Here is a 69,086-nt window from a genome sequence, read left to right as displayed (position 1 = left end):
ATTTTCGTTTTGGTCCAGGAGCGGCGGAAGAAGTGGTCGGATGACCTCCCATTTCCTGTTCCGGTTCAGATATTCTATCGACATCCGTTGATGTGCTAAACTTACGAAGAGCCTTTTTCCTGGGCTGAATTCTTTCGGTCGTCGTCGTAGTTGGGTGATTTCTCTTTTCCTTTCCAGGTGTGGGTTGTGAGATGGGAATCTCTTGAGTTGTCACAGCAGGTATTTGAGGTCCTTGAGGCAATGGCTCGGTTTCAGGAGGTATCTCTTCCGGAGTGACAATGTGCTCTCGTGATCCCTTATCCGACTGAATCTCTTCCGGTTGGGGTTCTTCTGCTCGAGGAGCGTTTGGAGTAATTACTTCTGGTTCCTGAGTTTTCTTTTTCGGAACTCGATCTACAAATCGGAATGGTCCGATCATTTCTACAACTTCCTCGAAGGACTCAGAGGAAGGTCGAGGTCTTTCCTCGGGTTTATCTGGGGATGGTGTTCCTTCTGGCGGTTGTACTCTTGGCCTTGGCGGAGAGGTAATTTCTTTTGGCCGAGTTTCTTCGCCTTCCTGGTTATGGTTAGAAGTTCGATTTTTCCTCTCTTGGAGAACTAGACTCCTCGTTTTCTTCCAATGGGACTTCTGGAGTTTGGTAAAATTTCAATTGGAAGATGTTAATAGGGCCCGTCTTTTGTCCGGAGATCATGTCTTCAAGGACGTATACCAAAGGATTTCTTTTATCGATGATCTTAAAAGGGCCGGTCCATTTCGGGCAGAGTTTCGCCATTCGGCCAAAGTTGGCGTTGGATAAAGGGTGAGTCAATTTCCAAACTATAGTCCCGACATCAAATTCAAGATCTTCCCTCCTGAGATCGTAGTATTTCTTTTGCTTGGCTTGAGCCAGTTTTCAAAAGTTCTTTGTTAATTTCCATTGGTACTGAAGGATCTTTAATGTCTCGGATCGATCTTGAAATTCTTCGAGAGGCATGCCAACGTCTATATCCCATGGGAGCCTTGGCTCTCTTCCCATGTTCAAGTAGAATGGAGATTTTTTGTTGTCTCGTGTGGAGGGGAATTGATCGCAAAGGCGAGAGCATTCACGTTTCATCCCACGTACGATGATTATTTTCTACATATATGGAAATCGTTTCTCCAACGACGCGATTGACTCGTTCAGTAATGTTCGACTGGGGATGATACGTGGATGTATGAATTGGACCAATGTGGAATAACTTGCATGTGTCATGCCATAAGGAGGACACGAACTGGGTTCCTCGGTCGCTGAGGATCTGTTTTGGCGCTCCCCATCTGCAGACGAAGTTCTTGAGGGCTAACGTGCAGGCGTCTACAGTTATACTTTTCAATGGAATTAGTTCGACAAACTTTGTCATATAATCTGTGAAGACGAGAAGGTATTTGTATCCTCTTCTACTAATGGGAAATGGTCCCATGATGTCAACTCCAATTTCATCGAATGGTCCAGTTGAAACGGTGGAAATCATAGGTCCTGGAGTTCTGCGGTTACTAATTTTATATTGTTGACATAAGACACATTCTTTGATGTATTATCTTACGTCCTTATCCAGGTCGGGCGACCAGAATCTATAGCCAACTTTTTCATTGGTCTTGTATTTCCCTCTGTGAGCGGAAAGTGGAGTATCATGTACAAGTCTTATTGCTTCCCTTCTTAAAGATCTTGGTAAGTAAATCCTTGCTGGGCGGACTCCAGACGCTTTGCGGTAGATCAGATGGTTGACCATCTCAAAATCCGGATGTTCCGGAAGATTGTCTTGTTGTAAGAGTTCAATAATGTCGCGGATAACGGGGTCTTCTCCTTGAGCTGTTATAATGTCATCGCGGTCAAAAATATGGAAGTTCGCGTGAGGATACGGCGGTAAGACATAAGCGAGGTGAGAATGATCCGATGGCACCTTGGATTCTTCAGATGATGCGCCTGGATTTTCTTCTTCTACAGAGGAGGCGACTGACATGGCATAAAGTCCAATTGGGGCTCGTGAAAGGGCATCAGCAACGACATTTTCAACGCTTTTCTTGTGTTGAACCTTGAAATCAAATGTCTGCAGATACATCGCCCATCTGACGAGTTTCGAATTTGGTTCCTTCAATCCAAAGAGCCATTGTAGCGCCTTGTGGTCTGTTACCACCGGAAATGGCTTACTTTCCAAATAAGGGCGGAAATGGCCAATAGCCCAATAAATCGCGAGACATTCCTTCTCGGATGTACTGTAACTCGCTTCAGCATTTCTAAGATTTCTGCTGGCGTAGGCAATTGGAACTTCGACTCCGTCTTGGATCTGGGATAACATTGCTACTAAACCTGAGTGAGAGGCATCTGTTGTTAGGATACTGGGTGCATCTGGCTTGTACGCGGCTAAAGGTGGAGAGTTGCAAATAGCTTCCTTGATCTTCTGGAAGGCGTCTTCTTGTTCAGGACTCCATTTAAATTTGATTCCATTTTTCTTCAATTTGTTGAGTGGGGTAGCCAGTTTTGAATAGTGGGGTATAAATCGGTGATGCCATCCGGCCATTCCCAGGAATCGTTGAAGTTGCCTTAAAGTCCTGGACCGGGGATATTTTCTGATGGCTTCCACCTTGGATGGTCAATATAGATTCCTGTCTCATTTATGACGTGTCCTAGGACTACAGCTTCCGACTGAGCAAATCTGCATTTCTTCAATTGAAGAGTAAGGCCAGCGTTCTTCAATTTATTCATGACGTATTCTAGAGCGTTCTTTTGTTCTTTCCATGTTTCGGATGCGATGAGGATGTCGTCCAGATATACGACGATAGAGAATTTTTCACCATCTCGGAATACTTCATCCATCAAACGCTGAAATGTACTCGGTGCGTTGCAGAGTCCAAATGGGAAAACATTGAACTCATACTTGCCGGCATGAGTTATGAAGGCAGTCTTGGGGGCACTTCCGGGTTCCATCTCGACTTAACAATAGCCAGATTTCAAGTCCACGGACTCGATTCGAAACCTATCGTTAGGCTACGTAACGACAAATAATTGTCGTTATCGTTCAAAATTTTCGTTTCAATGAGAAAATTGTATTCTAAGGTTCTCGTTAAGAAAATTGTCGGCAGATGGCGACGTAAATTGTCGGTAACTGTAACTATAGTAAAAAGTTAACGTTCGCGAGGCTAGGTTATGGTTATGTGCGAGAAATTTGAAATTTATTTTAAAAATGGCAGATCTTTTGCGAAGACGGGTTTTAGCTTTGGCAATTGAAGCCGATAATTATGAAATTAATCGTGATTTGCGAAGGCAAAGAGTTTTCCGTGATCGTTGTCACGCGTTTGAACTAGATGACTATAGATTTAAGCGTCTGTTTAGATTGAGAAAACAAATGGTGTTCACCATTATCGGGCAACAATGCGTTTGCAATACCAGCTAACGTTAAGGTAGGTTCCTATTATAAACAAATATTAAACATCGGTGTGTTTTTAAGTTTCTACCATTTTAAATTTTAATTGCCTTGCGATTTTATGCTGTGGGGTGTTATCAAAAGGGTATTGGTCAAGACCTGTTTTTGGCAGTCAGTCAGTCTACTGTAAGTCGCTGCGTTACAGCTGTCAGTAAAGCTATTGTTGACGTACTCATGACAGAAGCCATCAAATTTCCAACTACCGATGACGAACAAATGGAAATTAAGCTTGGGTATAATTTTACGTTCCTCTTTGCTTAATTAATTTATGATATTGAATGGTATTAGGTCAGCATATATGTGGTACATATATATAAGTTAACTTTATTTCAGTTTTAGTAAGATTGCTTCTTTCCCTGGGATAATTGAAATAATAGATGGTTCTCACATTGCTATAGACCTTTTCACACTTAGAGCGAGGGTGAAAAGGGGGTAAAATTCTCGAGAGGTGAGCATGCGCAGAAAGAATGTTTGTTGCCAGTCAAATTTAGGTAACCATTGCTTTTACCTTCCTAGTTAGGCATTCGAGTTTATTTTTATAAAACAGTGTTGTATTAATGGTTGTAAAAGTATAAATAAAACTTCCTAGGTGAAATTTTATCGAATTCAATTGAGAGACGTAAAATTGGGGTAGTTTATAATATTCTACAGACCAAATTGGGCGCAAAGGCTTACGAGCGTGTTATACGCGGCGCTTTCGGGGCCGGGCACGGCACGGCATCGGCGATGTCCGCCGATGAAGTGTCGATCCCATACGGTCGCCGAGGCTTAGTGAGGTTTAACCAACTATTATCATATCAACGCTTCCGTAAGAACTTAAAAAAATTTTGTTTCTTAACATGGTTTTAATTTTACTCTCTCGGTTTAAATACTAGGCATTTTATTTTAATATTAAATTACAAAACGTTCTAAGGTCTATTGTCGCTCCACCATCCAATGATGACCATTTTCGTGAAAATCTTTACGTGAATCGTAAAGGTTTTCATTCATTGAATGTGCAGCTTGTGAGTATTATACACTGTAAATAAGAATAGCATCAAACAAACCATTATTTGTTATTTTGTAGATTTGTGACCATAAACTAAAGTTTACAAATGTAAACGCACGTTTTCCTGGGTCAGCTCATGATTCCCATGTCTTTCGCATGTCCCAAGTTTCAACATTTTTGAAAGATTCCTATGTCAGAGGGAGAAAGAGCTCATGGTTGATTGGTGATAGTGGCTATCCCTTAAGACCATGGCTGCAAACTCTCATTATTAATCCCCCAGAAGCTTCGGCTCAACTTAGGTTCACGAATGCTCTATGTAAAACTCGACAAATTGTGGACCGTAGTATTGGCGTCTTGAAACAAGTATTCCGCTGTCTACTTCAGCACGAACACTACATTACCATCCAATTCAAGCAGCACAAATTATATATGCCTGCTCTACCCTACACAATATGAGAAGAGATGATGAACATCAACCCGAAGATGATGAATTTTCTGATAGTGATAATGACAATGAGAGTGACAGTGATTATGATACCGAGGACTTAGGACCCGGGGAGAGACAAAGGCGCAGAATTAGGCGACAAAGGAGAAGGGAGAGGGAGGCACAAAGAAGGGAAAGGAGAGCCTGTGTTTGGGACATTCCAAATTATGTAGCCCAACCAAATGAAACATGGCTACAGCCTGGTAAAGATGTGCGTACACATTTAATTCGGCGGTTTTAGTCTCACAAAGAACGATATTGGAAACGAAAAAGGAAAATGTATGTTAGCAACTAAAAAATGACGAGCAAAAAAAAATAAAATATGGTTTTAACAATGATTATTTGAAGTTTTTATTTGACGAAAAGGTTTCTTTTATTCAATTTGAGCTATTTTTGGTTTTGAGAGAAAGATGTAACCAGTGAGACAAGGGCAGAAGCTAGGGATTCTATTGCAGAAACTTTCCTCTCTTCGTGTAAATTCTTCTGTTCCATGGCGTGAGCAACTTTTTCTAGAGAATTACATCCCCTCTCCACAGATTGACTTAAATCTTTCTTAATGATCATTTTGTTATCTTCTATGTCTTTCAACATTTTGCTTGGAATTTCAAAATTGCCCTCAGATTCAGAGTATTTTCCTGGGTTAAAACAACTTATTTTGCCAAATATGAACGTTACAATGTAATGCAACTCCTACAACCATACTTTTTTCCCTTTGGGGGTTGGCGCAGCCTGATAGTTTGTGGCTGAAGATGTACTTGGCTCTGAGTTTTCATTTATAGGTTTATTCGGGTTTTCCTGTTCTGCAGTTTTTACTATCAAAAAAAATTCGTTCACTTTGGCTTCAGACAGAAACATTTTATGTTACCATAATTTGGAATATCTAGGAAGGCATTTTGTAGCTCGGCGTCCCCTGTTAATATGGCTTCCTGAAATCATACTATTGAGTCTACCTACTTTAGAACAATGTAAAATTGACTGAATTTACCTCTGATATTACCGGAAATCCCGCTTCAACTACTGAAGTATTTCCTTCAATGGCCAAATGCCCAATAAGAGCAACTAGACGTTGCTCCAAAGCGGTTAATTCTGAATTATCAGATTTATCTGCCTCACCTCCCCCAGTTTTTTCAATGACATCACCGCCGCTGCCGCCTTTCCTTTTACATCGGATTTCCAATCAGTAAAAGACTATGCAATATATTAGAAAAACTATAATATTCGCATTTATTTGTTGTTAATTAGGGTATTTTGCTTTGGACTTGCAATAAGAAATGCTCATATGCTTTTCTTCAAGGATCATAATGAGAACATATTGACACTCACCTTTTTCCATTTAAGTTTATCTTTCACGGCGCCTGAGCCTACATTGTTTAATTTTGAAACCAATTCATCCCACAATCTATCGGAAACAACTTTGGTAAATTCCGATGAGAATTTCTGAGTTATTAATTGCGGGTGTTTTTCCATGAAATCAACAATGATTTCTCTTTGAGCTTCGCTCACCCTCGCACCTCTTTTGCTAGCCATGCTGAAATAAAAGAATGTTACATCTTTGGTTACATTTCTTTCTAAAGTTTGAAAGCCAATAATTCATTCCCACGAACCTCTTTTCTTCGAACTAAAATCAAATTTAAGTATTACCTTGTAATGCGTCGACTGCTTCTTTCGACTAAAAAAACGAAGCTCCGCGATTGGTTGGAAAAATAAACGAAAACAAGAGACTAAAATCAGGGATCTCGTTTTCCTTTCTTTCTTGTCATAGCACACTCGATCGTTCACGTTCGTAACGACAGTCTACCGATGGATCCTTAGAATACGAATTTCTTTCTCGGTAGAGAATTCTCGTTAAGAGTATTGTCGTTACACCTATCACCGTTAGAATTGTCGTTAGCCTAACGACTTTCTTAGAATCGAGCCCCTGGGCTGTTATGTACTTGGGTTTTCCCAGCTTGCTTAGCGTTTCATCGATTCAAGGAATCGGATAGGGGTCTTTGGCTGTGATGGAATTGAGTTCTCGAACATCTATGCAGAATCTATACTTCTTTTTCCCAGTTCCTGATCCATCGTCTTGTTCGAGAAGCCCATGGTGAAGTCGATGGCTTAATGATACCGTCTTTTAGCATTTCATAGATGTTGCGCTCGATAATTTTCTTCTTATCTTCGCTCACGCGGTATGGTCTTTTGTGGATGGGTTTAGCACTACCGGTATGTATTTCGTGTACGACCAAACTGGTTCGCCCTAACTTGTCGCTAAACAATTCGGGGAATCTATGAAGGAGTTCCTTCAGCTCTCTCTTCTGCTTAATTGAGAGTGAGGTTGATTCAACCGCTTCATTAACATTTGAGATCATTTGGGGCGACGGTGGCAATTGATCTTCTGTTACTTCAACTAATTTTAGGGTTAGTCCGTCTATGGTACAAGTTAAGTTCCCAAAATCAATGACGGTTCTCCAGTCCTCAAGGAAGTCTTGGCCTAGGATTGCGTCACAAAGTAAGGAGGGGACGATGTGAAATTCTTGACTAAATCGCCTAGTAATATTCTGGTCAAATGTTATTTCAAAATCTTACATCATAGAGCCTTTTGTGAACGAATACTGTCCGTTTCCCATCACAATACACTCGGATCTTTCTGAGTTGGGCTCTAGCCTAATGTCTCCTCTAAACATTTGTATTGCCCTCCATTGATCTAGGCTTATCATTGAAACTTCTGCCCCATTATCAATTCTAGTAGGTAGGCTTGTATGTTCAAAGTTTATTTTAATTAAGTGAGGACTCCGTTTCTGAAGGCCTCTTCTTCGTTGAACTGTGGCAAGTCGAAGGGGCTGTCCTGCCACAAGTCCATTGTCTTCATTAGGGACTATCGAGACGCGGGAGGGAGACGTCCTCTGTGACTCCCCCCGGGTTGGCGTTTCCCTGATTCTGGTCTCTTTGCCTCTCAACCCGTGGTGATGGACACTCGCTTGCATAGTGATTTTGACCACCACAGTTAAAACAGATGAAGGGTCGTGCTTCCTGTTGGAAATTCTGAGGAACTTGATTCTCCGGGTTCGAGTGGCGTCTTGGAATAGGTGGAAGAGCTCACTGTCGAGGTGGTTGTTCTCGTGGTTCATAGGCAGGATTTCTTCTTTCGAAGATTCGAGTTGGACGAGGGTAATCGTCTTGTGGAGGCCGTCTTCTTGAGTCCCGTTGAGGTTGCCTAGAGTGGGGGTTTGACCTCGGGAAAGGACCTCGATAGTTTTGAGCTGGAGGACTTTGTGGAACAACGTGGGCAGGGGTAGGAAATTGTGATCCGTCCGGAAATGGGGTGTTAGTATTTCCATGAGGAATGTCCCTATTAGTAAAATGTCCCATACATTGGGTACACCTTTGACCCGTCCCCGTCTGGGAGTTATTCGCGATCGCGGGAGCTACCTGTTCTCTAACAACCATAGGGTCTTGAGTTGCTTTATTAGGTGGGGTAGTCTCCTTTTTGGATGGGCTTGGTGGATTTAAGTCCAAAGTTTGTTCTATGTTTAAGCAAACATCATGCAGGTCTGTAATTGTATTTGCTGGGAGAACCATGGGTAATCCCTTGTATTCCGTCCTTTAATTGCGTTTAATAATAAGGAGTAACTCATCTTCCGGTATTGGGGGATTTAAACTCTGATTTACCCTAACAAAATGACCGAAAAACTCATCTATAGATTCATTTTGTTTTTGTTTTCTAGTCTGCAAGTCTAACCGGGCTTTAGCTCCTTCGTCCTTTATTCTATAATGTCCTTTTAACCGTCCTTTAAATTCCGCCCAATCTACTCCTGGTGGGAGGGAACGAAACCAATAAAGGGCATTATCCCTTAACAAGAGGGGCATAAAAAGCATTTTATCACCTCGCTAATTTTATGGAAGCTTACGTATTCCTCAAATTTTCTAATAAATTCCGGGACACTATCATTTCTTCGCCCGTAAAACGCTAATCGTTCTGGTGGTTCTAAACCCTTTACATTCCCTTGGTTGGATACCGCTAGGCTAGAAAAAGATTGCAGGACTGATGCTAGGAATGCAGCCTGCTGGGCACCTCCGGTATTCGGACTACCTTGTGGTTGGGGATTAGATGTCCCTTGGGCCTGACTAGTGCCCTGTGTTCTTTGGGGCTGCGAGCTCAGGGGAGGCTGAGGATTGGCTTGGGGGGCAACTGAGGGCTGACTATTTGTCCTCTGCGATAGTCCTACTGGATTTGCTCTAGTTAATCGTGTCAGGGCATTCGTATAACTAACTGAACTACTCCTTGGAATGGTTCCACGATTGGAAGTAGTCGTGGTAGTAACTAAGGGTATTGTACTAGTGGACGTAATGGGGGGATTTGTTCGAGCCGAAGAAATCCAATTTTGCATATATTGTTTGGCCCCTGCGTAAGCGCTTAATTCGGTTGTTGGTTTAGGCCTCGGTCTAATTGGGCTAGTGCGAGGCGTTACTAGTACCGTGGGGAGCTCTGATATGCTCCCGTATCTGGTTCGAGTTTAGGCTTAGCTACATGAAGTGTGGATTCAAATGATTCCAATGATTTGGAAAAAGCCGAGGCGGGCCCGACCACCCCGTCGAAAAAAAATGGCGACGGCGAAACGGGAAAAGCAATAACCGAGGGTTCGAAAATCATGGGCACGGGCACCATTTGCAACGGATTACCCCGGGAAAAGCTAGTGGCCAGTCGCGAAAGGGGGAATCGTTACAAGCCGCGGAAAGATAGAGATAGGCCTATCTTGTTCCGAACGGAATAAATGTAATATCAATAAAACACATACCTTCTATGCATCTCGTTGAGGTTCTTTATTTGGTAAGCAAAATTATTCGACAAAACTCGAGAATAGTTCCAAATGGATAACGCGATATTAAACAACAATTAACTCGAAACAACGGACCCGAGCCTGGTCCTAGCTTCCAGTCGGTGATTACCGATTATTATCTTGACTAAAGAGCGACTAACGGGCGACTGACTTATCTTTTGTAGTTGACGTTACTTTTCGCCTCGGTATAAACAAAAGGAGAGGGGTAAGGAGGGTCGCCATAGACGGGGCTGAACATAAGTCACTTATTATGTCAACCGTCGTCTGCAACGAGTTCTGCACCGTTGCATGGTGATTTATGAATACCACCACTTTGAATGAAGTCTTATCAAAATTTTTTTAGTATTTATAAGGTTTTATATTTATCAGTTGTAAGTATTATAGCTTATTCTGAAGATGATAAAAATACTGGTTTTAAATTATGTTAGTTATGTTTATTATTTTTCCATTCAAAAATCATTGGTAGCTCTTACTCGCTACTTGAATCGACAGCTTCAGACTCCCTCATGGATTTGCGTTCCTGATCTATGATCCCATCCAACTCTAATGTCTCCTCCACTGGCTTCTTCTTCGTCGGGGATTTCTTAGGGACAAGGCGCCGGCTCCGTTTTACCCTCGTTGTTTTCCCGACATTCGTAGATTTAGACTGCTCCTTGGATGATGGGGTTGAGGTTTTGATGATTGGTTTAGTTAGAGCGACGGTGGTTTGGGTGGATCTAGATGGTAAGGGTATGTCTCCGGGTGGGTGGTTTAGGGAGGCCTCGAGGGAGGCCTCGAGGGATACGATATCATCGTCCAGTTCACCCTCGATGGGGAATACCAGTTTTTCGATCTGATATTAAAATTCAATGTAAAGCACACCAGAACATACCAACACAATTTTAAGGATATATAGAAAAGTAAATACATACAGTGATATAATCGCTGGCGAAAACTAGATCATTTCGACAGTTGGCGATATTCGGGTGGTAGGGCAAGTGGACCATGATACTACCATTTCCTTCGTCTTCGTAGAAACCAGTGTACCAACTATGGTTTTTCTTCACCCGAATTCATAAATATTTGAAGCTCATCTCCAGACCGGGTCGCCCGGGAATAGGTCCAATGACAGCGCTGTATTTCAATCCGCATAGTGTAGGTTTTTGAGTAGACATCTTGCTTAGGATGGTTGGTATTAATAATGATATTCATAGAGAAATTGTACTTTATATTGTAATGGAAGTTTTAAAAATGCACTCGAGAATGACACATATTTTCAAAAAATCTTTATTTGTAGATTATTTTTCATACAATTTAAAGTACTTGAAAATAATTTCTCACCCAAAAAGAGAGTCTATACGCTTTAAAGAGTGCGCAGTTACCGTTGTTCAAATGATATTTAAGGTTAATTGAATGGTATCCGATAGGGTCGTTAATTTAGGACAACCTAAATCCTCAATATTAAAACTTGCAAACCCAAAAACTCAGTGAAAAAATTCACTTTCTCTAGTCATTTAGATTGACTGTCCCAAATGAAAACACAGCCATCTAAACATTCAGTGGTTATTTGTAGAGTTGTGCCAGCTACTTTTGTTGTTTTTATTATTGGCTGTTTGTGGCAAATATGGCAGATTTTAAATAACATTAACAAATTGGAGGTAAATACTATATATTTGTCCTCATGATGAGGTAACGGATGCGAGAGAAACTCTTCCTCCCTAAAAGCAATGTAAAATTTATAGCATCAGGCTAATCCGAGTATTATCACGATTTAACCTTCAGATTCTGATGCTTCCGTATTCTCCATCTATTGACTACCTCTGCTACTCTGAGTAGGCTCATACGATGAGTCAAAGTTATCATTTACATCCATTGAAGAGCATGTCTGCTCAGTTTCTTGGGATAAAGTTTGAGAACACATATTTTCTAAACACTGAGCACTTTCTTGAGAAACTTCATTCTCCAGTACTGCGTCAAGTTGGACGTATCGAGAAATACCTATTATTTAAGTATTTATTATTTAAAAATTTTCATTTAGAAAAGCTAATGGAAGTGGAATTTTCCCAATCCAGCGACCAGCGACTAGGCTAATCCCGCTCCCACCAACAACGAGGGCGTAGAAAACAGGTTGACCAAAAGCAGTGCTTTACTTGATCATGCTTATGGTGTCGTAACGTCCTCACCAATCAAGATGGCAACAGTTATCATTTCACATAGAAATGTAATACATTAAATTCTATATAAATCGAATTTAGTCAAAATTAAATTTTCGCGTTCTCGATCCTTCTCTCTTTTAATTTTAATTCCACCTCGTTGCTTTTTTTTAAATTCTGTAATAATGTGTATGTTTTTTAAACGCGTCATGGGCGATAAACACATTTGGGTGGGATTTATAAAACTCGTTGCCTAATTGCAAATGATAGTTTTCTGCACCATTGATGGTCCTCGGATTTGTGTTAGGTGTTTCTCTCCCCCCTGTTGTGGTGCCTGGTGGTGGACGAACTCTTGGGGAGGCTCGACGGTGCTGGGGGCTGTAGCTGCTTCGGGTATGCGGACGATGTAGCGATAGTCTTTACCGGGAAGTTCCCGGATACTGTTACCGCGCTTATGAGATCTGCTCTCTCTAGCGTGGGGCAATGGTGTCAGGCGGTTAACCTCACCGTTAATCCTGATAAAACTGTCCTTGTTCCTTTTACGAGGAAGAATACTAAGGATCTGTTCAATGATATCTCTTTCTTTGGCCAGGTCCTGACAAAGTCCTCCGAGGTGAAATACCTGGGGGTGACCTTTGATTGCAGACTCACATGGAAGCCGCATCTTGATCGGTGTATTAAAAAGACCAAGATGCTCTTTTGGAGGACCAGGAGCTCTGTCGGCAAGACTTGGGGCCTCAACCCCAAGGCTGTACACTGGCTCTATACTGGGATCATGAGACCCATACTATCTTACGGGGCACTTGTCTGGTGGACAAGGGTCCGGCTTAAGACGGTGCAGGCTGCCCTGCGCAAGCTTCAAAGGCTTGCCTGCATTGGTGTTACGGGGGCCATGAGATCGACCCCAACTGCTTCCCTGGAGGTGCTCCTTGACATGCTTCCTCTTCATCTCTTCATTGAGGAGGAGGCTGTCATGGGGGCCTACAGGCTCAACATTAGTGGCTGCTGGGTTCCACGACTTTGGGATTACAGCCATACGAAGCTCTTTCGGGAGTACGCCGCACTTGAGCCGTCGCTAACGATGTGCTCTGACAAAACCGTTACCAGTTTTGACTTCACTAAGCCATTCAGCATCCACTTCCCCAGTCGGGCAGAGTGGACTAACCTGCTGCCTCTTGGCACTGAGGGTGAAACTATTTGGTTCACCGATGGTTCCAAGACTGATTCCGGCGCTGGCGCCGGCTATTACTGCCAAACCACAAGGGTCGGCTTTTCTGCTTGCCTGGGCATCTTCGCTAGTGTGTTCCAGGCGGAAATTGCCGCGATCTGTTATTGCGCAGATTACTGTATTAACAAAGGGTACACCGGACGGACTGTGAGCATTTATTCTGACAGTCAGGCCGTCCTGAACGCGCTGAACCAGTGTCAGATTACCTCTCAACTGGTGCGCAGCTGCCTTGATCTGCTAGCGCGGCTGGCATCCTGCAACAGGGTTCTGTTGTTCTGGGTGCCAGGGCATAGCGGATATCATGGCATTGAGCAAGCCGATAGATTTGCGAAAAGGGGTGCGGAGGCCAAGCTCTTGGGGCCGGAGCCGGCCGTCCCCATCCCCTACAGGCACGTCAAACGGTGTCTTCATGACAGGTTGACTGTCATACAAAACCAGCTCTGGCACAACATGGAGGCACAGAGACAGACAAAACTGTTAGTCAATGGTCCCTGCAGGTCTCGTGCCAGAGACCTAATTTCGCTCAGCAGATGGGATATTAGGCTGGCCACTGGTGTTCTGACCGGGCACTGTCGGCTTAATAGGCACTGTCGGCTTAATAGGCACCTGATGGGTTTTGCCGACGACCCTCTCTGTAGGTCGTGTCAGGAGAAGGAAGAAACATCCGCTCACGTACTTTGCGAGTGCGACTGCTTCGCCTCGCTTAGACTAGAATATTTTGATTCACACACTGTGGAGCCCTCAAGGGTCTCCTCTATTACGGTGGAGCGAATTCTTCGCTACGCTGCTGCTGCTACTAGCCTTTTCAAGGCCTGAATACGAGGATGCACAATATGCCTTTGGCATCGGTGCTAGGGCGCGTACCCTCCTCAACATCAATAATAATAATAATAATAATAGGTGTTTCGGCCCATATAATCGGTGGAAAATGTTTAGTTTCTATATAATTTTCTAGTACGTAGTCTGAAAACTCCAAACAATCTGGAGATGGACATATTCCAACAAGTTCTACAAAGATATCGGACACCTCTTCTGGTGGTAAAAACGGAATGCCGAAAAACATTTTAAGCCATTTACCAATATCTGAGTCAGCCTTATTATATTCGTCTCGTAACGTTTTCACACTTTGAATTTTTCGCCACTATGACTGCCAACGATGAAATCTACACCCCTCTTAATTCTAGTGTTTGGGAATATATCTTTCGCTGCTAAGTGGGCGGCTAGCTCAAAGTCGAACATTAAAATCGTCGGTTTAAGGTTAAAACCAAATTCGTGACATATCTGTTTCAGAAACTCGCACATATCTGTATAGCATTTTACCGATTTACCAGGCAGAAAACAAGACACAAGTGGTAAATACACCCCGTTGGTATGACCATGAATAGTATACAGTTGGTAAAAGAATTTAGGGCAGTAAGTAAATGTACCATCACATAAAAGTTCTTGAAACTCGGATATTAAAAATTCAATATTAGATTTGCATGTTACAATAACTATTTGCGATTCTTTGTTTACAAAACAAAACCTTTCGTTGCTAGCTGTTTCAAATGGAATACTTTTCACTGCAACTAAGGCTTCGGGTAAAGATTTTGGTAAAACAGGCAATAAATTTCGGGGCTCCCTATAAATAAAATTTCCCACAGCAGATACATAACTCGCAACTAAGCTGTCTTGATTCCCAGAATGTTTCAGTTCTGTTCTAAATATCTTCAATGGCGTAACACAAATATCACTTAATGCTTCAGTTTTAGATCGATTCCGTATTTCTGGTCGTTGCAAATCATGCTTAGTAAAGCATTCGTGGTTGTGGTCAACTTCGTTTTGAGACACCATTATGGTTTTAGTCTCATCCGTTTTAATGGTGGCGTAACACGTTTTGATATAACATCGCCAAACTATATGGCCTGTTTTCTTGATTTCGCGTACTTTTCTATCTTTGAAGTTTTCTAAAACAAGGGAATCACCTCTCCTATTATTGACAACTATTTCGAAATCCATTAAAATCAAACTGCCAACACTCAGTGATAAGGTATCACATTTAAAAGAATTCTAAAAAATAAAGTGGGACAAAAATTAAATTTAAAAACTTGGCGGAAATAGGCTTTAAGGTATCACATTTAAAAGAATTCTAAAAAAAATAAAGTGAGACTAAAAATTAAATTTAAAAATTTGGCAGAAACAGGCTTTAAAAGTTGAGCGGAAATGGGCTATGGTAAAAAAATGTGGAATAAAATTTCAATGTAAAAAGTGCGCGGAAATGGGCCAAAAAAAGTGTGTGGAATTTGCTATGATTCTCGAAACTTGAGCGGAAATGGGCATCCTTGAAGATCGGGACGAAATATAAAACAAACGCAATTGAAAGATTATTTGTATAATTAGTATCCCATCTAATCATTTAAAAAAACCTTTCATATGTGATAGAACTGATAATTTAACGTGATAATTAAGTTCCTTTTCTATTATAATAGAAAGTGATAATTAAGTTCCTCCTCTATTATAATAGAACGTGATAATTGTGTTCCCTTTCTATTATAATAGAACGTGATGATTAATTTCTTTTGTGATAATTCATGGTCTAAATTAATCAAGATTAAGTTCCTCTAAGCTTAAGTTTCTCTTTATAATTTATGAGAAACATAATTAACGTTAAGTTCGTCTTCTATCATATTTTAATTTGATAAGTGGTAGGCTAGTCTAGACGATGAATTAATTAATAAATAGTTTGTCTTCAATCGAAATTTAATGTGATAATTGATAGGCTAGTTTAGACCATGAATTAATTAGTAAATAAAGTTAAGTTCCTCCTCCATTATAATATCATGTGATAATTAATTAGCTAATGACATTGAAAATGATAAAACATATGATCTCATTTATTTTTAAAGAAAGTCAAAAAGCAATGGTTTATTAAACAAAGGTCTACAAAATCCTGTTTGTTATCTACGTTTCACCAATATTTAGATTAACGATGCAATAACAGGCTTCGGCATTTTGAGAGCTTTTAGTGCTTGTTTTAATTAATACGGCACGTCGAGCGCTACTGTAGTTAACACTTGAAAGTTTACTAGCTGTTATTTATTCCATCTGACTGAAAATTGTTTCTACTGCTGAACCATTTATCCTTACAGGATACACAAATCGTTTTGGATGGCGCGCAGTGAAATCCTTAACATAGTCAATGAATCCGTAAATGCTGATTCTTAGCAACTCAAAAGTTTGACATGCAAGGAATTTCCTACTATTGGTCATTTTCATTTTGCGCCCGTCGCTAGATGGCGTAAAATATTGAGAAGCATAATATGAGAGTTTAACTCCTCCTTCGTTTCGTCTTCGTCACACCGCTTATTGGACGGCGTCGAAAACCCCACCTTAATTTTCACCCTCAGCTGTCATTCAACTCTAGCTTTAGGATATGTATACAGTACGCAAACAGAAGTAAAATCGCAGAGCTAGTCGTAGCCCAGTGGTAAAACGCTTGACCGTTTTTTCCTCGTGGATTGTTTTAAAACCGAGGCTCGCGCCTTCAAGCCTACCTTGAAATTTTGGTTAATAATTTATATTTATTTTAAGCTATTTAATTCATTTACAAAATATTATTTTAAATTATATAAATTATTTATTTTAAATAATATTAAAAAATAATATTTTAAATAGTAATTTGAAATATAATTTTAAATATATTTTGGAAAAAGCCAGGTGTTGTTTCGCTAAAATATACGAGATGTCACCAGTGTTTCCACTTTGCGGCGAAAATGTCCGTTTTTGGCGAAAATCGAGTCTCAGTCTCTCAGACCAAGCTCAGACAGCCTTGGAAATAAAGATTTTTTATTGGACAATGTCCAGTGGCCTGTGCTTATTTCCGGCCCTGAACTGGCTATATAAAACGGTCTCTCCATGAGACTCCTTCTCAATTCCAATGCGCTCTGCGTTTTCTCGCTCCTGCAAGTCTGTTTTCGATGTGAATTATTGACTGAGGAGCTACTCTTCTTAATGCGATTTCTACATTAATTAATCCAGCGAGATAAGCTAATTTTTAATTTTATTTCATATTTATTGCTTTATTATAATAGGAGATAGGACTCATAATCTGTGCTAAATTTATACAAGATGTGGCGCAAAATTGAAATGGTCCTCTTGGGACCCTTGTTTCCTCATCATTCATTCTTTCGTTAGCCCATTCTTCAAAATACTTTAACCCATTTAACATTGATTTAACGGGAGATGAATTTTCGTCATAAACTCTTTCTCCTGAAAGCAATCCATTTTCAAATATGTCGTGGCAAGCTTTTAAATAGTCATAACAAGCCATGACATTGGCTTTATCATCAAGGTCATCTTCTAACATTAGATGTGCGTAATTATACAACTCCCCTAAAACTTCCATTTGCTGCATTATTTTTGCTGGAAAGACATTAAGTTTAGTCCAGGAGTCCCGATCTATATGTGATTGTTGTAGACGCTTCACTTGGACCAACTCGTCGTTATCGCTCCTTTCATCATCGCGTTTTTTCATATCAACGATTTGTTTCCAGCCAAACCTCAAACCATTTTTCATAAAGTCTCTACTATCGTTTTCTTATGTAGGGCATTAACCATGTTTTCGGTTGAAGACTCGGGCACACCATCCAATTAATTGATCCTTCAGGCACATAATAGTTTGTTACTTTTGTGCTCAGCTTAAAACATTTAGAACCATCTTCATTTAAAGAAGGTACATGAGCTTTGCTGATGCCCAAGCTGTGTCTTAACGCTGACATATTGCTACTACCTCTATCGCAAACTATAACTCCAGTTTCAAACCCCTCGGAATGAAAAGCAAATATACATTTCAATAAGGTACTTGAAATAGCTGCGTGGGTTACTGGATTTGAAAACATGAAATAAGGCCCAATCACATCAAAGTTCATTGTGGTGCAGCGCCAATGATATTGTAGAGCATATTCTGCCTCCAATATTTCTAAAATCCTTCAAACCTTGAATAAGTCAGACAATGATGCGTTTTCGTCGTCATCCATTGCTGTTCCGATATATTCCTCATTCCTAGAGTTCCAAACCATCTTTCCGATGATCTTCACTTCGTCAAAAATAAGAGCTCCTTCTTTGGGTGGACTGTTTAGTTCAGGATGACTTTTTGAATACAGATCAAACCTTGCTGCTTCATTTCTTAGATGAATCAAGTCAATTACTGACTTGCTTGGAATTTCACGAATCTTCCTTTGTAAAGTATGGGAACTTGGTAGCTTTAAGATATCGAAGGAGCGTAACTTATCGTACGCTGTTGGTGAACAAGCATAAACGGCTTTGCAAAGCCTATAAGTGAGGGGACTCCATCTATTAGGTCATTTTGGCATTCAAATATGATTGCACTAGCATTTAAACGAGAGCGTGTTTGGCGTTCATACGTAACTGTTTCCAGTTATAATAGGATTGGATAAACGTTCAAACGAGAGAGATTTTGGTGTGATCAATTCACGCCATTTACAAATATTATTAGCCCGTATTAATACTCAAATTTAAGCCTCTATTCGCTAAATATACCTCAATTTAGTAACCTATTTTCAGCATTTCAAGTTGATTTGACTATGGTAATTAACCGCTTTCCTCCCACACGACCTAAGCCCAATGCCGAAAGATTGAGAGTAATCATTTTATTCTTTTAGTTAATTTTATGTTCCTAGACAGTTTCATCGCCTAACAACTCAAAAATGGCTGACCAAACTTGTCTGAAAACTATCTACAATATAAATTTTCATGGGTATTGCTTGCTACGAAACTAATAAGATATTTTTCTCATTGTTTATAGAAAGTCAATGTTATTACGAACATTGCTTATTAGGCGACATGCAAATGCTAGGCCCATTAGTAAAGTACATGTCGCAACCACTTTTGACTAGTAATTAGTGCATAAATTTTTCCCAATATTTGTTTCAATAAATTTCATATATAATCTAGAAAATAGGTATTACGAAGCGACAAAAACTTGCAAATCAGATAAAACTATCAAAGATTAATTTCATTCCAAAAGTGAAATTAGAAAAGTTGTGCTATGGACGGATACAAATGACCTATACACACTCGTGAGTGACATTCAATCTACTTTTACGATCGCCCCGAACCTAACGACGTTCAGATTAGTATATGACGTCATAATTTAGAGCACTCTATCCTTTTAATTAAAGTGGATATAAGAAAATTAACAAACCGCCCACCCAACCCCCAAACAAAAACAATTTCAAATTATCAGTTTCAGTTTTCACTTTAGCGCAGTTACTATGTGCAGGGACTTGGACATACTTTTCCCTTATTTAACGATTTTCGCGGTTTGTTGGACCAGTACTTTACAATTATCCAGAAACATTAATGATATAGATTAAGTCGATATGGTGCCTCTTAGAAGTTGTGATAAGCACTCACCAATCTGAGATCGCTGTGGGTAAAAATCAGTTAACAATTGCATGTTTTATGAGGGGACGACACCGGTAATGGGAAAAAATGTGTAAATGCAAAACCTCGGAAGTGGTTTATTTACAAAAACAGCCAACATTAGTTTTGACCCATGTACAATTAATGTTTCAGATATCGCAAGGCGAAGCCATAGAATACGAAAGAATTTTAAAAAAGTTAATGGACAAGTTCATGGAACTCGAGTACACGATTAGGAAAGAAAACATTAGGAATACTAATAACCCCGGTGATACCGAACTACTGTTCCGAGGGAGAGAGAAGCCAATTGAAGACATTGGATGATAAAATCAGTCAGTGCTAACGGTATGCTATATGTGTGGAATTTATTTTTAAACTGAGACAGTTTGAAAATGTCTTGTTACCCCCCCCCCTTTATGATTTTTCTAAATAAATACTTATTTGTACGTACATTGTTTGAATTAGGTTCTATAACTGTCCTAAAAGAAAACGAAATTATACAACCTAAACACATCAAGAAGTAAGTTTGCGTCAATTCAAGATATTTAATTTAGAATAATGAAACTAAACTTCTCGTGTATAGAAGCCCGCCTTATGCCTTTGCGGCAGACTTCTGCGTAAACGTTGAGGGGTGGTGTTTAATTTTGAAGATGATTGAAAAAATAGTCATCGAACATTTGCCGCCGTTCATGAAATATTGTACAAATACTTTCAAAGTGAGTGATAATTTAAAATATTGTACGTTTGGCCCATGACAAACGATGAAGCCATATGTGGTTCAGATTTATATTTGCACTTATAAATCCGGCCCTAACTTTCAACAAGCTAAACCACGAGTTCAGGGGGAAATTTAAAAAGCAAATCTTGACTTACTTCTAAATATTGTTTACAGGACAAAATGAAAATATCGATGAGCGAAAGGTTTTCGCAATTTAAAAAAATGCCGCTCAAGGATGAAGAAGAACCCGTGCAAAATGACTCTAGGAAGCCAATAACTAAAGAACAGTTGAGGCAGTGGATTTTGGTAAGATTTATGTCGTTGCATCTTTTTTAGCGTTACTTACATGGGTAGCTAAAGTAATTTCTGCAAGAACAAAATACAAAGTGTTCAATTAAAAAAATTTAAATCTACATTGATCACTGAATTCAATATAATAATAATAATGTTTATTGTGTTATAAAACAGTACATTCGTGCCAACTAGTTATTATATAAAAACGTCTTGGTTTGGACCAAGGCCGAAAAAACAAACGATATGTGTGAGGTTTATCAATTGACTGAAGTTTCAGATATTGAAATTTTTTCTAGTTATTTTTATACACTCAATCCTTAATCAATATTTAATTCAATCAACTGATTTTACTGTTAATCGACCTAGTCCCTCTAAATTAATTGAAAAAATTACATATCTACGCTTTTTCAAGAACAATTACATTTTCCGAAAACATTTTATCGTGAAATTAATTTATCATGTTGAGGATACAGTATTGAATATTTGAAATGTTCTACTGGATGTCTAAAAAAAGCATGCGAACTTTGGCATAACTCGAATGGAAAATGTAAATATTTGATCGTGGATGCCAAACAAGGGTGTTGCGCGAATTTATACATTTAATATCGTATATCGAAATGCTACATTTCTATTGTCGCCTCTTTGATGGTAAAGTTGCACTGGAACTTCCTTTTCCGTACTTAAGAATTTCTTGGTCATAACTCAGTCTATGGTAATATTGGCTGAGTGTGTTGCGACGGCTCAGATGACCCATACACTGAAACCACTGGTGATTATAAAATGCCATATATTGGGAAAATAGAGGAAGGGAGGGGGTGTCGGAGTTAAATGTGACCTTCTTGGCATAACTAGTAATGAATGATGTGTTTAACCATATTATTTCCGCGGGAAATGAATATAACAAGTTTGAGACGTATTTCTGTTTATGTGATCTTTACCCTTTACCACACATTGTAAACTTTAATGCTTTGTCTTAAGTAGACGACATTCACTCTAACGACAGTCTTATCAACAACTTAAAACAGATTTAAACTTCTTTTGGTGCAAACTTGAAAATTTGTCAAGCCAGCAACAATTAAAACTATGTCGGTCAAGATGCTCACAAGTTAGTGAGCATCGACACGAAATCCCTTCAAAATAATTAATTTCATGATAAAATGTTTTCGGAAAATGTAATTGTTCTTGAAAAAGCGTAGATATGTAATTTTTTCAATTAATTTAGAGGGACTAGGTCGATTAACAGTAAAATCAGTTGATTGAATTAAATATTGATTAAGGATTGAGTGTATAAAAATAACTAGAAAAAATTTCAATTGATAAACCTCACACATATCGTTTGTTTTTTCGGCCTTGGTCCAAACCAAGACGTTTTTATATAATATCTGTCGCTTCAGTCTTAACGTAATTAAATTTTGAGTAATTATGTTTTCTTTACCGCTTATTATTATGTCCAATTACGATGGTCAAAACATGTATCTAGCAGGGCCCGAACGTTGCACCTTCCGCGTGTTAGGCGGACGAGATAACCACTACACTACACATACCTGGTAATACTGAGATTCCTAAGAGATCTAGCTTATTATTATGTCCAATCACGATGGTCAAAACATGTATCTACCAGGTCTCGAACCCGGGACCTTCCGCGTGTAAAGCGGACGTGATAACCATTACACAATGAATACTTGGTTATTCTGAGTTTTCGAAGAGATCTAGCTTATTATTGTGTCCAATAACGATAGTCAAGTCATGTATCTACCAGGGCTCGAACCTGGGACCTTCCGAGTGTAAAGCGGACGTGATAACCACTACACCATAGATACTTGGTTATTTTGAGTTTTCGAAGAGCTCTAGCATTATTATTATGTCCAATCACGATGGTCGAAACAAGTACTTCTGTAATTAACTAAAATTAACATACTTAGACTTAATTGTTTCTGATTAGACTAGCCGATCGCACACCCTGAATACTTCATTGTTAAATTAAGAGTATTCCGAAAAGTAACTTCGCTCTAGTTTTTCAGTTAGAGGTGGTTAAATATCACGAAAAACCCCATGTTAATCTCCATAGGAAAATTGGTAAAAGCATGTGAATTTTGCTTTAACTTTACGGAAGAGTATCAAGTCATATCTACAAGGGCCTACCGGCCCTGTAGAATAACACTTTCGTCAGTTTAGTCGTTAATTTAATTTAATTTAAAATTAGGTGGTGACTTACTTTAATAATTTTAAGCAATAGTGGAATAAATTATTTTTAAGGGAGGAAAGTCTCAATTTAATTTCTTTATGTTAACGTCAATTCTTTAAGAAGAAGGGTTTTTTCATTAAAAATGTCAATATACTTTCCATAGGTGTGATAATTGTGAACTATTCTTGAAATGGGTGATATGTCGTGTGGCTGCCGCTGAAATAAATTTCTTTCTCTACTTTTGTGGGTTGTGGTATTGAAGTTTAGGCTAGATAATATTGAGGGGCATTTGAGTTTGTAAGTTATTATTTTGTGTAACAAGATGATGTCTAATTTTATAAATGTTTCTGCGATTGAGTCCATATTAAGTTCCTTCAATATTATTTCGTAGTCAAAAGATGCATCCTTGATAAATTGGGTATGATAATGTTCAATATATTTCCTTTGAACTGCTTCTATGGACTTTAAGTTGGTTTTAACATTGTCATTGTAGGTAGTTGCTCCATATATAAGACATGATTTGACTAAAGAGAGGTAGAGACGATGAAAAGCCGTTGCTGAGTTTAAGGGTTTTGTGATCTTTAGGATACATCCAAGTGTCCTTTTACATTTCTGTGTTATGTATGATCGATGTGGTTTAAATCGTAGTTTGGAGTCGAAAATCACTCCTAGGTCTTTAATGGATGTTTCTCTCTTTATGGGTTTCCCATTTAATGTATAGCTAAATGATGCCGATCTAATTTTCCTTGTAAATGAGATAATAACCGTTTTATCTAGGTTTATTGGTATATTATTGGTTTGACACCAATCGGCTAAAATGTTTGGATCATTTTGTAGGCTATAGCAGTCTTTCAGATTTGATATAGTTTTGGCTAATTTGTGGTCATCGGCAAATTGATATAGTGAGCATGAAATATTATTTGGCAGATCTGCAATGTAGATATTAAATAGAAGAGGACCCGGGGATGATCCTTGTGGTATTCCACATGACACTTTGTATTTTACGGAGGTTATTTCCCCATTACACTTTAGCCGGTTGTGTCTATCGGTTAGGTAGTTCCTCACCCAACATAACATATTTCCATCCATGCCGTAGTGATGAAGCTTTTTTAGTAATAGCGGATGCGATACGCGGTCAAAGGCTTTTGATAAGTCTATGTATAAAACTTCAACTTGCCCTTTCTGGAGGACCTTTGGCTTTATTTGGTTCAAGAAAGATAAATGATTTGTTTCCACAGATCTTCCCTTCACAAACCCATGTTGTGAATCAGGTATGTTCTTGGAGAACCAAGTGTATATAAATTTATACATGATTGTTTCAAAAACCATACCAAACGAACAGAGAAGTGATATAGGCCGATAATTTGTTGCGTCGCCAGTAAATCCTTTCTTGAATATGGGTGAGACTATGGCTACCTTCCATTCCTGTGGAAATATTCCGCTTTGTAGAGACAAATTGTTAATAATGAGGCTAGAGTCTCCTTGCAGCCTTTGATAATGATGTTAGTAATCCCATCTTTGCCTGTTGATAATCTCGTCTTTAGCTTATTGATAGCCTCTACAGTGTCTGCGAGAGTGATTGTCGTAATTCTGAAGGTATCTTCTATTTTTTGGTCAATTAAATACGGGTTATTTTGGTTAGTATTATCATCAGCGATATTTACGAATGTTTCTGCGAATTCTTTGGCAATTGCCGAATTGTTAGTGATAAGATTTTTATTTTTGTTAGAATTATTTCTTGTCTTTGAGCTTGTGTCCTCTTGTTAACATATCCCCAAAATGATTTTGGGTCTCTGGTTACAGTCTTTGATCTTATTGGAATATGATTTTTTATCTCTTGTTATTAATTTTTTGATTTCGGCTCGCAAACATTGAAACTGTTCTTTAGCCTTTATATTACCGGTCCTTTTATGTTTTTTATGGTAATACTTTTTGCGTTTTCGGGTCTTTATCAATTCTGCCGAGAACCACGGTGGATATGAGACATTGTTTTTATATTTCCTGTCTTTTTTCGGTATATAAAAAGTGATTGCCGATTTAATTGCTGTCGTTAGTTCTGATACGCAATAATTCACATCTTTAGATTCAGTTATTTTGGACCAATCATGGTTCCGGATATAATAATATAATCCCAAGTAATCAGCATGGTAATAGTCAAGTGTTAACTGATTGTCATTTTGGAGTGTTTGTTTTAGGTGGTAATCTAGTATTAGTGGCGGGTGGTAAGGGTCCTTTTTAATTAGGGCCTCCTTTGTTGTTGTTATTTCACAGCAGTTAGTGTTTGAGAAGCATAGATCTAGTTGTTTACCATAATGGTTTTTGATGTGGTTAATTTGCGTAAGTGCGCACGTGTGGCAGGTATCAATTATTTGTATTCCTTTATTTTTTATATTGCCAATGCAGTGTTTTGTGCTCCATGTTTCCCAATCTAATCCCGGTAAATTAAAATCTCCCGGTAGTATTATATCTCCTTTGTGTTTTGGTAGGTTCTCTTCTAGGTTCGATTTTAGTGCGCAATAGGACTCGATTGTAGTGTCGGGTGGTATATATATATGTTACCTAGTAGTAGGTTTTGGTTATTTCCTACTTTTATTTCAAGCCAGATTGCTTCAAATTCTTTTTCTAAATCAGGGCGTCTAATAACTTTGAATGAGTTTTTTAATGCGATAAGGCTTCCTCCCCCACGGCGACCATCAGTCCTATCGTGTCTGTGAATTTTATAATTAGGCGGGAAAAAGTCCTCGTTATAATCTGTGGGTTTTAACCAAGTTTCTGTGAGACAGATAATATGGGGTTCAATAAGTAAAATATTTGTATAAAGTTCGTCCATTTTATTACATATGCTTCTTGCATTTTGATAGTATATGCCCAGTGAGGTTTTAAACTTCATCTATAAGTGGCTGTTCCTCATTCATAGTATGAATCTCAGTTGGAGGGGGTTGAAATTTCCGTGTTTCACTCAGATAGCCATGGAAATCCATGACAATACAGTCTTCGGGGAAATTTTGAGGGTTAATTAGTAAATTAAATTCGCTTTCGTCAGTAGTAGTGACGTGAAACGAGGAGTAATAAGCAGATTTCGTTTTTAGTCTTGTACATTCAACAGTTTCAAGTTCACAGTCAGTTTCAATATATTTTTTCAAATCATCGGCCTTTAGGTTGGGTGGTAGGCGAGATATGAAAAGTGCCCTTTTTTTTGGTTCTCGAATCGGTTTCGCAATTGCCTTGATAGTGTCTAGTTTTTTTGAGCCAGCCTGAAGGGGCTTCTTTTTAGTCATGTCGGGCGATTTTTTTTTGGGTGATATTAGTGGTTCTTTTATTGCTTGGGATAGTAGGCCTATCATTAGCGTCGGCAAGGAATGTGATTCTGGGAATACCATTATTTCGCCCTGTCATGTCAACTCTATGTCGGTCAAAGCTATGGGGTCTCACCCTTCTCGTTGTATCCTTTGAGAATTGTGTTTTTTCGCATTGAGTCACACAATGTTTTTTTAATGTTTTAAGTTCTAGTTGCATGCCTTCTACTACATTTTGTAGATCTAGGTAAGCTTCTGTTAGTACTTTGATTAATGAGATAGAGTGATCGAATATATTGTCTTTTTCGCGGGTTAGGCTGTCCGTTCTAAAAAATTCATTCAGTATGTCTATGAAGTCGTCCACTTTAGTTTTCGGGTTACCTTGTTTTGAGTCCGTATCGTCATCGTCTGTTTCGTCAGAATCGCTTGAGTATTCGTCTTGATCCTCTACTTGTTTGTTGCGGCATTTCTTGCACTCATGGGAGCTTGATTTTCCATTGTAGATATTTTTCGCTTCTTCCACCGTCAATTTTAGGCGGATTGATGATCTTGTGACGCACTTTTGGTGGTGCGCTAAGAACTGTGAAAATGACGCTAACACAATGATAGTGAGAGATTTAAGTGTAGCTTTTGTTTGATTTCAATTATTTAAAAATTTTTGAAAATTTCTTAAGATGCACCATGTCCAAAATGTGCACAATTTTCCTTACGGTGAATACAGGCATGAGGAAATTAATGAGGACGATCGTGTAAAGACATGGCTGCAAAACAATACCTTGCCGTTCATTGAGTTGCGAAAAATCGTTTGCGACAAACAGTTCCTTAAAGATTTTCCATATCATAAGATTGGTTTTTTTAACTCTTTTTTGGTAATTTTAGCATAGCTAATTGATAATGATCTGGAAATAACACTTATTGCAGACATACAGGGGCTTTGGAATCATATAGCGTATTGTTGAAGTACGCTCCAAAAAGAGTAAATTATCCGTAAGAATATAGTATTAGTATTGTCATAAGTTATATGCTAAATATTAAAAAAATTTAGTGAAAGGATATATAGCAAGGAATATTTTGGCCGTCTTTGACCATAATAGTAGCCTATATACAACCACAGTCTTAACTTTTTAACAGAAAGAACTCGTTAAAAACAATTATGAAAGAAAACCTCCTAATCAAATGTTTTAATTTTCAAAGATGAATTTGTGAAAACCACCAATAATAACCCCCCTAAAGATAACGGTTTTGTTTATATCTTGTGTATATACCATTTGGATTGAGATACCTTACTCTAACTTTCCATACTACTCAGGAAGGTATAACTCGCCGATTCTCTTGTCCAAGCTTACCCCTTTGCCAATAAATATACTGCCTATAAGCAGCATGCCTGTGTTTTCTATTAACATCCCCGTCCTCCTTGAGATGGTGCACTAAATTTTGTCCCATTTCCATTTGGATATCAATACTCCTCTATTCAAAATTAAATTTTCCAAATCTGGAATATCTGTCATGCAACCAGTGTTTCTTCTCCTCGAGTGTTTCATCTGGGGTTGGCATCTCTTGGCAATTGCCATACTTACACCATGGGGCATCATTTCCTTCATCTAGGTTAGGGGGTGGAGGGTCAACATTAGTAGATATTATTCCTATAAATGTGCCTTTAAATTTATTCTTTAAAAGCGGTACAAAGCACAGTCTCCGATACCGGGAATCTAACCCGGGCCTTCTGGGTGAAAGCCACGTATCCTACCCACTAGACCATATCGGACTTGCTCAAGCAAGTCTTAATTCTATTCATAAACCCCTATCCTTAAGTCCATTCTTGAAATGCGATACAAGAGCACTCGCTCCGATACCGGGAATCGAACCCGGGCCTTCTGGGTGAAAGCCAGATATCCTACCCACTAGACCATTTCGGACTGGTTTGATCAACCCTAGATATTATTCCTATAAATGTGTCTTTAAATTTATTCTTGAAATGCTGTACAAACATCAGTCTCCGATGCCGGAAATCGAACCCGGGCCTTCTGGGTGAAAGCCAGGTATCCTAGCCACTAGACCATATCGGACTTGCTTAACCAAGTCTTAATTCTATTCATAAACCTATATCCTTAAGTCTATTCTTGAAAAGCGGTACAAAAGCTCTAGCTCCGACACCGGAAATCGAACCCGAGCCTTCTGGGTGAAAGCCAGATATCCTAGCCACTAGACCATATCGGACTTGCTCAAGCAAGACTTAATTCTATGCATAAACCTATATCCTTAAGTCTATTCTTGAAAAGCGATACAAAATCACCAGCTCCGATACCGAGAATCGAACCCGGGCTTTCTGGGTGAAAGCCAGATATCCTAGCCACTAGACCATTTTGGACTGGTTTGAGCAACCCTAGATAATATTCCTATAAATGTGTCTTTAAATTTATTCTTAAAAAGCTGTACAAATAACAGTCTCCGATGCCGGGAATCGAACCCGGGCCTTCTGGGTGAAAGCCAGGTATCCTACCCACTAGACCATATCTGACTTGCTCAACCAAGTCTTAATTCTATTCATAAACCTATATCCTTAAGTCTATTCTTCAAAAGCTGTACAAAAGCACTCGCTCCGAAAACGGGAATCGAACCCGGTCCTTCCGGGTGAAAGTCAGATATCCTTGCCACTAGACCATATCGGACTGGTTTAAGCAACCCTAGATATTATTCCTATAAATGTGTCTTTAAATTTATTCTTTAAAAGCGGTAAAAAGCACAGTCTCCGATACCGGTAATCGAACCCAGGCCTTCTGGGTGAAAGCCAGGTATCCTACCCACTAGACCATATCGTAATGGTTAGAACAATCCTAAATATTATTCCTATAAATGTGTCTTTAAGTTTATTCTTCAAAAGCGGTACAAAAGCACTCGCTCCGATACCGGGAATCGAACCCGGGCCTTCTGGGTGAAAGCCAGATATCCTAGCCACTAGACCATTTTGGACTGGTTTGAGCAACCCTAGATAATATTCCTATAAATGTGTCTTTAAATTTATTCTTAAAAAGCTGTACAAAAAACAGTCTCCGATGCCGGGAATCGAACCCGGGCCTTCTGGGTGAAAGCCAGTTATCCTAGCCACTAGACCATATCGGACTTGCTATACCAAGGCTTAATTCTATTCATAAACCTATATCCTTAAGTCTATTCTTGAATACGGTACAAAAGCACTCGCTCGGATAACGGGAATCGAACCCAGGCCTTATGGGTGAAAGCCAGGTATCCTAGCCACTAGACCATATCGGACTAGCTCATCCAAGTCTTAATTCTATTCTTGTAAAGCGGTACAAAAGCACAGTCTCCGATACCGGGAATCGAACCCGGGCCTTCTGGGTGAAAGCCACGTATCCTACCCACTAGACCATATCGGACTTGCTCAAGCAAGTCTTAATTCTATTCATAAACCCCTATCCTTAAGTCCATTCTTGAAATGCGGTACAAGAGCACTCGCTCCGATACCGGGAATAGAACCCGGGCCTTCTGGGTGAAAGCCAGATATCCTTGCCATTAGACCATATCGGACTTGCCTAAACAAGTCTTAATTCTATTCGTAAACCTATATCCTTAAGTCTATTCTTCAAAAGCGGTACAAAAGCACTCGCTCCGATACCGGTAATCGAACCCGGGTCTTCTAGGTGAGAGACAGATATCCTAGCCACTAGACCATATCAAACCGGTTTGGGGAACCCTAGATATTATTCCTATAAATGTGTCTTTAAATTTATTCTTTAAAAATGGTACAAAAGCACTGTCTCCGATACCGAGAATCGAACCCGGGCCTTATGGGTGAAAGCCAGGTATCCTAGCCACTAGACCATATCGGACTAGCTCAACCAAGTCTTAATTCTATTCTTGTAAAGCGGTAAGAAAGCAGTCTCCGATACCGAGAATCGAACCCGGGCCTTCTGGGTGAAAGCCAGGTATCCTACCCACTAGACCATATCGGACTTGCTCAACCAAGCTTTAATTCTATTCATAAACCCCTATCCTTAAGTCTATTCTTCAAAAGCGGTACAAAAGCACTCGCTCCGATACCGAAAATCGAACCCAGGCCTTCTGGGTGAAAGCCTGATATCCTTGCCATTAGACCATATCGGACTGGTTTAAGCAACCCTAGATATTATTCCTATAAATGTGTCTTTAAATTTATTCTTTAAAAGCGGTAGAAAGCACAGTCTCCGATACCGGGAATCGAACCCGGGCCTTTTGGGTGAAAGCCAGGTATCCTACCCACTAGACCATATCTGACTTGCTCAACCAAGTCTTAATTCTATTCATAAACCTATATCCTTAAGTCTATTCTTCAAAAGCTGTACAAAAGCACTCGCTCCGAAAACGGGAATCGAACCCGGTCCTTCCGGGTGAAAGTCAGATATCTTTGCCACTAGACCATATCGGACTGGTTTAAGCAACCCTAGATATTATTCCTATAAATGTGTCTTTAAATTTATTCTTTAAAAGCGGTAAAAAGCACAGTCTCCGATACCGGTAATCGAACCCAGGCCTTCTGGGTGAAAGCCAGGTATCCTACCCACTAGACCATATCGTAATGGTTAGAACAATCCTAAATATTATTCCTATAAATGTGTCTTTAAGTTTATTCTTCAAAAGCGGTACAAAAGCACTCGCTCCGATACCGGGAATCGAACCCGGGCCTTCTGGGTGAAAGCCAGGTATCCTAGCCACTAGACCATATCGGACTTGCTTAACCAAGTCTTAATTCTATTCATAAACCTATATCCTTAAGTCTATTCTTGAAAAGAGGTACAAAAGCACTCGCTCGGATAACGGGAATCGAACCCAGGCCTTATGGGTGAAAGCCAGGTATCCTAGCCACTAGACCATATCGGACTAGCTCAACCAAGTCTTAATTCTATTCTTGTAAAGCAGTAAGAAAGCAGTCTCCGATACCGAGAATCGAACCCGGGCCTTCTGGGTGAAAGCCAGGTATCCTACCCACTAGACCATATCGGACTTGCTCAACCAAGCTTTAATTCTATTCATAAACCCCTATCTTTAAGTCTATTCTTCAAAAGCGGTACAAAAGCACTCGCTCCGATACCGGGAATCGAACCCGGGCCTTCTGGATGAGAGCCAGATATCCTAGCCACTAGACCATATCGGACTGGTTTGAGCGACCCTAGATATTATTCCTATAAATGTGGCTTTAAATTTATTCTTTAAATATGGTACAAAAGCACCGTCTCCACTACCGGGAATCGAACCCGGGCCTTCTGGGTGAAAGCCAGTTATCCTAGCCACTAGACCATATCGGACTTGCTATACCAAGGCTTAATTCTATTCATAAACCTATATCCTTAAGTCTATTCTTGAAATGAAGTACAAAAGCACTCGCTCCGATACCGGGAATCGAACCCGGGCCTTCTGGGTGAAAGCCAGATATCCTAGCCACTAGACCATATTGGCCTTGCTTAACCAAGCGTTAATTCTATTCATAAAACCTATATCCTTAAGTCTATTCTTGAATACGGTACAAAAGCACTCGCTCGGATAAAGGGAATCGAACCCAGGCCTTATGGGTGAAAGCCAGGTATCCTAGCCACTAGACCATATCGGACTAGCTCATCCAAGTCTTAATTCTATTCTTGTAAAGCGGTACAAAAGCACAGTCTCCGATACCGGGAATCGAACCCGGGCCTTCTGGGTGAAAGCCACGTATCCTACCCACTAGACCATATCGGACTTGCTCAAGCAAGTCTTAATTCTATTCATAAACCCCTATCCTTAAGTCCATTCTTGAAATGCGGTACAAGAGCACTCGCTCCGATACCGGGAATCGAACCCGGGCCTTCTGGGTGAAAGCCAGATATCCTTGCCATTAGACCATATCGGACTTGCCTAAACAAGTCTTAATTCTATTCGTAAACCTATATCCTTAAGTCTATTCTTCAAAAGCGGTACAAAAGCACTCGCTCCGATACCGGTAATCGAACCCGGGTCTTCTAGGTGAGAGCCAGATATCCTAGCCACTAGACCATATCAAACCGGTTTGGGGAACCCTAGATATTATTCCTATAAATGTGTCTTTAAATTTATTCTTTAAAAATGGTACAAAAGCACTGTCTCCGATACCGAGAATCGAACCCGGGCCTTATGGGTGAAAGCCAGGTATCCTAGCCACTAGACCATATCGGACTAGCTCAACCAAGTCTTAATTCTATTCTTGTAAAGCGGTAAGAAAGCAGTCTCCGATACCGAGAATCGAACCCGGGCCTTCTGGGTGAAAGCCAGGTATCCTACCCACTAGACCATATCGGACTTGCTTAACCAAGTCTTAATTCTATTCATAAACCTATATCCTTAAGTCTATTCTTGAAAAGCGGTACAAAAGCACTCGCTCGGATAACGGGAATCGAACCCAGGCCTTATGGGTGAAAGCCAGGTATCCTAGCCACTAGACCATATCGGACTAGCTCAACCAAGTCTTAATTCTATTCTTGTAAAGCAGTAAGAAAGCAGTCTCCGATACCGAGAATCGAACCCGGGCCTTCTGGGTGAAAGCCAGGTATCCTACCCACTAGACCATATCGGACTTGCTCAACCAAGCTTTAATTCTATTCATAAACCCCTATCTTTAAGTCTATTCTTCAAAAGCGGTACAAAAGCACTCGCTCCGATACCGGGAATCGAACCCGGGCCTTCTGGATGAGAGCCAGATATCCTAGCCACTAGACCATATCGGACTGGTTTGAGCGACCCTAGATATTATTCCTATAAATGTGGCTTTAAATTTATTCTTTAAATATGGTACAAAAGCACCGTCTCCACTACCGGGAATCGAACCCGGGCCTTCTGGGTGAAAGCCAGTTATCCTAGCCACTAGACCATATCGGACTTGCTATACCAAGGCTTAATTCTATTCATAAACCTATATCCTTAAGTCTATTCTTGAAATGCGGTACAAAAGCACTCGCTCCGATACCGGGAATCGAACCCGGGCCTTCTGGGTGAAAGCCAGATATCCTAGCCACTAGACCATATTGGCCTTGCTTAACCAAGCGTTAATTCTATTCATAAAACCTATATCCTTAAGTCTATTCTTGAATACGGTACAAAAGCACTCGCTCGGATAAAGGGAATCGAACCCAGGCCTTATGGGTGAAAGCCAGGTATCCTAGCCACTAGACCATATCGGACTAGCTCATCCAAGTCTTAATTCTATTCTTGTAAAGCGGTACAAAAGCACAGTCTCCGATACCGGGAATCGAACCCGGGCCTTCTGGGTGAAAGCCACGTATCCTACCCACTAGACCATATCGGACTTGCTCAAGCAAGTCTTAATTCTATTCATAAACCCCTATCCTTAAGTCCATTCTTGAAATGCGGTACAAGAGCACTCGCTCCGATACCGGGAATCGAACCCGGGCCTTCTGGGTGAAAGCCAGATATCCTTGCCATTAGACCATATCGGACTTGCCTAAACAAGTCTTAATTCTATTCGTAAACCTATATCCTTAAGTCTATTCTTCAAAAGCGGTACAAAAGCACTCGCTCCGATACCGGTAATCGAACCCGGGTCTTCTAGGTGAGAGCCAGATATCCTAGCCACTAGACCATATCAAACCGGTTTGGGGAACCCTAGATATTATTCCTATAAATGTGTCTTTAAATTTATTCTTTAAAAATGGTACAAAAGCACTGTCTCCGATACCGAGAATCGAACCCGGGCCTTATGGGTGAAAGCCAGGTATCCTAGCCACTAGACCATATCGGACTAGCTCAACCAAGTCTTAATTCTATTCTTGTAAAGCGGTAAGAAAGCAGTCTCCGATACCGAGAATCGAACCCGGGCCTTCTGGGTGAAAGCCAGGTATCCTACCCACTAGACCATATCGGACTTGCTTAACCAAGTCTTAATTCTATTCATAAACCTATATCCTTAAGTCTATTCTTGAAAAGCGGTACAAAAGCACTCGCTCGGATAACGGGAATCGAACCCAGGCCTTATGGGTGAAAGCCAGGTATCCTAGCCACTAGACCATATCGGACTAGCTCAACCAAGTCTTAATTCTATTCTTGTAAAGCAGTAAGAAAGCAGTCTCCGATACCGAGAATCGAACCCGGGCCTTCTGGGTGAAAGCCAGGTATCCTACCCACTAGACCATATCGGACTTGCTCAACCAAGCTTTAATTCTATTCATAAACCCCTATCTTTAAGTCTATTCTTCAAAAGCGGTACAAAAGCACTCGCTCCGATACCGGGAATCGAACCCGGGCCTTCTGGATGAGAGCCAGATATCCTAGCCACTAGACCATATCGGACTGGTTTGAGCGACCCTAGATATTATTCCTATAAATGTGGCTTTAAATTTATTCTTTAAATATGGTACAAAAGCACCGTCTCCACTACCGGGAATCGAACCCGGGCCTTCTGGGTGAAAGCCAGTTATCCTAGCCACTAGACCATATCGGACTTGCTATACCAAGGCTTAATTCTATTCATAAACCTATATCCTTAAGTCTATTCTTGAAATGCGGTACAAAAGCACTCGCTCCGATACCGGGAATCGAACCCGGGCCTTCTGGGTGAAAGCCAGATATCCTAGCCACTAGACCATATTGGCCTTGCTTAACCAAGCGTTAATTCTATTCATAAAACCTATATCCTTAAGTCTATTCTTGAATACGGTACAAAAGCACTCGCTCGGATAAAGGGAATCGAACCCAGGCCTTATGGGTGAAAGCCAGGTATCCTAGCCACTAGACCATATCGGACTAGCTCATCCAAGTCTTAATTCTATTCTTGTAAATCGGTACAAAAGCACAGTCTCCGATACCGGGAATCGAACCCGGGCCTTCTGGGTGAAAGCCACGTATCCTACCCACTAGACCATATCGGACTTGCTCAAGCAAGTCTTAATTCTATTCATAAACCCCTATCCTTAAGTCCATTCTTGAAATGCGGTACAAGAGCACTCGCTCCGATACCGGGAATCGAACCCGGGCCTTCTGGGTGAAAGCCAGATATCCTTGCCATTAGACCATATCGGACTTGCCTAAACAAGTCTTAATTCTATTCGTAAACCTATATCCTTAAGTCTATTCTTCAAAAGCGGTACAAAAGCACTCGCTCCGATACCGGTAATCGAACCCGGGTCTTCTAGGTGAGAGCCAGATATCCTAGCCACTAGACCATATCAAACCGGTTTGGGGAACCCTAGATATTATTCCTATAAATGTGTCTTTAAATTTATTCTTTAAAAATGGTACAAAAGCACTGTCTCCGATACCGAGAATCGAACCCGGGCCTTATGGGTGAAAGCCAGGTATCCTAGCCACTAGACCATATCGGACTAGCTCAACCAAGTCTTAATTCTATTCTTGTAAAGCGGTAAGAAAGCAGTCTCCGATACCGAGAATCGAACCCGGGCCTTCTGGGTGAAAGCCAGGTATCCTACCCACTAGACCATATCGGACTTGCTCAACCAAGCTTTAATTCTATTCATAAACCCCTATCTTTAAGTCTATTCTTCAAAAGCGGTACAAAAGCACCCGCTCCGATACCGGGAATCGAACCCGGGCCTTCTGGATGAGAGCCAGATATCCTAGCCACTAGACCATATCGGACTGGTTTGAGCGACCCTAGATATTATTCCTATAAATGTGGCTTTAAATTTATTCTTTAAATATGGTACAAAAGCACCGTCTCCACTACCGGGAATCGAACCCGGGCCTTCTGGGTGAAAGCCAGTTATCCTAGCCACTAGACCATATCGGACTTGCTATACCAAGGCTTAATTCTATTCATAAACCTATATCCTTAAGTCTACGCTTGAAATGCGGTACAAAAGCACTCGCTCCGATACCGGGAATCGAACCCGGGCCTTCTGGGTGAAAGCCAGATATCCTAGCCACTAGACCATATTGGCCTTGCTTAACCAAGCGTTAATTCTATTCATAAAACCTATATCCTTAAGTCTATTCTTGAATACGGTACAAAAGCACTCGCTCGGATAACGGGAATCGAACCCAGGCCTTCTGGGTGAAAGCCAGGTATCCTAGCCACTAGACCATATCGGACTAGCTCATCCAAGTCTTAATTCTATTCTTGTAAAGCGGTACAAAAGCACAGTCTCCGATACCGGGAATCGAACCCGGGCCTTCTGGGTGAAAGCCACGTATCCTACCCACTAGACCATATCGGACTTGCTCAAGCAAGTCTTAATTCTATTCATAAACCCCTATCCTTAAGTCCATTCTTGAAATGCGGTACAAGAGCACTCGCTCCGATACCGGGAATCGAACCCGGGCCTTCTGGGTGAAAGCCAGATATCCTTGCCATTAGACCATATCGGACTTGCCTAAACAAGTCTTAATTCTATTCGTAAACCTATATCCTTAAGTCTATTCTTCAAAAGCGGTACAAAAGCACTCGCTCCGATACCGGTAATCGAACCCGGGTCTTCTAGGTGAGAGCCAGATATCCTAGCCACTAGACCATATCAAACCGGTTTGGGAAACCCTAGATATTATTCCTATAAATGTGTCTTTAAATTTATTCTTTAAAAATGGTACAAAAGCACTGTCTCCGATACCGAGAATCGAACCCGGGCCTTATAGGTGAAAGCCAGGTATCCTAGCCACTAGACCATATCGGACTAGCTCAACCAAGTCTTAATTCTATTCTTGTAAAGCGGTAAGAAAGCAGTCTCCGATACCGAGAATCGAACCCGGGCCTTCTGGGTGAAAGCCAGGTATCCTACCCACTAGACCATATCGGACTTGCTCAAGCAAGTCTTAATTCTATTCATAAACCCCTATCCTTAAGTCCATTCTTGAAATGCGGTACAAGAGCACTCGCTCCGATACCGGGAATCGAACCCGGGCCTTCTGGGTGAAAGCCAGATATCCTTGCCATTAGACCATATCGGACTTGCCTAAACAAGTCTTAATTCTATTCGTAAACCTATATCCTTAAGTCTATTCTTCAAAAGCGGTACAAAAGCACTCGCTCCGATACCGGTAATCGAACCCGGGTCTTCTAGGTGAGAGCCAGATATCCTAGCCACTAGACCATATCAAACCGGTTTGGGGAACCCTAGATATTATTCCTATAAATGTGTCTTTAAATTTATTCTTTAAAAATGGTACAAAAGCACTGTCTCCGATACCGAGAATCGAACCCGGGCCTTATGGGTGAAAGCCAGGTATCCTAGCCACTAGACCATATCGGACTAGCTCAACCAAGTCTTAATTCTATTCTTGTAAAGCGGTAAGAAAGCAGTCTCCGATACCGAGAATCGAACCCGGGCCTTCTGGGTGAAAGCCAGGTATCCTACCCACTAGACCATATCGGACTTGCTCAACCAAGCTTTAATTCTATTCATAAACCCCTATCTTTAAGTCTATTCTTCAAAAGCGGTACAAAAGCACCCGCTCCGATACCGGGAATCGAACCCGGGCCTTCTGGATGAGAGCCAGATATCCTAGCCACTAGACCATATCGGACTGGTTTGAGCGACCCTAGATATTATTCCTATAAATGTGGCTTTAAATTTATTCTTTAAATATGGTACAAAAGCACCGTCTCCACTACCGGGAATCGAACCCGGGCCTTCTGGGTGAAAGCCAGTTATCCTAGCCACTAGACCATATCGGACTTGCTATACCAAGGCTTAATTCTATTCATAAACCTATATCCTTAAGTCTACGCTTGAAATGCGGTACAAAAGCACTCGCTCCGATACCGGGAATCGAACCCGGGCCTTCTGGGTGAAAGCCAGATATCCTAGCCACTAGACCATATTGGCCTTGCTTAACCAAGCGTTAATTCTATTCATAAAACCTATATCCTTAAGTCTATTCTTGAATACGGTACAAAAGCACTCGCTCGGATAACGGGAATCGAACCCAGGCCTTCTGGGTGAAAGCCAGGTATCCTAGCCACTAGACCATATCGGACTAGCTCATCCAAGTCTTAATTCTATTCTTGTAAAGCGGTACAAAAGCACAGTCTCCGATACCGGGAATCGAACCCGGGCCTTCTGGGTGAAAGCCACGTATCCTACCCACTAGACCATATCGGACTTGCTCAAGCAAGTCTTAATTCTATTCATAAACCCCTATCCTTAAGTCCATTCTTGAAATGCGGTACAAGAGCACTCGCTCCGATACCGGGAATCGAACCCGGGCCTTCTGGGTGAAAGCCAGATATCCTTGCCATTAGACCATATCGGACTTGCCTAAACAAGTCTTAATTCTATTCGTAAACCTATATCCTTAAGTCTATTCTTCAAAAGCGGTACAAAAGCACTCGCTCCGATACCGGTAATCGAACCCGGGTCTTCTAGGTGAGAGCCAGATATCCTAGCCACTAGACCATATCAAACCGGTTTGGGAAACCCTAGATATTATTCCTATAAATGTGTCTTTAAATTTATTCTTTAAAAATGGTACAAAAGCACTGTCTCCGATACCGAGAATCGAACCCGGGCCTTATAGGTGAAAGCCAGGTATCCTAGCCACTAGACCATATCGGACTAGCTCAACCAAGTCTTAATTCTATTCTTGTAAAGCGGTAAGAAAGCAGTCTCCGATACCGAGAATCGAACCCGGGCCTTCTGGGTGAAAGCCAGGTATCCTACCCACTAGACCATATCGGACTTGCTCAAGCAAGTCTTAATTCTATTCATAAACCCCTATCCTTAAGTCCATTCTTGAAATGCGGTACAAGAGCACTCGCTCCGATACCGGGAATCGAACCCGGGCCTTCTGGGTGAAAGCCAGATATCCTTGCCATTAGACCATATCGGACTTGCCTAAACAAGTCTTAATTCTATTCGTAAACCTATATCCTTAAGTCTATTCTTCAAAAGCGGTACAAAAGCACTCGCTCCGATACCGGTAATCGAACCCGGGTCTTCTAGGTGAGAGCCAGATATCCTAGCCACTAGACCATATCAAACCGGTTTGGGGAACCCTAGATATTATTCCTATAAATGTGTCTTTAAATTTATTCTTTAAAAATGGTACAAAAGCACTGTCTCCGATACCGAGAATCGAACCCGGGCCTTATGGGTGAAAGCCAGGTATCCTAGCCACTAGACTATATCGGACTAGCTCAACCAAGTCTTAATTCTATTCTTGTAAAGCGGTAAGAAAGCAGTCTCCGATACCGAGAATCGAACCCGGGCCTTCTGGGTGAAAGCCAGGTATCCTACCCACTAGACCATATCGGACTAGCTCAACCAAGCTTTAATTCTATTCATAAACCCCTATCCTTAAGTCTATTCTTCAAAAGCGGTACAAAAGCACTCGCTCCGATACCGGGAATCGAACCCGGGCCTTCTGGATGAGAGCCAGATATCCTAGCCACTAGACCATATCGGACTGGTTTGAGCGACCCTAGATATTATTCCTATAAATGTGGCTTTAAATTTATTCTTTAAATATGGTACAAAAGCACCGTCTCCACTACCGGGAATCGAACCCGGGCCTTCTGGGTGAAAGCCAGTTATCCTAGCCACCAGACCATATCGGACTTGCTATACCAAGGCTTAATTCTATTCATAAACCTATATCCTTAAGTCTATTCTTGAAATGCGGTACAAAAGCAATCGCTCCGATACCGGGAATCGAACCCGGGCCTTCTGGGTGAAAGCCAGATATCCTAGCCACTAGACCATATTAGCCTTGCTTAACCAAGCGTTAATTCTATTCATAAAACCTATATCTTTAAGTCTATTCTTGAATACGGTACAAAAGCACTCGCTCGGATAAAGGGAATCGAACCCAGGCCTTATGGGTGAAAGCCAGGTATCCTAGCCACTAGACCATATCGGACTAGCTCATCCAAGTCTTAATTCTATTCTTGTAAAGCGGTACAAAAGCACAGTCTCCGATACCGGGAATCGAACCCGGGCCTTCTGGGTGAAAGCCACGTATCCTACCCACTAGACCATATCGGACTTGCGCAAGCACGTCTTAATTCTATTCATAAACCCCTATCCTTAAGTCCATTCTTGAAATGCGGTACAAGAGCACTCGCTCCGATACCGGGAATCGAACCCGGGCCTTCTGGGTGAAAGCCAGATATCCTTGCCATTAGACCATATCGGACTTGCCTAAACAAGTCTTAATTCTATTCGTAAACCTATATCCTTAAGTCTATTCTTCAAAAGCGGTACAAAAGCACTCGCTCCGATACCGGTAATCGAACCCGGGTCTTCTAGGTGAGCGCCAGATATCCTAGCCACTAGACCATATCAAACCGGTTTGGGGAACCCTAGATATTATTCCTATAAATGTGTCTTTAAATTTATTCTTTAAAAATGGTACAAAAGCACTGTCTCCGATACCGAGAATCGAACCCGGGCCTTATGGGTGAAAGCCAGGTATCCTAGCCACTAGACCATATCGGACTAGCTCAACCAAGTCTTAATTCTATTCTTGTAAAGCGGTAAGAAAGCAGTCTCCGATACCGAGAATCGAACCCGGGCCTTCTGGGTGAAAGCCAGCTATCCTACCCACTAGACCATATCGGACTTGCTCAACCAAGCTTTAATTCTATTCATAAACCCCTATCTTTAAGTCTATTCTTCAAAAGCGGTACAAAAGCACCCGCTCCGATACCGGGAATCGAACCCGGGCCTTCTGGATGAGAGCCAGATATCCTAGCCACTAGACCATATCGGACTGGTTTGAGCGACCCTAGATATTATTCCTATAAATGTGGCTTTAAATTTATTCTTTAAATATGGTACAAAAGCACCGTCTCCAAAACCGGGAATGGAACCCGGGCCTTCTGGGTGAAAGCCAGTTATCCTAGCCACTAGACCATATCGGACTTGCTATACCAAGGCTTAATTCTATTCATAAACCTATATCCTTAAGTCTATTCTTGAAATGCGGTACAAAAGCACTCGCTCCGATACCGGGAATCGAACCCGGGCCTTCTGGGTGAAAGCCAGATATCCTAGCCACTAGACCATATTGGCCTTGCTTAACCAAGCGTTAATTCTATTCATAAAACCTATATCCTTAAGTTTATTCTTGAATACGGTACAAAAGCACTCGCTCGGATAACGGGAATCGAACCCAGGCCTTATGGGTGAAAGCCAGGTATCCTAGCCACTAGACCATATCGGACTAGCTCATCCAAGTCTTAATTCTATTCTTGTAAAGCGGTACAAAAGCACAGTCTCCGATACCGGGAATCGAACCCGGGCCTTCTGGGTGAAAGCCACGTATCCTACCCACTAGACCATATCGGACTTGCTCAAGCAAGTCTTAATTCTATTCATAAACCCCTATCCTTAAGTCCATTCTTGAAATGCGGTACAAGAGCACTCGCTCCGATACCGGGAATCGAACCCGGGCCTTCTGGGTGAAAGCCAGATAGCCTTGCCATTAGACCATATCGGACTTGCCTAAACAAGTCTTAATTCTATTCGTAAACCTATATCCTTAAGTCTATTCTTCAAAAGCGGTACAAACGCACTCGTCGATACCGGTAATCGAACCCGGGTCTTCTAGGTGAGAGCCAGATATCCTAGCCACTAGACCATATCAAACCGGTTTGGGGAACCCTAGATATTATTCCTATAAATGTGTCTTTAAATTTATTCTTTAAAAATGGTACAAAAGCACTGTCTCCGATACCGAGAATCGAACCCGGGCCTTATGGGTGAAAGCCAGGTATCCTAGCCACTAGACCATATCGGACTAGCTCAACCAAGTCTTAATTCTATTCTTGTAAAGCGGTAAGAAAGCAGTCTCCGATACCGAGAATCGAACCCGGGCCTTCTGGGTGAAAGCCAGGTATCCTACCCACTAGACCATATCGGACTTGCTCAACCAAGCTTTAATTCTATTCATAAACCCCTATCCTTAAGTCTATTCTTCAAAAGCGGTACAAAAGCACTCGCTCCGATACCGGGAATCGAACCCGGGCCTTCTGGATGAGAGCCAGATATCCTAGCCACTAGACCATATCGGACTGGTTTGAGCGACCCTAGATATTATTCCTATAAATGTGGCTTTAAATTTATTCTTTAAATATGGTACAAAAGCACCGTCTCCACTACCGGGAATCGAACCCGGGCCTTCTGGGTGAAAGCCAGTTATCCTAGCCACTAGACCATATCGGACTTGCTATACCAAGGCTTAATTCTATTCATAAACCTATATCCTTAAGTCTATTCTTGAAATGCGGTACAAAAGCACTCGCTCCGATACCGGGAATCGAACCCGGGCCTTCTGGGTGAAAGCCAGATATCCTAGCCACTAGACCATATTGGCCTTGCTTAACCAAGCGTTAATTCTATTCATAAAACCTATATCCTTAAGTCTATTCTTGAATACGGTACAAAAGCACTCGCTCGGATAACGGGAATCGAACCCAGGCCTTCTGGGTGAAAGCCAGGTATCCTAGCCACTAGACCATATCGGACTAGCTCATCCAAGTCTTAATTCTATTCTTGTAAAGCGGTACAAAAGCACAGTCTCCGATACCGGGAATCGAACCCGGGCCTTCTGGGTGAAAGCCACGTATCCTACCCACTAGACCATATCGGACTTGCTCAAGCAAGTCTTAATTCTATTCATAAACCCCTATCCTTAAGTCCATTCTTGAAATGCGGTACAAGAGCACTCGCTCCGATACCGGGAATCGAACCCGGGCCTTCTGGGTGAAAGCCAGATATCCTTGCCATTAGACCATATCGGACTTGCCTAAACAAGTCTTAATTCTATTCGTAAACCTATATCCTTAAGTCTATTCTTCAAAAGCGGTACAAACGCACTCGTCGATACCGGTAATCGAACCCGGGTCTTCTAGGTGAGAGCCAGATATCCTAGCCACTAGACCATATCAAACCGGTTTGGGGAACCCTAGATATTATTCCTATAAATGTGTCTTTAAATTTATTCTTTAAAAATGGTACAAAAGCACTGTCTCCGATAACGAGAATCGAACCCGGGCCTTATGGGTGAAAGCCAGGTATCCTAGCCACTAGACCATATCGGACTAGCTCAACCAAGTCTTAATTCTATTCTTGTAAAGCGGTAAGAAAGCAGTCTCCGATACCGAGAATCGAACCCGGGCCTTCTGGGTGAAAGCCAGGTATCCTACCCACTAGACCATATCGGACTTGCTCAACCAAGCTTTAATTCTATTCATAAACCCCTATCCTTAAGTCTATTCTTCAAAAGCGGTACAAAAGCACTCGCTCCGATACCGGGAATCGAACCCGGGCCTTCTGGATGAGAGCCAGATATCCTAGCCACTAGACCATATCGGACTGGTTTGAGCGACCCTAGATATTATTCCTATAAATGTGGCTTTAAATTTATTCTTTAAATATGGTACAAAAGCACCGTCTCCACTACCGGGAATCGAACCCGGGCCTTCTGGGTGAAAGCCAGTTATCCTAGCCACTAGACCATATCGGACTTGGTATACCAAGGCTTAATTCTATTCATAAACCTATATCCTTAAGTCTATTCTTGAAATGCGGTTCAAAAGCACTCGCTCCGATACCGGGAATCGAACCCGGGCCTTCTGGGTGAAAGCCAGATATCCTAGCCACTAGACCATATTGGCCTTGCTTAACCAAGCGTTAATTCTATTCATAAAACCTATATCCTTAAGTCTATTCTTGAATACGGTACAAAAGCACTCGCTCGGATAACGGGAATCGAACCCAGGCCTTCTGGGTGAAAGCCAGGTATCCTAGCCACTAGACCATATCGGTCTAGCTCATCCAAGTCTTAATTCTATTCTTGTAAAGCGGTACAAAAGCACAGTCTCCGATACCGGGAATCGAACCCGGGCCTTCTGGGTGAAAGCCACGTATCCTACCCACTAGACCATATCGGACTTGCTCAAGCAAGTCTTAATTCTATTCATAAACCCCTATCCTTAAGTCCATTCTTGAAATGCGGTACAAGAGCACTCGCTCCGATACCGGGAATCGAACAGGGGCCTTCTGGGTGAAAGCCAGATATCCTTGCCATTAGACCATATCGGACTTGCCTAAACAAGTCTTAACTCTATTCGTAAACCTATATCCTTAAGTCTATTCTTCAAAAGCGGTACAAAAGCACTCGCTCCGATACCGGTAATCGAACCCGGGTCTTCTAGGTGAGAGCCAGATATCCTAGCCACTAGACCATATCAAACCGGTTTGGGGAACCCTAGATATTATTCCTATAAATGTGTCTTTAAATTTATTCTTTAAAAATGGTACAAAAGCACTGTCTCCGATACCGAGAATCGAACCCGGGCCTTATGGGTGAAAGCCAGGTATCCTAGCCACTAGACCATATCGGACTAGCTCAACCAAGTCTTAATTCTATTCTTGTAAAGCGGTAAGAAAGCAGTCTCCGATACCGAGAATCGAACCCGGGCCTTCTGGGTGAAAGCCAGGTATCCTACCCACTAGACCATATCGGACTAGCTCAACCAAGCTTTAATTCTATTCATAAACCCCTATCCTTAAGTCTATTCTTCAAAAGCGGTACAAAAGCACTCGCTCCGATACCGGGAATCGAACCCGGGCCTTCTGGATGAGAGCCAGATATCCTAGCCACTAGACCATATCGGACTGGTTTGAGCGACCCTAGATATTATTCCTATAAATGTGGCTTTAAATTTATTCTTTAAATATGGTACAAAAGCACCGTCTCCACTACCGGGAATCGAACCCGGGCCTTCTGGGTGAAAGCCAGTTATCCTAGCCACCAGACCATATCGGACTTGCTATACCAAGGCTTAATTCTATTCATAAACCTATATCCTTAAGTCTATTCTTGAAATGCGGTACAAAAGCACTCGCTCCGATACCGGGAATCGAACCCGGGCCTTCTGGGTGAAATCCTTCTGCGTAGAGTTTGCAAGTTCTCTCCCCGCTTGTTAAAGGAGTTTTCCTCCGCGGTCTAACCCGGTTTCTCCTTTCCATCAAAACTTGCAGAGGTTAACGGTAATAGTTAGTATAGGGCGCTGTCGGTTAGCTGTGGCATAGGGGCTAGCCACCACCCCTCTATGCATTGTAAAGGCGTTAGATAAGGGGCAATAAGTCGCAAGATGACTTGGTCCAATTAGCTAGCTGAACTTTAAAAAAAAAAGCCAGATATCCTAGCCACTAGACCATATTGGCCTTGCTTAACCAAGCGTTAATTCTATTCATAAAACCTATATCCTTAAGTCTATTCTTGAATACGGTACAAAAGCACTCGCTCGGATAACGGGAATCGAACCCAGGCCTTCTGGGTGAAAGCCAGGTATCCTAGCCACTAGACCATATCGGACTAGCTCAACCAAGTCTTAATTCTATTCTTGTAAAGCGGTACAAAAGCACAGTCTTCGATACCGGGAATCGAAACCGGGCCTTCTGGGTGAAAGCCAGGTATCCTACCCACAGGGAGGAGAGACTTGAGAGGGAGTGTTAAAGTGAATAGGCGCGTTCGTTCGCTTTCCTGGCTAAACTCGTCTCTCTCTAGCGCTGACTCGGGGACTCATCGCGGTGTCCGCGCGCATGCGTCAAATTTAAAAACCGGCTTTGAACTAGAAGGGGAAGGTCGTGTTTGAATTTCTGCCATGGTTAACTATAAGAAGTGTTGTTTTTTAATTGTTCAAGTAACCCTAAGTATTTAACAAGACCCCAACATGGTAAATATCTTTTTCAAACGATTTCCCAAACCAAAAACAAAGCTTCAAATTTATTGAAAGTGAATAAAAGCTAGTGGTAATCGGTTTTCCACAAGCTAATATCCATCTTTTACATTTTTTTATCTGGGTTTTTGGCTTTGGAAACGCGTGGAAGGATATTCCTTTCATATATTTTTAAGCGAATACCTTGAATCATTCCTACAACCGTTACAAAAACAATTTGGCATTTTTATTAAGCCTCGGTTTCCTCCCAACAGACGTTGATTGTTGGTTGAACAGAGTGAGTGGGGCAGCAGTCGATGGAAGCGGAAGCTGGCGCTGGCGGCCACGGCCAACTTAGGAGATGATTTAAGTTGGCCGTGTGGCGGCAGATAGAATTTTTAAATTCTCTCTGCTGGCGGTGCCCCCCCCCCTTGGCAGTAGAGCAAAAGGCCTTGTCGTGGCGGAGGGGGCCCGAGTTCGGTGTGCCGGTTAGGATGGTTCCTTAGGTTCACCCTTGGTTCGGACCTTTCCCTGCCCCGTTCCGCGAACGTTTTGCTCGGCCGCTTCGCCCCCGCCCAGGTGTTGCTTTGGCTCATCCCCAGCTCTTGGCAACCCTCTGGGGGTCGCGGATACATTTTTTGGACTGTATGGCACTGCTGTGCTCGGAGGGCGATCCCCCGGCCCCTCGAGCCTTCTGCTGCCTTGGTCCGAGCCCAGTCACCGACCACCTCCTGGCTGGGCTCGCCGCCGACGGTGTCTGTCACCTGCTTAAGGGGCGTTGCCGGGCCCGCTGGCCGATCCCGTGTGCCTTGACGGCGGTTCCGCAGGTACCATTTTGGGCACAGGGATGAATGGCAGGAGGGGGGCGCTGTAGATGCCCCCGCGCGCAGGAGCAGCGCCTAATCAAATGCATTCTAAGTAAACGACGTCACTTGCGCCTGCGCGTTAGCTAAAATTGAGGAACGGAGATAAAAATTCCTATCAACACTTTCTTTCCTGTTTGCCACTGTATGACGGTTTTTTTAGCATTAGATCAAAACTCCCTCTAACGTTCCTTACTCCCTGCTACCCACTAGACCATATCGGACTTCAGGGTTGGCAAAAATCCGGATTTTTCTTGAAAAAGCCACTGGTATGGTTTTTTGCTGGTTTAAACCGGACTTTATTGGTTTTATCTGGCTTTTTTTAAACTACTCTCTAGTGCTTAATTTTAGCACTTCTTTTTACATTTAGTGCGATAGTTGTCTTCTACTAGGCCCTCTGATTGAGAATCATTTTTATTGTACATAAAAGTTGATTAAACTATAGACATTTCCCTTAGAGATGAGTAGGGCCCCTGACTTAATCGGGATTTTTCAATCCAACCCGATCTATATCGGATCGAAAAATCCTAGGTGCGGTTTGGTTAGAAAATTACTTTTTGCTGGTCGGGTCGGGTAGGGTTTTCATACCGTCTACCCGGGTAGACATTTTTATTGTCTTCAAAAGGGCAGGGTCGGGCCCAGGTAGGGTTTTTTGTGATCTTAAATTAGGCAGGGTCGGGCCCGGGTAGGCTTTTTTGTGATCTTCAATGGGGCAGGGTCGGGCCCGGGTAGCCTTTTTTGTGATCTTCAATAGGGCAGGGTCTGATAAATATTTTTCTAAACGCGCGGTCCGACCAAACAATTTAGCGTTACAAAAATTCAAGTCAGTCTCACGAGTTTCAGGTGGGGCAGTGGGAGGAGGGAGCGTCAAAATAACCCACAATATATGGGAATGGACCATTTCGATGAAATAAAGAGGAAAAGACATGTGGGTCAAACTTTTACTTCCATTTCACTTTATGGTGCCCGCGCTGTACTCTATTATTATAATTATTGAAAAATCCACTGGATTTTTCAACGTGGTTTAAGCCGGTTTAATCCAGGTGGATAAAACCGGACTGGATACCAGCGTGCCAACTCTGTCGGACTTGCTCAACCAAGTTTTAGTTCTATTCATAAACCCCTATCCTTAAGTCTATTCTTCAAAAGCGGTACAAAAGCACTCGCTCCGATACCGGGAATCGAACCCGGGCCTTCTGGGTGAAAGCCAGATATCCTAGCCAGTAGACCATATTGGACTTGCTTAACCAAGCGTTAATTCTATTCATAAAACCTATATCCTTAAGTCTATTCTTGAAATGCGGTACAAAAGCACTCGCTCCGATACCGGGAATCGAACCCGGGCCTTCTGGGTGAGAGCCAGATACCCTAGCCACTAGACAATATCGGGTTGGTCTGATCAACCCTAGATATTATTCCTATAAATGTGTCTTTAAATTTATTCTTTAAAAGCGGTACGAAGCACAGTCTCCGATACCGGGAATAGAACCCGGGCCTTCTGGGTGAAAGCCAGATATCCTACCCACTAGACCATATCAAACTGCTTTGAGCAACCCTAGATACTATTCCTATAAATGTGTCTTAAAATTTATTCTTTAAAACCGGTACAAAAGCACTCGCTCCGATACCGGGAATCGAACTCGGGCCTTCTGGGTGAGAGCCAGATATCCTAGCCACTAGACCATATCAGACTGGTTTGAGCACCCCTAGATATTATTCCTATAAATGTGTCTTAAAATTTATTATTTAAAAGCGGTACAAAAGCACTGTCTCCGATACCGAGAACCGAACCCGGGCCTTCAGGGTGAAAGCCAGATATTCTAGCCACTAGACCATAACGGAGTTGCTTAACCAAGTCTTAATTCCATTCGTAAACCTATATCCTTAAGTCGTTTCTTCAAAACCGGTACAAAAGCACTCGCTCCGATACCGGGAATCGAACCCGAGCCTTCTGGGTGAGAGCAGGATATCCTAGCCACTAGACCATATCGGACTGGTTTGAGAAACCCTAGATATTATTCCTATAAATGTGTCTTTAATTTTATTCTTTAACAGCGGTACAAAAGCACTGTCTCCGATACCGGGAATCGAACCCTGGCCTTCTGGGTGAAAGTCAGATATCCTACCCACTAGACCATATCAAACTTGCTTAACCAAGTCTTAATTCTATTCATAAACCTATATCCTTAAGTCTATTCTTCAAAACCGGTACAAAAGCACTCGCTTCGATAACGGGAATCGAACCCGGGCCTTGTGGGTGAGAGCCAGGTATCCTAGCCACTAGACCATATCGGACTTGCTTAACCAAGCGTTTATTCTATTCATAAACCTATATCCTTAAGTCTATTCTTGAATACGGTACAAAAGGACTCGCTCGGATACCCGGAATCGAACCCGGGCCTTCTAGGTGAAAGCCAGGTACCCTAGCCACTAGACCATATCCGACTTTCTCAGACAAATCTTAATTCTATTCTTGAAAAGCGGTACAAAAGCACTCACTCGAATACCGTGAATCGAACCCGGGCCTTCTGGGTGAGAGCCAGATATTTTTTTTTTATTATATTAAACAAAATTGATACAAACGGCAAAGTTAATCAAAGCCACATTTTACAAATCAGCACTTATCGATCAATTATAACCAGTCTAAGAATTCTTTTATATGCTTTAACAAATGTTCATCACGATTCAATAACAAAAAATTGGAGCTGTAGGTGAGACGTAGTTCGCGTTTTAAAATGGCGTAACAACGTTTTTCTAAAATATTTAACGAGTTTTTGGCAGTACTAATTAAAAACGAACGTGCATTTAAAACCAGCCATTTAAAGAGTGACGTTAAGAAATGTACGAATTTCACGCGGGATTTAGGGCGAATGCCGGCCGAACAATGTTGAAAGACGATAAAAGAGTCCCTACCGGGCGTACAACTGCCCAGCACACTGTCAAGGGCCAAGCCTAATTTAGTGACAAAGAGGGACTGCCAGAGCCGAATCGAAAAGGGGCAGCGCAAGAAAATGTGCTCTAAAGTTTCGACAGTGTTGGAGCAAAACACGCACGTGGGGTGAGACGAAAGGCCGATGTTGAAAAGACGCTCAGAGGTAAAGATAGCCCCATGCACCACTTGAAGGTTGACGTCGCGATGAGAAGGACGAAGCAAAGACGAATGTAACGTTGACCAGGCAGGGCGAGGCAGGGGGCCCCCAAAGAACCGTCGCCAGGCATGCTCACCTGGGGATTCAGCAACTGTGGAGAGCGCAAATCGACCGTAGATGACCTTACTGGGCAGGGCAGTCAAGTCGAAATCCGCACCCGTATGATCGACTAACTTCACTCCGACCGTACGACAGAAGCGTCGCTGCGACCGAACGCGGGAAAGCCAAGTCTCCGGGAGAACAGAATGGATATACTGAACCGCAGTTGTAAGCCACGACGGGCAAGGGGCGTCCGAATCTAACCCACACAGATCTGCAATCGCGGGACTGGGTAAAAAACCCGGAACCACTGCGTATGTAAAATCCCGTAAGCGATACAGACCATGAAAAAGAAAAACCGCACGAGCACGCGGACTGATACCGGACATGTCAATACGCGGGTTGAAGAATAAAACCGAATTGAGTAAATTGGGCGGGTCGGGACAATGAAGATTCTGAGAGGCACAGAATTCAGACCAGGCGAGCCAAAGCTCACGATACCGGGGTGAGAGCCTCGCGACATACGAGGCAGGGAGCGTACACTGCAAAATGTCAAATCCCGGGTCCAAGGCATCCAAAAAGGGACCCAACAAATACTGAGCCAGTTCGTACGTACATTGCGCGTGGGCGCCCGAAATATACCGTAACAGTTCTTGCAAGCGAAACGTAAGTTTCTTCGTGCGCAAGTCAACCAGCCCGAAGCCGCCGACCTTCTTCGGACGCGTAAGCAGAGAATAACCGACCGTATGGGCGCGATTACCCCACAAAAAGCCAAGGGTTTCCCGGCGAAAGTCGTCCTCAAACCGAGGCGGTAGCGCGAGGGACTGCAGCGAATGCCCCAGTAACCGCAGTGAATGCCCCAGTAACGACATGGCCAAAGTATTGACCACCACAATCTTGCCCGACAAGGAAAGGCGCCGACCTTTCCAAACGCGAAGGACTCGACGGAATTTAGCCAAACGCGGGGTCCAGTTAAGATCGTCCGATACCGCGCCATCCGTACTGAGGAAGATGCCCAATATCTCGAGCGGGTCGGACGAAACAGTGAGGTTCGCAACGGTGGATGGGGCCCGACCCCGGTCGCAGCCCAACCACATACCCCGACACTTGGAGATGTTCAATTCGGAACCCGACGCGAGGCCATACCGCTGATATTCCCGCACAACTTCCAAGACGGAGGCTGTATCACGGACCACCAAGGCATTGTCATCGACATGAACCCGTAACAAGGCAGGGGGCCGAGAGGTCGGCCAAAGAATCCGGACGATAGCGGGACGGCATTCCAAGGCGTAGCATAGGGGTTCGGAAGACAGAACGTAAAGCAAGGGACTAAGCGGACAGCCCTGGCGGACCGATCGACTGAGCTGAAAAAAGTCTGTTAAATATCCATTTATTTTCAGGCAAGACTTGCTGCCAACGAGAAATAATTGAATCCACTTGCGAAAAGGCTCGCCGAAGCCAAAAGCGCAAAGTACCGCAAAGAGGTAGTCCCACGAAACCTGATCGAACGCTTTCGCGAGATCTAATTTAACGAGGATACCCGGCCCGCGAGACCGCTGCAGAAAGTCCATTATGTCGGAGAAAAGGGCAGGAGTACAGGTGGCGGAACGTGATCGAACGGCGCCCGTTTGCGAACCATGAATTAACGAAGGAAAAATTGAAGAAAGCCGTGAACCGAGTACTTTCGCGACGAGCTTATAGTCCGCGTTTAGCAACGTGATGGGGCGTCTGTTCTTGACGTCTCGTAAATCACCGGATTTAGGCAGCAAAATAATGAGACCTTCCTTCATAGAAGGAGGAAGGCGACCCTCCACTAGACCATATCGGACTGGTTTGAGCAACCCTAGATATTATTCTACAGGGCCGGTAGGCCCTTGTAGATATGACTTGACACCCTTCCGTAATGTTAAAGGAAAATTCACAGTTTTTAGGGTTAGCGTCTCATAGAAAAAGCATTAAAAATCTTCATTTTTTTAAGGAAATTGAGACAGGCCATACGGAAAAACTATAGCGAAGTTAGTTTTCGGAATACTTCTAAATTAAGAAGCATTTCTTAAATGAGAAACTTACCTGTTTCGATTTTTAATTAATGAATTCTAATTTTTGTAATTTAACTAATTAAGATAGTACATCAAATTACTTTTGGGTCAGAAATCAGCCTCTTAGCGCGTTTAAACTTATTTCCCCATTTTCGTTCTCATTGATAACTAGAACGGCCTAGCTTTTTGCGTGCTAACAAGTTACGTTGATAAATTTTTTTTTTTTCCACCTACGAGCACTAGTGCTTAGCCGTTAGGCCTTGAGCACCAGGAAGAATGGAGCGGGAGACCCTACGCGGCCCAGCACAGACGGGGGCCGCTAGGTCGTATGTGGATAAGCAGGGAAGGAATGAGGTTTACTTGGGAGGTGACGGAAGGTGGAGTTGGGGTAAGTCACCTCCGGCGGACACGGGACAGTCGGCACCTATAGGGTAGGATCGCCGACATGTGTCGTATTCCCTCAAACTTTGCCGCCCAGAAGCTGGGCTTACAGGAGCGCGCCACACTCCCGGCCCGTTGATAAATTTCAAACGTTTGCTTTTATGTGGAAAATTCTTATTTCATAGCAGACGACAGTAAGGCAACTAAAATTAATTACTTTGGTATTTCATCCGAGCTTGAACACCTTTATTTGGATTTGCTAATTATCTATAACACCCTTAAGAACAAATACTTTGTTATCAGGTCGAATTTCCATCTAAAAAATTAATTCAGGTAAATAATTACAGTTAATAGAGGTTTATATTTCTTTTGAAGTAAGTTTTTTGAAGTTCTTTATGGCCAAGGCTTAAGTTGTATTATACTAATTTTAGTTAGTCTATGTAATTATAGTCTTTATAGTGTCTGTCCTCTTTAAAGATTATTAAAAAAGCTTATTTCCAGCTCTCATTTATTTTGAAATTCTGTCTATAGTCTGCTCCGTTTTATGCTAGAAACATATCCTAACCAGGCTAACCCCAGGTTTTTTTATTGTATTTACCGTGCGTGCGCTTCCAATTTGAAGTAAAAAATGGCATATTTATTCAAATTATTAAGGTGTTGAAATAAAGATAGTGCTTTTCACCCTTTGAAAAGATCGAGAACTTCAAAATAGGTTCCTGGATAGATTACAAAATGTTTAATGTGTTTTCCCTACGACAGCTAAGAGTCGTGGTGTTTACATTCAACATTCTCATTTGAGGTATACAGGGTTTCATTATTTGTTAATATCACTAAAATGCTACTAATTGTGAAGGTGTGTGATATAATTCCTGAAACTCAACCAACGTAGAGGACCAGATCATTCGTTCAAACAATTTCTATACTATTGAACCAGTCAGTATGTTACGTTACGTTAATCATTTTATAAACTATTTGTTACCAACAGTGGATTTTGTTAATTCATAAATATAACAGTGGTGCTGGTTAATCCAGGAGGACAGTGTCGTTATGTAATTTAATTAGTCAAATAATTTCCATGTTTACATCTGCGCAGATTTTTCAAACGTAACCACGTGGGAAACTCAGGGTTACGTTGTTCACTATTTCTACAGTTCACATTGCCGTTTGTTTATTTGACTAAATTGCTATGAATTGTTTATGTATTTAATTGAATTACTGGTATTCAAGCCAAAGTTGCCAAACTGTAGAATCACATCATTCATTAACATATGTTATAGATGATCTTTATGTTACCGCAAATTTAGCACGTGGTATGTTAAAAATTTAACACATTGTGTTGGCAAGAATGAAAAACTCTTCTGAACTTTACTATAAAGGTAATTTGAAACTCATTTTATAAGCTAAATCAACACTGCCAAACCTCAATCCTTCATAAATTTAAACTTAATTAAGTATAATTAGCGTGAATTTAAAGATGAAATGTACATATTTTGGATGAGAACTCGAGTAACTTTTAAGTAAGCTACTTAAGATTAAAACTGGACAAGCTGGTGGTATAGCCCCATGTTTTCTATTTCACACTTAAGTTAATTTAAATTATCTTTAAAGTACATTAATTGGCGCGAAATTCAAAAGTGTAGGGTAAAATAATGACTGGCAAAAATGTTAAACTTCACTAAACGTTGCAATTAGGGTAAAAAAATTCCAATAAATTATACTTTTAAGTTTAATCCACTCTCCCGAACCGCGCTCAAATTAATGTTAAAACATTACAAGTTTTTCGCACAGCCACAGATGTTTCCTATTTCACTTTCGAATTAATTTAATTCATCATTAAAATACATCAAAAGCGCATACATATTTTAGAGTAATTGCAATTAAATTTAATATTTCATTGAAACTTGTATTATAAACTAAATCCACACTAGATAAACCGTTAAATTAAACTTAATCAAGTATAGTTAATGTGAAATTAACCCAAAACACGAATGTTTTTGGTAAAATCATGGATACCTTATAATTAAACTAACAAATTATAATTAAAACTACACTTATCTTTCACTCAGCCTCCATTTTCCTGTTTAATCCTTACACTTAAGAAATTGTCATTTAAAATCACTTTTCCCATATTGAAAAGAGAGCTATTGAAAAGGCGCGAAATTTAAAATTTTTTGGGGGGGGGTACAGTATGTGTGCATTTTTAACAGGAGTATTGTTACAATTGTAACACTACAGACCTTGTATCTCTAATGGAACCGGCAATACCGCAACGCTGAGCCGAAAAACCAGGATGGTAATTGTTTGGACCTATCTGGTGAGGACATTGGAGCACCAAAAACATACCGCGGTGTCACTTGTTGAACGTTAAAGCGAACTTCGTCACTTTAAATCCCATGACCTGCTCAATCTGGCAATCTTTGAAAACTCAACTTTGAGGTCTTCCGGTCCCGTTTGATATACAGGGTCTTCAGTGTAGGAGCTAAGTAGTAGAATTACAGTAGTTAGTCTCGTTTCCTAGCAAAATGCCAACCTGTTCCAACCAGGACAAATTGGACAGGATGTTTATTTTGGGTGAAGGTCGCAGTAACGTTCAACTAAAGGCAGTGCTTTATGCCGAACGGTTTCCACACCGACAACATTCGGTGCGAAGAACCTTTTCCGACATTGGCGAGCACCTTCGTGATTTCGGTAGTGCAAGATCGTGAACGTAGAAGAGACTGTATAGTCTGTAATGAGGATAGAGATTTTGACATCGTAGCACGTTTTGAAGCCAATTTATGCTAATAGTAGAGCGGTGGAACAAGAAGTTGCACTAAGCCATTCTACTGTTTGTGCCAGTTTACAAAGGCATCATTACCGGCATTATCATATCCCCCTATATCAAGCCTTAACGGACGAGGATTTCGTAAGTCGGCAATACCATTAGTCTTACCATGCGTCATGAGTTTACTGCTTGCAAATGTATTGCAAGACATGGACAGTCGTCTGGAAGAGTGCCTAAACCACAATGGTAGAAACGTCGAATATTTACGTTGAGGTGTTTACCAAACAGTTAAGAGGTTGTAATTTGAGGCCCACGTACTAAGACTAATCGTAGGTCAGTGCTTTAAAATATTTTGTTGCATTCTCCAGTATTCTTTTTGTACCTTGTCACTCGTTGTCACTTGCATACAATAAAACATGAATTCTAAACATTTATTTACACCCTGTATAATTTAGTATGACATCACCCGTTCGCAGTATTGGGGGTTGTACATAAAGGAAGCTGTTGGTCTGATCTCGACACCACTGTATATGTATACAGTGTACGAAACAAATATTTTCCTTCCATATTTCAAATACCGTCGTTTTTAGCCATATCGTAGTATACGATAGGCTCTTAGTTTGACCCGAGCCGTAGTAGTAGTTGTGGCCGGAGTTTTCGCTTCGTTATCGTCAGATTTTGGCTTAAAAGGAACTTTATATTACCACAACCCACCCATAGGGGTTACTGGGCTCGGTTAGAGATTTAATTTTAATTAAAATTTTTTCAGGTCAGACCCGGGATTCGAACCCGGGCCGCTGGCGTGGTAGACAAACATTCTACCCACTCAACCATAGAGACTTGATAGAAACCTCGAGTTTTTTATTATTTATTCTTATCTCTAAAATGTCGGGGTGATGTGGGGTGGGGTACCTCTTAATCTGTGGGGGTCGGAAACTTTTGAATTTTTATCTGTGGGGTCGGATACTTATGAATTTGTATGTTTGGGGTTTTTATATTTATTTTCTTTTTATGTATGTGCTAATTAAATAGATAACGATTTTCCCCGTTTCGTTCGGTAGCTATCGTCATTTATGTTATGTTTGACTGGAACGTTTTGGCGGTTAATTCAAATGTGGGTTTAGATAGAGCTAACATAGTGTTAAATGGGCGTTATGCGTTTGATCATTTTAGCATTGCTAAAGGTAATTCGAGGGGATAATCACTAAAATGCGTAATCACTATAACTAAACTTTCTCTTTCAAAAGTTTCTGGGCATAAGTAAGTCCTTGTTAGAAATTTATAAGATGCGATAAGTGTGCATCGGCATAAGTCTATGTTGTAAACTCATCGAGGGGATTATCACTAAAAACTATCTGTTCTTCGATTTGATATTAGAATTACAGCATAAGTAAATTTATACGGTTATAATTTAATCACTGTTTAGAGTAGGGAATCGAGGGGCTATTCACTCTGATTTTATGCACGGTAAATCATTTAAGCATTGAAAAAGATAGCGCTATTCACTCATTAGGGTAAGGTATAGAGGGGTTATCCACTCATTAGGGTAGGGTATAGAGGGGCTATTCACTCGTACGATATGGCTACTATTACGAGCCCTTGGGCCGTCTTGTTAAGCTTCTTTCATAAATAAAGTGCAGCATTATATGCTAATCGAAATCAATGTTATTGGATATAAGTTAAATGTAATTAACGATACTGAAGTACTTCTTTAAGCAATTAGAAATAGATCAACCCCAAATGTATGACGGTAAAGCAAACATAATTATTCAAAATTTAATTACATTAAGACTGAAGTAACAGATATTATAAAAAAACGTCTTGGTTTGGACCAAGGCCGAAAAACAAACGATATGTGTGAGGTTTATCAATTGGCTGAAGTTTCAGATATTGCAATTTTTTTAGTTATTTTTATCCATTTAATCCTTAATCAATATTAAATTCAATCAACTGATTTTACTGTTAATCGATCTATTCCCTCTAAATTAATTGAAAAAATTACATATCTACGCTTTTTCAAGAACAATTACATTTTCCGAAAACATTTTATCATGAAATTAATTATTTTGAAGGGATTTCGTATAAGCACCTTGACGGACATAGTTTTAATTGTTGCTCGCTTGACAAATTTTCAAGATTGCATCAAAAAGAAAACTTAAATCGGTAAGTTGCTAAATAGACTGATGTTTAAAAAAATATGATAATTTAAATTTATTTTGTTCAGACTAGTTAATAAACGAATGCCGTATACTTAAGACAAAGCAACATCGTTTATCCTGTGTGGTTTTTGTTAGTAGGTAGCTATCAGTATCACTGGAAAAATATGATATCGGTATAAATATAACCAAAGGTATAGGTAAAGATTACATAAAAAGAAATACGTTTCAGTACCAATGGCTTGTTATATTCATTTCCATTCATTACCAGTTAAACGAAGAAGGTCACACTTAACATAACCCCCCCCCCCCAAGAAAGTCTAAAGTACGAAGAGGGAAATTGCAGTGCAACCTTTCTTTCACAGTCGCGACATTAGAAATGTAGCATTTCGATATACGAAATTAAATGTATGAATTCGCGGAACACCCTGGTTTGGCATCCACTATTAAATATTTACATCTTCCTTTCGAATTATGTCAAAGTTCGCTTGGTCTTTTCAGACACAGTATTTCAAATATTCAATATTAAATCCCTCAACACGTGCTCCCTTCAAAATAATTCATTTCATGATAAAATGTTTTCGGAAAATGTAATTGTTCTTGAAAAAGCGTAGATATGTAATTTTTTCAATTAATTTAGAGGGACTAGATCGATTAACAGTAAAATCAGTTGTTTGAATTTAATATTGATTAAGGATTAAATGGATAAAAATAACTAAAAAAATTGCAATATCTGAAACTTCAGCCAATTGATAAACCTCACACATATCGTTTGTTTTTTCGGCCTTGGTCCAAACCAAGACGTTTTTTATAATTTACTATGAGCTCACGCGGACCAGAAACCAGCCCCATTATTATGCTACAATATATTTGAACTATTTATTTATTACCAATGCGATATTTTAAACTAATTTGTAAATAATACCCCTAGACAAATGACCACCCCAATTTAAATACTAAATAAATCAACTTTTACTTTTATCTCTTATATCTTGAAACTAAAATGTCGCAATATCAGTAGCATTACAGGAAGAATTTAGAAGTGCTTTGGTTGAGTTGCTCGACCTTGGGTCGGAGCGCCTCTAACCATAATGTCTGCAAAGTTAGTCCTATTCCAAAATCACAGCATTTTAGCTTTATGGCTGATCCATTATTGAACATCGGTTTTTTGAATTTAACGTTTAAAATATTAGTATCCGAAAGACATCTTCATTTCATACGGGTGTGTTCAAATAGTATCTAATATTTTAATATACAGGATTCTTTTTAGCATATATATCACATATTTCCAGAACTGAACATGATTTAAGCGCTGTTTGTAGGAAAATAATCCCCTGGAAATATTTGAAACATTAGTTAACACTAATAGCAGTCAATATGGTGCAGGCATATAATAACATGCAAGCCGGACATACTTATAGTAGAGTTCTAGCATTCTGTCAAATACCTTAAGCCCATCACCACTAAGCATGAAACTAATTAAAAATTCGTAACAGGCATACACCCTTTACGACTAGAAACGTATATAAAGTGTAGCCGCCAAGTATCATTGACCCGAACAACGCCGATATCTCGCGAAATGCACCTTACCAGAAATAGATAGCAATGCGCATGCGCGGCGAAACCAAATTCATCTCTACCGAATGATCTATGCATTTAAACCGGGAGAACAGCTATCACCGGTTGAAGTTATCCTGCCTTTTACTCTACTGATCTTCGTTGTTAGGATAGTCTATTTCCGCGGTTGAGAGTAACAAAAATGGCTTTCGTTGGAGTCGGGGATATATACATGGCAAAATTAAATGTTTATATCAACCAAATGATAGTAAACGAGGTGCATTTAAACAGTGGCACGAGAGGGTTAATGTATTCCAGGTTAGTTAAAGAAAATATAAATGAAAAGTATTTAAAATCTCTCTCAAATTACCTAGTTAGTGCAATAAATAAGGTAGAAAGCGTGGTTAAGCCTTGCCATTTAAAGTCGTGTAGAAATGATCCTAATATTCAACCAAAAGAACTACCTCAATCTGTTCAATTATCAATAATAAAATCGATTGAAATGTTATTAAAAAAGTGTAGACATGTGCGATAAACAAAACATACCGATCAAAAGAGTTTTTGAAAACGAGGAATAAACAAGAAAGAAACCAGCAATAATCAACAGTTCAGCTGTTCTTCAATTTAAATTTGCCTATCTAATGTTTGCCAAAACTCTAAAGACTGATTTTAAAAACGATTTACAAAACTGTGATCTTGGTGTTGATTTAATGTGGAAAGAAGGAAAGAAGTTATTCAATTTCCTTGGACCAGAAGAAAATAGGGGAAGTACGTATTCGTACCTTTAGCTAGTGCAAGTCGTCCTTCTCTCCCAGAAACAAGCTATCGCTTTAAATTGGCCAATCAGAGATAGGCAGAGAACCGATAGAAATTTTTGAAGGTGCGCCACCATACCGTGAGAAACCGAACTACAGAGTATAGACGACGATTTCCGTCCTTCTTTCGTCCGGGTAGATTGACATTGAAAGTTATCGTTCAATTAAGAGTTAAAAATGGATAGTTCTGTCCAGTGTAATTTAGTATATCGTGAAACTAGTGACAAGAAAAGCCAGACAAGTTTTAAAGGCAAAACTAAAGGTATTCAAGTAGAATTTTCGCCAAATTCGAGTGACTCGTTAAGCCTCGGCCATAGTAAACTCAAGAAGTCAGGTACCATAACAAAATCAGCATTCAGCTGGATAGCAGACGAACCTTCGAAGAAAATAGTTTCTTGTATTCATCCGCGGTTTCCCGCCAAAAAAAGCGGATATTCAGTGGCGCGAAAAAACCGATAAAGTGACGTCTCGCGAAATAGCTAAGAATACGTACTTCCCCTATTTTCTTCTGCTTGGACGTATGGTGTATGACTTTGTCATATTGCTTTGCAATGACGGAATGCAAGAGGATGCTTTTATTGATGAAGAATTGCCGTTAGTTCAGGTTGAAGTATCAACTAAAACAATTCCTGAAGAAACGGAACAACCACTGCCCAGTAAGTGTTCTAGTTTATTGGCTAATAAAGATGAATGTCATGATGTTGACCGTGTCCGCCCTGGCCCTGATGTGGAAGAGTTTGAGAAATCTGAACTAGAATTTGAACTTCCACCAGATGATTATATGATTGCCAATAGTAAAGCTGATAAGAAGTTAGCTTTCTGTGAAGATAACCTATTTTCATTATCTGGAATCAGAATGACAGACCAGTCCATTTATCGGCTTGGAGGCGGCTGTATGCGAGATATTGTAAATGTCGCAAAACTTGCCAAAGATAATAAAAATCATAACCTCGAACGACGAACCAAAGAACGAAATATTTTCGAATTAGGTATAGCTTTAAGTTTAAGGGGAGCCGAGAAAGATGAGCTACCGTTAGAACTTAAGATTAGGGATAACGGTAACATGTCCTTCCCTAAGGTCTGCTTTTTTGAATTTTTGGCAAGAGTAAACAATGAGGCACGGAAATATGCCAGTGTGGATGGTTTCCAAAAAGATGGGACAATGATGGTTAAAGAGTGTCAACGAAATATACAAGAAAAGATGCCATGCATTTGGCAAATGTTTAAAGAATCTCTTCCATTAGAATTTGATCCAAAAAACGAAACTGTGAAAGCTTTCTTCAGTATTTGGGTTAGAAAACTAGTTAAGGATACAAGAATACGTATCTAGTCACATGGATAAATATTCTAAAGAGACTAAAAAATAGGAAGGGGGGGCCACACATTGAGAGATGATTTTTATGCTGCGGGGTCTAAAAACAAAGCAACCAAAGAAAAGAAAGACAATAAATTAACTGAAAGAAACCGCAAAAATATCAATGAAAAGAAAGAGACTCTTCACGTGTTATGAACTTTCCACAGTTGAATTAATTGAAAACCATAATGGTGATATCTTAAGGCTAAACCTAACATGAAACGTGCTCGTGAAGTTAAAACCCAAAAGAGTGATGTTCTTATTAGTAAAGCCATCAATATTCATGTTCCTTGGAATAAAACATCCACTAGTCAACTTGCAACAGTACAAACCTCAAATTCTAAAGCTAATAACTGCGATGAAAATGACAATATCGGCTCAAATTGTGACAAAATCTGTGATAAAATCAATTCTATTGGCGCAGAAAACTCTCCGATCAAACACCCTAGTCATTACAGGAAAGGATCTCGAGTAGTGAAGAAAACCAATGGTAGAATTAAATTTCCTAGCAATCAACCTTTAAATATAGAAGAAACCATACCATCTACATGTGGAAGTTCAGGAAGAGTTGGAAAAAAAGATACTTCCATTGATGCAACCCGAAAGAGTACCATTAAAATAATCAAAAATTCTAAATTTTTTGAAGCCCTCAAAGATTTCCAAGCCTAAAATGTATTAAAGCTTTTTAGATGTTAAATTTGAAATTAATTTTGTATTTTTAGAAGCTTTTGAGACATGAATTTTTGGGAATCGTTAGAAATTAGTTGATATTTTAGAAGATGGAAAAACAAAATAAACATGTTGTAAAATGGCGAGAAAAAATAATACGAAAGGCCTTTGAAATAAAATATTTAAAGAATTACTTGTACCAAAATTGTGATGCTTTATTTTTTCAGACATTAAATCAAATTACAAATGCAAATAATACGTTAAAATAGCTAAATGCCTTCTCGAATATAAAGGTAAGTATACCTGATATTTTTGTTATTCACGTTCTTTCCATGAATGTTTTTTTTGTTAAAACTGCCTTTCGAGCTGTGGCATAATGTAGGCTTGATAACTTGCTCCCTGTCGCATACTTCATCTGTGAAAATAGGCTTTCAAGAGAACTGCAATTTACACGTAAAGGGGAGAGAAAATAATCTGGATTCCTAATTAAAAAGTCCTTTGAAAGGTTGATAAATCCAAACACCATAATTATCATTAGGTCCGAGGTTTTCCAGCTGAGAAATGGTTTGTTTCGGGGCAGTAAAATTATATTCTGGATCTTTTTCTAGAAGTTTGCGAAACCAAATATCAAAATATTTAAATCCTTCCTTGATAGAGTCCAAACAGGAGGTATTTGAGGCTGAAACTTTCCCATGCGATAAGATGCCATTTTCAAATATTTTATTGCTTGCTCTTAAGTAGTCGTAAACTAAGCCTGCAGTTTTCCTCTTTGTTTCAGTTGATTCCAAACTATTTTTAAAATGGAATAATTCAGAAAGGACGTCCTCCTGCTGCATGATTTTACTAGGGACAACGTTTAATCTCGTCCAAGAATCTCGAATAATGTAACTAGTTAAGAGTTTTGGAACAAAGCGCAACTGATTCATTTCAGCTCGCTTTTCGTCTCTTCGTTTAAGTGCTTGAATTTCGGCCCAACCAAAGTCAACTCCGTCTTGAGAAAATTGTTTAGGTCCTGCAGCTCTTGAAGAAAAAAGAGCTTGGATAGTGTTTTTCAGTTGATGTGACGGACAAATGACCCAGTGAATTTTTCCTCCATCATGAAACGGGTTTTCAAAAGTTGGATTTATGGAAATATCCACATCGTTGTTACTTTTTGCAAAAGAAAAGGGACCTTTATGTCCCATAGTTGCTTTTATAAGGGACATGTTTTCGCTAGCACCGTCACAAACAATAGACGTGGTCACAAAAGAGTAAAGCTTCTATCGTACTAAACAGAGCCTCACCGATTAAATGTTGTTGAAAGGAAAAAGTGGATGTAAAGTAGGGCCCTATAAAATCGAATTCTGATGACAAGTCCCGCCAAAGGAATTGTAAAACGTATTGAGTAGGATTTTGCGTTTTTGGTTTTTCCTTGTCCTCAATTAAAATGTCATTTAAATCCTTGTACTCTTCCCTGGACATGGCGAAGCCAGTAAATTCCTTACTTTTAGAGTTCCAGAGAATATTTTCTATGACTTTGACCTCGTCAAAAACAAGAACTCCTTCTCCAAGAGGTTTCCTATCCCCTCGCTTAATTTTCTCATCTTGGAATTCCTTGTATTTATTCTCCTGGTCTGCTAAATATTCCTGATTTATCCCAGGCTTGTGGTGGAATTTCTTCGCGTGCGTTTTTAAAGTACGTTCACAGGGTAATTGCAGGATAACAAAACCATGTAGAGCATTGTATGCTGCCTTACTTCTGCAGTAAATAGCCAAAGCAATTCTTAATGTTATTGCACTCCATCTGTTTGCCTTTTTCCCATTCCTACATTTAATTTGATCTTGAAAAAAGTCTTTTTCATCCAGAATTTTTTTACATTTGGAGTCTTTCTCCCAGGAATCTCTAAGTAACTCTCGGGTTCCCTCTGCCAATAATGGATCACTCAAAGTTGCATCAAGCTCATTGGAAAGTTTGCCATTTATTATTTTTGTAATTTGTTCCATCTGAACAGAATGGCCAGGATTCAATGTTACTTCGTATTTTGTAAGTTTGGTCTGAAGCTTCATCATTTTACCCTCCAGTTTTTTTCTGGCCTGTTGTAAGCGTCCAAGTCTTAACTTCCTACTATCTGGAGATAATTTACCAATGCTGTAATTGCTTGTTATTCTTTGTCGTTTAATTTTTCTTGTGGGTGTTTCTGCTAATTTTCTTTTGCGAGCATTTGCGATGTACGAATATGTAAAACCACACTCTTTACGTTGTTTTAATCTGGAGTATTTTGATCTTTCTTCCTCTGTGGTTGATCGTTTGTAGTAAACGGTGCAGCGTTTAGACTGGTATCTTATCGAGGGATAAGATAAACTCACGAGGCTAGGTGGTTAAACCACACCATCTTTTTCAGCGACTTTTGTACTTATTCCATGACAGAATACATAATTTCCTGAAGTTGACTCTTTCATCAACATGTTATTCAATAAAACTTCATCAATTTCAATATTGTTATTGATTGGGTAAACCTCATCAGGTTTATATAAAACGGAATAAGTTAATGAGCCATCATTTTTTATGATTATCGTCACAGGATGTACCATTGGGCCTAGAAGCCCCAGACAATCTTTTCGGCTGATTTGTATTATTGAGTTTTCCTTGTGGTCTATTTTAACCTTTAAAATAATAGTGGTTTTAATTCTCAAGCATTATTTTATTGTATAAATCAAAGAAACACACAAACCTCAATGTTTAGGTCCGGAAATAAAGTTGTATTTATGGTCCTTAAGACCTTATTTAAAAAACAGTTTTTTGCTAAACTAGTTTTGGTTAATGTTTGGGTTGCACTTTTGTAGTCATTTTCTGTACCTGGATCAGTTTGACAGTACATGTTGGTAGAAAAGGTTTTTGCTTTCCCACTAGATGCTTCAATTTCAACGAAACTGGGAGTCTGGGGGGTAGACCTTGTCGTAACTTCAAATTGTTTTACTGCGGCATCTGTTCTTCCATTTGGAGTACTACTATTTGTTTCAGTACTAACTTTTAATGGGATTTCTTTGATCTTATCCGGAAAATAGCACTGTGTTTTAGCATCAGCGGTTTTAACATTGCTAATATTGTTCATAGATTTCTTGTTTATATTTGAATACTCACCTTGCAATATAAGATTACACTGCGTCCTAACGTTTTTCTTCTTTACAGGAAGTTTCACATTAAAATTATACGCAAATGTTCCGGCCATATTATGATGCAAATGATTTAATAATTATAAATTCCAAAATCTCTTACTATCCTACTACTCAAGGCCCAATTCGCGCCTAAATCCTAAGCAGACGACATCTTCCGGGTCATCACGTTGAAATTGATTCCAAATAGTTTGGAGAGGGGGCGCTTTGTTAGTATGGGAACAGTTTTGAAATCTTCTTACCAGTACAATGCTCATCATACGGGAATGAGTTCAAGTTTCATGCTTAGTAGTGATAGGCTTATGCAAATACGGATATTTGTTGGGTGGGTAAATCGGCTGTAAGGTATGACGGAAGTAAACCATTAATCTTAAATTAAAATTATTAGAATTGTATTTTCATATACAGGGTGTTCCAAAAAATAGGGTAGTAGTATAGTAAAATGTGCTGGATACACATTGTAGTGGTGGACCCTACTTTAAAGATGGACTTTATTCAATCTAACTACGCCAAAGCCGAGGCCAAAACAATAAAAGCAAAAGTGCTATCCATCTACAACGATGTATATGACCAATGCTCAGTAACCTCCAATAGCTTGAATGCAGTTCAAGACCCTGTTGGTATCTAAGCTTACTATCCTAAACCGCCCGTAAGGCTAGCTAGGTGTTCTGAGCTTCTAAAATATCTGAAAGACGACCTTCAACCTCCCAAAACTAACGTTCTGCAGTGGTGGAAGGCTAGTTTTTCCTTGGTTTCTTATGCATTCGAAAGTTGCATCTGCTTCTGGTGCACTAACATTGCCCTCTATGCAGATATCAAGGTGTTTATAGTTTGCTTAATTCTTAGGCCACTGAAGACGTTTATCCAGGAGTCTCAAAAATGGCCAGAGATTTCTTGGCCATTCCTGCTACCTCTGTTCCCGCAGAAGAGATTTTTTCGCTAGGAACAAATCTCGTGACATCCAAGAGAGGTAGCCTAAGTTCCGAAACTATATTTGCAATGATGTGTTTGAAAGCTTGGTGGAAATAAATTTGTGCAATTGGATAATATTGTAAAAATTAATTACAATGAAAAATAAAACTATGAATGCAGTTGCTTAAACATTTATTTAAGTTATGTTCCAGCACTATACGTCAAATGCGATACAAACAAGTTGGGAAAACCAAAATATTACCTCTCTGTGTCGAGAAGATTATATAACCTTATGTATCCAATGAAAACGTCGACCTTTTTGCCCTCATCTTTTCCCGCGCTTTGCGCATCCGCATTTCATCCTTACTCTCAACATTATCTTCCTCCATTTTAGATACAAAAATCAAATACTCACAAAAAGAAGTGGCAAAAACCTGCTGGCTCTCTACAACCACTTAATTTGACTTAAAAGCCAATTTTCAACAACAATAATATACCGGTAGTTTAATTGACAACCTACTAGCATCGAAATTCTCATTAAGAATGGCTCCCGCGGATAAAAAGGGCAATTTTCAACTAGGTGGGCTTAATCTCATTAGATTTGAAAAATATCATCATGCCTAACCGTTTGGATTTTTTTAAAGCAATCCTAGCACCAAAAAATATTTTTTGATACAAAATAAATGTTTTATATTCTTACTAAGAATAAATCAAGAGGATAAAAAAGGTCTGTCCTTTCGTAATTTTTTAAGCTTTTATCATGATTACTCTATACAACAGTAACAAGGAGTATAAACCCATTAGTGGAAGCAGTATTTTTTTTTCCGAAACAATCTAGCTTATGTTTATCCTCTCTAGACTTCGCTAAAAACGTATTACTCCTACGTAAAATATTAATAGACAGGCAAGGATTCATACCATTAAAGGAGTGCAATATTATCCATATTTTCATTTCATATACAGAGAAAAGAAATTATTATGTTTCTGAGAGGAGCTTCCCATTTTTGTTGTTGTTCTGAAAAATATATCGCAATGCACGGGCCTTGATAGATATAGGAGGCAATGAATGAAATATATCACAATGCACGGGCCTTGATAGATATAGGAGGCAATGAATGAAATATATCACAAAGCACGTGCCTTGATAGATATAGGAGGCAATGAATGAAATATATCACAATGCACGGGCCTTGGTAGATATAGGAGGCAATGATAATCTCTCTCTTTGCACGAGAGGTTTATCTTTAATATTTAAATAAATATAATTATTTTTAATTATTTTAATCTTCAATAATTAGATTAATAATAGTTAAATCGTTTAAAATAAAGTTATACGTATTATCTTCTCAAACTTTGCTAATACTGACGTTTAAAGTGAAGGGTACCCCTCTTGCCCGCTTTCTTCAAATTTTGGGGTATATATACGATTCGTTTCCATTATAATAGTAAGGAAAAAGCGCAATTGCGAAAACCTTTGGTGGCCGATCCCACCTTAGGGAGGCTAGACGTTTCTCGTAACCCTAGCTGATCGCCGCGTATATCCTAAAACCAAACGATGATAATGGAGTAGAAGCCAATGATACAGATTGGTGTCTATTTGGAATAGACGGAAGACCAGTGGATGGTGATGTTAGAAGCCAGTGTAAGTGCAGACTGGTGTCAATGTGGGATTGACAAAGAACAGAAGATGGTGGTGATTAGAAGCCAGTATGTACAAACTGGTGTCCAAGTGGAATGGACGATCACCAGAAGATGGTGGTGATTAGAAGCCAGTAAGAACAGACTAGTGTCCGTGTGGTATGGACAAAGACCAGAAGATGGTGGTGTGAGAACTCAAGTAGAGGAGCCATTTCCGTGACTGTGAAAGCAGTTCGGAAATGGCGAACACGTTTGCTCCGATACGCAAACTGCGAACGCGGTCACGTGGGTGTAACAACGGACAGACAGACAGACAGACAGACAGGCACACAGACACGGCCGTTACAGAACCTCTCCTGGACTACGTCATACGGAGAGGTAAAAAGCCATGCACTTAATTTTGAGTAAGCAAACCATGGCAAGTGATAGCTTCATAGCGCAAAAAGCCTTAGCCAACAACTTGAAAATCGATTGCACGAAGGATATTCATTATTTGTTACTATGTACATAGTGAAAGCATGTAACTCATCACCGATTAGTATGAATTAAGGTGATCGAAACAGACCGGTATTTAAACTACAGAACGGAAACGCTCCTATCAAGAGTCAGGTGCAATGGTATTTGTCTGTTACGTACTTTATGAATAAAGATAAACCCGATTCGTGGTCGTTTACCAACAAATTAAATTTCAAATCCTTTACACAAAATACATGCAGATAAATACCAAAATATGTTCTATATGCTTTGATAATGAGTTCTTGGGTTTGAAATGGAAAATAAAATAGTTAAACATAGTCTGACAGGTAATCGCTCACAGATTACGGTTCAAATTATAAAGCTCCATGTAAAATCTAATTGAATTAACATATTGTATTTGCTAATCGGTAAAGTATTTTTGGGGAAGTAAATCCCAGATGGAATTTTAACGATTACTAAAATGGTGATTTTTTCGTAGTTAAGAATTATTATCCAAGCGCTAGTACACATTTGCCAAAAAATATATATATTATTATACCGATTAACCATAGTTATTTGAATTTATCTGTTAAATCGATCAGAAAACCCCGACCCCTAGCGATAAAAAACCAGCCATGTAATAAATGTTATCAGGTTCGGCAATCTGATGCTTCGCAATGGTACGGGCTATTTCTGGTCCCTCAAATACCGTGCTCTCCATTATTTGTTTCAAAAGTAAACGAAAAAATTCTTTAGAAGGACCTCCTAAGTCTAGCGCACCTTCGTTTTGTAGAAAGTCATCCGTAAAAGTAACGTTCATTTTAGGCTTTTCATTGAAGCTTTCTCTGGCAAATGCTCGGAGTGCTCCATCAATAACATTACTTCTAATAACATTGATTTCGTTCTCTTTTTTCCAAGTCTATTTTTGAAGCCAATTTTAAAATAATGCTCTTCAAAGTACAGGAGTTTCCAATGATAATTTTTCATTGCTTTCTTCTTCGTCAGTAAAGAACATAGAGCCTACGAGCGCAACACTGTCCGAGTCTAGTTCTTCCTCAAATAAATGCGAACGATTTAATGAGATTGTGGATTGTTGTACATTGAGGCATTCTGTTATATTTTCAGAATTGGTCGAAGCGTTTCTAGGCTCAATGACAAAGTTTTATATATTATCCAAATTGCTCAAACCGTTACTGGGCGCACTGAGAGTGTTTGGTACATTTTCACTCTCTTTTGAAGCATTCCTAGGTTTAACCACTTCGTTTAATTGAGATATAGATAAGAAGAAACCCTTGAGTAACTTTGATTATCGATAAAAAAATAGATAAAAGTAGATAATAGAAAAAAAGACTTTCGTAAAATTTGTAATATTTTCATGAATTTGTAAATTATTCGGAACAAATAAATTGCGTTAAGGTGGTATTTTTCATTCATTGTTGATTTTAAAGGAGAAAGGCTTATGATATGTCTATAACAGTACAATACGGATGCACTGTGAA

General features: G+C 40.3%; 1 protein-coding gene and 32 non-coding genes across 33 annotated transcripts; all 33 read right to left on the bottom strand.

Annotated features, from left to right (window-relative positions):
* Window positions 1-22,272: 22,272 nt before the first annotated feature.
* On the bottom strand, window positions 22,273-22,345 carry TRNAV-UAC (transfer RNA valine (anticodon UAC)). The gene has a single exon. It is a non-coding gene; the product is annotated as a tRNA-Val (tRNA).
* Window positions 22,346-27,850: 5,505 nt separating this feature from the next.
* TRNAE-UUC (transfer RNA glutamic acid (anticodon UUC)) lies at window positions 27,851-27,922 on the bottom strand. Its single transcript has one exon. It is a non-coding gene; the product is annotated as a tRNA-Glu (tRNA).
* A 2,736-nt stretch (window positions 27,923-30,658) lies between these two features.
* TRNAE-UUC (transfer RNA glutamic acid (anticodon UUC)) lies at window positions 30,659-30,730 on the bottom strand. The gene has a single exon. It is a non-coding gene; the product is annotated as a tRNA-Glu (tRNA).
* Window positions 30,731-31,083: 353 nt separating this feature from the next.
* On the bottom strand, window positions 31,084-31,155 carry TRNAE-CUC (transfer RNA glutamic acid (anticodon CUC)). The gene has a single exon. It is a non-coding gene; the product is annotated as a tRNA-Glu (tRNA).
* A 228-nt stretch (window positions 31,156-31,383) lies between these two features.
* On the bottom strand, window positions 31,384-31,457 carry TRNAE-UUC (transfer RNA glutamic acid (anticodon UUC)). The gene has a single exon. It is a non-coding gene; the product is annotated as a tRNA-Glu (tRNA).
* Window positions 31,458-31,812: 355 nt separating this feature from the next.
* Window positions 31,813-31,884, bottom strand: TRNAE-UUC (transfer RNA glutamic acid (anticodon UUC)). Its single transcript has one exon. It is a non-coding gene; the product is annotated as a tRNA-Glu (tRNA).
* Window positions 31,885-32,662: 778 nt separating this feature from the next.
* Window positions 32,663-32,734, bottom strand: TRNAE-CUC (transfer RNA glutamic acid (anticodon CUC)). Its single transcript has one exon. It is a non-coding gene; the product is annotated as a tRNA-Glu (tRNA).
* Window positions 32,735-32,962: 228 nt separating this feature from the next.
* TRNAE-UUC (transfer RNA glutamic acid (anticodon UUC)) lies at window positions 32,963-33,036 on the bottom strand. Its single transcript has one exon. It is a non-coding gene; the product is annotated as a tRNA-Glu (tRNA).
* A 355-nt stretch (window positions 33,037-33,391) lies between these two features.
* On the bottom strand, window positions 33,392-33,463 carry TRNAE-UUC (transfer RNA glutamic acid (anticodon UUC)). Its single transcript has one exon. It is a non-coding gene; the product is annotated as a tRNA-Glu (tRNA).
* Window positions 33,464-34,241: 778 nt separating this feature from the next.
* Window positions 34,242-34,313, bottom strand: TRNAE-CUC (transfer RNA glutamic acid (anticodon CUC)). The gene has a single exon. It is a non-coding gene; the product is annotated as a tRNA-Glu (tRNA).
* A 228-nt stretch (window positions 34,314-34,541) lies between these two features.
* Window positions 34,542-34,615, bottom strand: TRNAE-UUC (transfer RNA glutamic acid (anticodon UUC)). The gene has a single exon. It is a non-coding gene; the product is annotated as a tRNA-Glu (tRNA).
* A 355-nt stretch (window positions 34,616-34,970) lies between these two features.
* On the bottom strand, window positions 34,971-35,042 carry TRNAE-UUC (transfer RNA glutamic acid (anticodon UUC)). The gene has a single exon. It is a non-coding gene; the product is annotated as a tRNA-Glu (tRNA).
* Window positions 35,043-35,546: 504 nt separating this feature from the next.
* On the bottom strand, window positions 35,547-35,618 carry TRNAE-CUC (transfer RNA glutamic acid (anticodon CUC)). The gene has a single exon. It is a non-coding gene; the product is annotated as a tRNA-Glu (tRNA).
* A 228-nt stretch (window positions 35,619-35,846) lies between these two features.
* TRNAE-UUC (transfer RNA glutamic acid (anticodon UUC)) lies at window positions 35,847-35,920 on the bottom strand. Its single transcript has one exon. It is a non-coding gene; the product is annotated as a tRNA-Glu (tRNA).
* Window positions 35,921-36,275: 355 nt separating this feature from the next.
* TRNAE-UUC (transfer RNA glutamic acid (anticodon UUC)) lies at window positions 36,276-36,347 on the bottom strand. The gene has a single exon. It is a non-coding gene; the product is annotated as a tRNA-Glu (tRNA).
* A 504-nt stretch (window positions 36,348-36,851) lies between these two features.
* TRNAE-UUC (transfer RNA glutamic acid (anticodon UUC)) lies at window positions 36,852-36,923 on the bottom strand. Its single transcript has one exon. It is a non-coding gene; the product is annotated as a tRNA-Glu (tRNA).
* A 504-nt stretch (window positions 36,924-37,427) lies between these two features.
* Window positions 37,428-37,499, bottom strand: TRNAE-CUC (transfer RNA glutamic acid (anticodon CUC)). The gene has a single exon. It is a non-coding gene; the product is annotated as a tRNA-Glu (tRNA).
* Window positions 37,500-37,727: 228 nt separating this feature from the next.
* Window positions 37,728-37,801, bottom strand: TRNAE-UUC (transfer RNA glutamic acid (anticodon UUC)). Its single transcript has one exon. It is a non-coding gene; the product is annotated as a tRNA-Glu (tRNA).
* A 355-nt stretch (window positions 37,802-38,156) lies between these two features.
* TRNAE-UUC (transfer RNA glutamic acid (anticodon UUC)) lies at window positions 38,157-38,228 on the bottom strand. Its single transcript has one exon. It is a non-coding gene; the product is annotated as a tRNA-Glu (tRNA).
* Window positions 38,229-38,732: 504 nt separating this feature from the next.
* TRNAE-UUC (transfer RNA glutamic acid (anticodon UUC)) lies at window positions 38,733-38,804 on the bottom strand. Its single transcript has one exon. It is a non-coding gene; the product is annotated as a tRNA-Glu (tRNA).
* A 504-nt stretch (window positions 38,805-39,308) lies between these two features.
* On the bottom strand, window positions 39,309-39,380 carry TRNAE-CUC (transfer RNA glutamic acid (anticodon CUC)). Its single transcript has one exon. It is a non-coding gene; the product is annotated as a tRNA-Glu (tRNA).
* Window positions 39,381-39,608: 228 nt separating this feature from the next.
* TRNAE-UUC (transfer RNA glutamic acid (anticodon UUC)) lies at window positions 39,609-39,682 on the bottom strand. Its single transcript has one exon. It is a non-coding gene; the product is annotated as a tRNA-Glu (tRNA).
* A 355-nt stretch (window positions 39,683-40,037) lies between these two features.
* TRNAE-UUC (transfer RNA glutamic acid (anticodon UUC)) lies at window positions 40,038-40,109 on the bottom strand. Its single transcript has one exon. It is a non-coding gene; the product is annotated as a tRNA-Glu (tRNA).
* Window positions 40,110-40,613: 504 nt separating this feature from the next.
* TRNAE-CUC (transfer RNA glutamic acid (anticodon CUC)) lies at window positions 40,614-40,685 on the bottom strand. The gene has a single exon. It is a non-coding gene; the product is annotated as a tRNA-Glu (tRNA).
* Window positions 40,686-40,913: 228 nt separating this feature from the next.
* TRNAE-UUC (transfer RNA glutamic acid (anticodon UUC)) lies at window positions 40,914-40,987 on the bottom strand. Its single transcript has one exon. It is a non-coding gene; the product is annotated as a tRNA-Glu (tRNA).
* A 929-nt stretch (window positions 40,988-41,916) lies between these two features.
* On the bottom strand, window positions 41,917-41,988 carry TRNAE-CUC (transfer RNA glutamic acid (anticodon CUC)). Its single transcript has one exon. It is a non-coding gene; the product is annotated as a tRNA-Glu (tRNA).
* Window positions 41,989-42,216: 228 nt separating this feature from the next.
* TRNAE-UUC (transfer RNA glutamic acid (anticodon UUC)) lies at window positions 42,217-42,290 on the bottom strand. The gene has a single exon. It is a non-coding gene; the product is annotated as a tRNA-Glu (tRNA).
* Window positions 42,291-42,645: 355 nt separating this feature from the next.
* On the bottom strand, window positions 42,646-42,717 carry TRNAE-UUC (transfer RNA glutamic acid (anticodon UUC)). The gene has a single exon. It is a non-coding gene; the product is annotated as a tRNA-Glu (tRNA).
* A 502-nt stretch (window positions 42,718-43,219) lies between these two features.
* Window positions 43,220-43,291, bottom strand: TRNAE-CUC (transfer RNA glutamic acid (anticodon CUC)). The gene has a single exon. It is a non-coding gene; the product is annotated as a tRNA-Glu (tRNA).
* Window positions 43,292-43,519: 228 nt separating this feature from the next.
* TRNAE-UUC (transfer RNA glutamic acid (anticodon UUC)) lies at window positions 43,520-43,593 on the bottom strand. Its single transcript has one exon. It is a non-coding gene; the product is annotated as a tRNA-Glu (tRNA).
* A 931-nt stretch (window positions 43,594-44,524) lies between these two features.
* Window positions 44,525-44,596, bottom strand: TRNAE-CUC (transfer RNA glutamic acid (anticodon CUC)). The gene has a single exon. It is a non-coding gene; the product is annotated as a tRNA-Glu (tRNA).
* Window positions 44,597-48,124: 3,528 nt separating this feature from the next.
* Window positions 48,125-48,196, bottom strand: TRNAE-CUC (transfer RNA glutamic acid (anticodon CUC)). The gene has a single exon. It is a non-coding gene; the product is annotated as a tRNA-Glu (tRNA).
* Window positions 48,197-62,469: 14,273 nt separating this feature from the next.
* On the bottom strand, window positions 62,470-64,637 carry LOC149668544 (uncharacterized). Its single transcript, XM_089840814.1, has 4 exons — window positions 64,265-64,637; window positions 63,860-64,004; window positions 62,712-63,778; window positions 62,470-62,640 (listed from the first exon to the last, which is right to left on the bottom strand). The coding sequence occupies exons 1-4, from the start codon at window positions 64,635-64,637 to the stop codon at window positions 62,621-62,623; spliced, it is 1,605 nt and encodes a 534-aa protein (XP_089696940.1). The 3' UTR covers window positions 62,470-62,620.
* Window positions 64,638-69,086: the final 4,449 nt, after the last annotated feature.

Source organism: Phalangium opilio, unplaced genomic scaffold (assembly GCF_054372755.1).
Source record: "Phalangium opilio isolate 3A_F unplaced genomic scaffold, DU_Popi_V2 ptg000055l_1, whole genome shotgun sequence".
NCBI lineage: Eukaryota > Metazoa > Arthropoda > Arachnida > Opiliones > Phalangiidae > Phalangium > Phalangium opilio.
This window is presented reverse-complemented; position numbering and strand designations above follow the sequence as displayed.

Coding starts and splice junctions, on each gene's coding strand:
- LOC149668544 (XM_089840814.1), bottom strand. CDS start 64,637: ATGGCCGGAACATTTGCGTATAATTTTAATGTGAAACTTCCTGTAAAG. Junction 63,779..63,859: donor AATAACATGTTGATGAAAGA/GTCAACTTCAGG, acceptor TTAACCACCTAG/CCTCGTGAGTTTATCTTATC. Junction 62,641..62,711: donor CTTTCAACAACATTTAATCG/GTGAGGCTCTGT, acceptor TGACGGTGCTAG/CGAAAACATGTCCCTTATAA.